Raw genomic sequence first — 71,542 nt, 5'->3', positions numbered from 1 at the left:
GGGCCTGGGAGCTAGTGCTTGTCTATCCATCTCAGCTCAGACGTCTGAGCAAAACAGGAGAAGGACCTCTGGGCTTCAGAGCAGTGTACCCACCCCACTGCTGATTCCCAGACAGTTTTACCTTGAGATATATATATATATATACGTGTATATATATATATATATATATATATATATACACGTATATATATATATATTTTTTAACATCTTTATTGGAGTATAATTGCTCTACAATGGTGTGTTAGTTTCTGCTTTATTGAATCAGTTATACATATACATATGTTCCCATATCTCTTCCCTCTTGCGTCTCCCTCCCTCCCACCCTCCCTATCCCACCCCTCCAGGCGGTCACAAAGCACTGAGCTGATCTCCCTGTGCTATGCGGCTGCTTCCCACTAGCTATCTACCTTACGTTTGTTAGTGTATATATGTCCATGCCTCTCTCTCGCTTTGTCACAGCTTACCCTTCCCCCTCCCCATATCCTCGAGTCCATTCTCTAGTATGTCTATGTCTTTATTCCTGTTTTACCCCTAGGTTCTTCATGACTTTTTTTTTTCTTAAATTCCATATATATGTGTTAGCTTACGGTATTTGTCTCTCTCTTTCTGACTTACCTTGATATTTTTTTAAATTTCCTTCACTAAGGTGGCTTGGTTTCTACTTATGAAGGCTTAATATATAAATGTTTATATATATATATAATTTACCACACCTGTATTTATTTTTCATTATAAATGTGACATGTGCTGATAGTTATAAAAAAAAGAGAGAGAAAAATTCGAACATTATAGAAATGCCTCCCCCCAATGGCCAACTGTGATCATACTTCTCAGAGATGATTCTTATCGACAATTTGATGTATGTTCTTCAGACAAAAAATGGTATTGTCTTAGCAGCAGCAGTATAACTAACCTTTACTGATTGCTTACTCCATATCAGGCAATGTGTCAGGGGCTGTTTGTATGTCATCCATTTCAACATCATAACAACCCCTGTGAGGGAGGGATTTCTCTCCCCAGTTAGGGTTGAGAAAAAATTTTTTTAAATTTCTTTATTTTATTTATTTATTTTTGGCTGCGTTGGGTCCTCGTCACTGTGGGTGGGCTTTCTCTAGTTGCGGCGAGCGAGGGCTACCCCTCGCTGCAGAGTGCAGGCCTCTCATTGCAGTGGCCTCTCCTGCTGCAGAGCACGGGCTCTAGGTGCGCGGGCTTCAGTAGTTGTGGCTCACGGGCTCTAGAGCGCAGGCTCAGTAGTTGTGGCACATGGGCTTAGTTGCTCTGCGGCAGGTGGGATCTTCCCAGACCAGGACTCGAACCCGTGCCCCCTGCATTGGCAGGTGGATTATCAACTACTGCACCACCAGGGAAGCCCAGGGTTGGGAAAATTTTATATGCACCAACACCAGTCATTTATTTTTGTAAATGTGGGATGATGTTATACCTACTGTACTGCAACTTGCTTCTTTCATTCTTAAGATATTGTGAACATCTTTCCTAAACATTCATGTAAAACTTTGAACAGCTGCAGAATGTTCAATTATATGAAGTCATCATAATTAAGCAATTCCCAAAGGATTTTTGTTGTTGTTGTTACAAACAACGCTACCGTGAACAATTTTTTTTTACAGATATCTTTGTGTATTTGTGTGAGTGTTTCTGTAGGATAAGTTTCTAGAAGTAGAAACAGTAGGTCAATATACACATATAAAATCATTATACAGTATACCTTAAACTAATACAATGTTATATGTCAATTATATCTCAATAAAACTGGAAAAAAGTAGAGTCTTAACTCCAATCTAGCTTTACCAAAAAAAAAAAAAAGAAAGAAAAAGAAACAGTAGGTCCAATAGGGCATGCAAATGAAAATTTTTTTAATACTTTTGTGTACAATCTAGATAACAGAAAATGAACTATATTTGAGTGTCTCATCTGTGTGCTGAAGGTCTTTTCAAATCTAAATCCAAATACAAAGTGAAGATCAGGACATCTGTTTCTCAGAGCTGGTTTTAGATTCTTGGTTCTGCCACTAAATGGCTATGAAACCAGGAGCCATGAAGGAAATATATCATTAAATGTCTGAGGCCTTGATTTCTTCCCGTGTGAAATGGCAACACAGTAAGATCTATTTTCTGAAGGTCTCTTTTGCTCTACCGTTCCCCCATTTGATTCATCCTTTAGTTCTCTGCACTTGTTTTCTTATTTATGAAAGAAGACTTGACCTTTCGGCCTTTTAGGATCAATGAGTTAATGCATCAATTAGTTAAGAACTTTCAAACTTAGAAGTGCTGAGCAGTTCCCTTATTACTTGTAGAGCAAGCAAACTTTGCTGGATATAACCTTAAAATTGCTTGGACTTCGAAAATTGTTCCTTGGTCTTTAAGAAAACAAGATGATCGTTGAATCCAAGAAGTCACTGTGTCTTAGCATTCTGCATGTGATGAACAGCAGGAGGTGTCTGGGAAGGCTGATACGGTACCACATCTCTCTCAGGAATCTTGGCTTCCCGAAATGAGTGTTTCCAACTGTCCATTCCCTAACAAAGAAGAGACTGTGTGGACCATGACCTCACAGAACAACAGCACATTTTAGATGAGAAACTTACCCAATCTCAGTCTGTGGTGTTTGGGACAAAGTCTGAGATAATAAAGCCTTACATTTTCACTGTGTTCCATAGTTATCATCCCACTTGGGCCTCTCAACATCCTGACGCAATAGCCAGAGATGGGATGGTTATTCCCATTGTTAAGATGCAGATGGAGAAATTCAGAGAGCTGTGCTGACTGCCTGCTATCACACAGCGGTGAGGGGCAGAGCTCAGCACAGAGTCTGGGGCCCATCCTCGCTTGTCGGCAGTGGGCCCCAGCACGTTACTCTCCAGATCCTTTCTGCTGACCCCTTTTAATGGCTAGGCTCCTCTCCAGTGTCCTCTCCAGTACAGACGTATCCAGTTTAGAAGGTTTAATACCTTGGTCTGGTAAGTGGCATGTACAGGCTATTCCGTGGAATTTCTCTGAATTTGGGATCCGAGCGATGGTGAGTTTTACTTTCTAAAACACAAGAAAGAAGAACATTAAATGACTAAAGACTATCTTTAGGACTGTTGGTTCTCAGTGTCAGTCTGTCCTCATTCACACCCTTTGAAGCTGGTTTTGAGGAAAATCTGGGCTGGAAAAAACCAGGATGACTTATATTGATGTATTCATGTGGAAGATGGATTTTCATTCTCTGGCCTCCACTGGCCTGAGCCCTTAGGGCAGATTCCAGAGTACATCAGTCCTGTTCAGATGGGCCCATTTGTACCAAGAAATAAAAAGCCTCTTGAAACAAGAGAATCCAAATAAGACCACCAGACAGGACCAGCCCCTGACAAAATTGGGAGGAGACTGAAGTTCTATGTGTTTCTCCTGCAATCTAGCATCTCCTCCCCTTTCCCATGCACATCTCCTTCCCCTCCTTTAAAATCTCACATTCTCTCCCCTTCCTGTCCCTACCCACGCTCACCCCAAATTCCCATTTCTGTCAACTTCATTCTCAAGGGTGGAAAGTACATCTGCTTGGTTCAGCTGTTGCAAAACATTAGGGGCCTTTGACTGCCCCTCCTTTCGTTCCATATCTTCCCATCTTCCACTATCATTTTTCCTTTCAGGGACAAGCTATTTGAATTTTAAAAAGGACTGGATATTTGTTTTTAACATAAAGAAATAGATCAGGAATGGTAGGGATGGGCAAGTTTGGGAGTTTTTTGATCTTCAAATAATCATATTGGTGAACACATGTATTTCTCAATAGCATCTAGGAGAAAGGGGGGCAGGCAGAATGAGCCCAAAAGAAATGCTGTCAGTCCCTCTTATGCAAGTGACTCCACAATCTAGAAGGCAGTCTTGATAAACTGCAGTCAGCAACACCCAGGTGGAGTTCCTCCTGGATCTGCTCCCAGGCAAAAACCCTTTTCTTGGCTTCAGAGCTGATGCCTAGGTCTCTGGATAAGCGTATTGTTTGGTAACTTTCAGAAGATTATATTGAACACTTGGCCGCAGCATGGGTCTTTGGCAGAGGAAATATATTACAGTTACTAGAGCGTTGGGCTGGACTCCTAAAAGCTTCCCTTTGCCACCACACAAACTCCTACCCTAGTCTTCAAAACCCAAGTCAAGCATCCCCTTCTCTGAGACACCTTTCTGGCCTCCCTCAAATAGATTAACTTCATTCTTCCTCCGTGATCCCATGGTCCTCTGTTCGTATCTCAAGGCACATACTGCACCTGTAACTAGCACATAATATACCTATTTTATCCACTAATCTGTAAGCTCCTTGAGCTCAGGCCGAGGCCATTTTTGTGGCTCTAGGACCTAGCAGAGAATACAGCATACAATAGACGTTCAATAAATGGTGAGTGAGTGAGGGAATGAAGGAATGAATGAGTCCTTTTGCTCTAACACTAACTATTTATGTATCGTAGACAACTCCCTCATTCTTACTAAGTTTTCCCATTTAGATAGTAGGGGTAGTACAATTTGTCTAACCAACAAAGTTATTGTGTGATGCAGAAGAGATAAGACATATTTAATCATAAACTCTCAGAGCTGGAAGAAATTTGAGAGATCTTCCTGTACCGTGGTTTTCAGAAATTCTAAGCCAAGTTACTGTTTCCTCGAGGTGAGGTAACAGGAAGTTCCAACATGAAAAAATAATGATAAACATACACTGCTGTCACTAGCCAAAGCCCAGAACACCGTCCTCTCCCTCTCCTCTCCTCCTGTCCTGGTCTTAGGGGTCCAAGAAGTACAGTTTGAAAACCAACCCTCTCTCACTTTAGAGAGAAGAAACTGAAACTGACTTGTCAGAGAAGGAAGTGACTTTCCCAAGGTCAAGTGGCATGTCAGAAATAAAAATAGACCAGGAAAGGAGTTAACAGTATGGAGACTGTACTAATAGGCAGAAACATGGCGAGCCTTTTAACGACACGCGTACTCGGTCCATAGTCACATGTTCAGTATAATTCTTACAATAAGTCTGCGAGGAAGGTATGTCCATTTCTAAGATGAGGAAACGGAGGCTTAAAAAGCCAAACCTGGGGGCTTCCCTGGTGGCGCAGTGGTTGACAGTCCGCCTGCCGCTGCAGGGGACACGGGTTCATGCCCCGGTCCGGCAGGATCCCACGTGCCGCGGAGTGGCTGGGCCCGTGAGCCATGGCCGCTGGGCCTGAGCGTCCGGAGCCTGTGCTCCGCAACGGGAGAGGCCACAACAGTGAGAGGCCCGCGTACCGCAAAAAAAAAAAAAAAAAAAAAAAAAAAAAAGCTAAACCTGTTCAGCATTCCCCAGCCGATAGTAGAAGAAGTAATAGTAACCATTCTGAGCACCTAATATGTGCCCGTCACTGTTGTAAGCATGTTATATATTATCTCATTTAATTCTCCAATAACTAGCATTATCATTATCCCTAATTTTACAGAAGAGAAGATTGAGGCACCATTTGGTTAAAGGAGGTTGGATGTAAACACTGAGCCTGCCTGATTCCACTGCAAGCTCTTTTTTGCCATGTCATGCTGCGTCTGAGGTCTTGAACCCAGCCGTTCAGTCTCCTAGCCCAGTGCTCCCTCCAAATACTACTTGACACAAAAGAATTTTAAAAGGGTCCTAAAATAACATTCTTGTTATTTAGAAGTGTCTTAGGAAGTGTTATTTACACTTCTTATTCTCTTATTTACATATGGTGGCTGCAGATTGCAGAATCTCATTTGTCTTCAGAGCACAGCACTGTTCAGACACCATCCAAGACCTTGATCTTGTTCCTTCTTGCCCTGACCAGGGCCAATCAGCAGGACTCACCTCCCCCTGGATGGACCGGCTGAGAAACAAGGAAACCTCCTCCAGGCTCTGGGGCTTCAGGTCATTCACGGCCAAAAGGTGATCTCCGTGAAAAAATAAGCATCCCAGGTGCGGGGGGCCATCCCACTGAGCCACACTGCAATGAGGGTACAGCATCCAACACAAGAGTGAGACGGTGCTTGCTGGGAGTGCGGGGCACAGATGGAGATACAGATGGGGCTCCTCACTCCATTCTACCACTACTATTACTAGTTTCTTTAGCTATATTGAACTACATCTGAAGTAGTCGAACTCTCTTTTTCTGTTTGGAATATTCTTTCCTCTATCATTACTCTGGGAGCCTGAGTCTTCCTCCAAACTCCAACTCCAATGACACTGCCTCTCCAAAGCCCTCCTACGCCACCCTTCCTTTACCTTAATTAATCTCTCCTGCCTCTGGACTTCTACTGCATTGTCTGAGCCCCTCGCTTATTGTATGCTCAGATCAAATGCATTTTATATTTACTTGTTTATGCAGCTGTCTTTTTCAACGGCTTTGAAACCCCAGAAGTATGGAACCACCTTTAAAAAAATGGTTTTTTATAACCCCATAAACAGAAGATGTTACGTACTGGGTTGGCCAAAAAGTTCGTTCCAGTTTTTCCGTAAGACGATACGGAAAAACCCAGTATTTAAAGTGAGCACACAGTGAATATGTCATGCAAAAATAGATGAATTATTAGATGAGCAAGCTCAGGTGTAAAGGGGTCCATAGTTTCCATCAAATATGTTTTGAGCCTTAGATTGTGGGAAGTTTGGAAAAATGGCAGGTTGTGGTTCCTGCCCTCTTATAGAACTTATAATTGATGTGTGATGTTTACATTAACAAGCTTTCTTCTATTCTAAAAATGTAATCTTCCATCAAAATGAATTACAAGGTCTTTAAAAGAATGTAGAATCAAACAAACAGTGATCATTCTAAGAAAATTCTCTGCCACACAATCTTCTGTGTCTGAGTCCCTGACCAGCAGGTTTTTACCTGATGTCTAGAAGTCTTTGACCCTGGTATGCCATTTTCTTTTAGACCTTAGATTCTTGTTGACCTCACTGACTTCATTCATCAAATACTCACTGCTCGTTGTTTGGCAATGATTTCCTTGGACTATACGTATTCCTGCCCACTTTTCCTCACTTTCAAAAAATCAGAAATTTAGTGCTTCCTGGACTTTTGGGTCCTCCTATGCCCACCTATCTCCCAGCTGTCCCTCCTATACAACAGTATCCTTATTTCTGCCTCAATCAAAGACGTTTTGTGACAACAGCAGCACGAGAGTCCGAGTTCTCCAGGCAGTTTTGCCACATACAGTGCTTCAAGATATAATGACTGTCTTCATATCATCCAACCCCATTTATAATCAGTAACCCTCAAATCTCCTACCTACCATATCCATCCTGCAGCTTCTCTGAGAGCAAGATGGTTTATGATGTCAGGAGGAGAAAGGAACATGTTCAGCTTCTCCACTTGGATTTCATCGGGGATGTTACTACAAGACATTTGTAAAAGTCAGGCGACTCTCTCTGGCTCTGAACTGTACCTTCTGAATGGACTTTGGCTTCCGACATCTGAGACGGTATTATGCCATTAAAGATTGTCCAAAACATTTGGAGAAGAATAAGAATTTAAGTTACTCGTTAATGCCCTCCTCCACCCCCTTGGGATGTGGTAGCGATGGTAGACAATGGAAAAGGAGTAAAAAATGGACGAAGTTCATTATATATCATGTCAGTTTGCACACTTCTCCACAGAAGGAGACATTGAAAAGAGTTAAAGTTGAGAACGATCTCACCAAATGTTCTTGGCATCATTTAAAACCTGAAAGTTCTCCAGCCTAGTCTACAACCAAACCTCATGTGACTTGCATGCCTGTCATTTTAATAGTAAAATCTGGGTGATATACAACCCAGGTCAGGGTGATCCAAGGTTCCAGAACCTGAAAGGACAGAATTTTTTCGAGTATTTGAAAATGCCACTCACAGCCCTGGGGACTGCTCACTGCACTTCCAACTCTGGTATTCACTGTCCTTGGTTACTGTATCAGTGAGAAGGGCAAGCTGGACAGATTCTTGGCTCAGTTGGAGATTAAAATGTGAATTCTGAGTACAAATGGAAGCCTGCCTTGCTCTACGGGCTCATAAAATTTGAGAAATGAGAACTTTACTTGATTAGTATAGACAATTGCACAACACTTAGTGAGGCCGCCCCCTTTTTGTCATTCGTGATCTGTGCTTCCGTATTGGCAGGTGAAAGACAAGAGCCCGTTCCTGAGCCTTGTTCTTGTGGGTGAAGCTCCCCGTTCAGGATATCTGCCAGGGTCTGGGATTCCTCTTTGCCATCAGCAGACTTATGGGACGACTCTTTGGAAACACTAGAGTACAAGAAGTTAACACAAACCCTTTTTCAGCGTTATCTATTTACAGCTTTCCGTGGTGTGTGAATCAGATTTAAGTAACTAACAGCCATGTGAAAACTAACAAGGTTTTGAAGTATGTCCAACCATCAGAATCCCAGCTACAGTTAGAACCAGATCCAATAAACTTCCCTTCTAAAAATGGACATGGGACCAAAATAGCCCTTTACATTGGGAGGGTTTGGAGAGACAAAGTGAGCGTGTGAGAGACATAAAGGCAAAATAGAAAAGAACTGCCCCGGGAGACAGAAAATGTCCCCAGGATGTCACTAATGGTTTTCTATGGGTAGAGAAACCATTCTCACGTTTACTTGTTTTGAGATGACTGAACGGCGTGTTGAACTTGGTCTATGGTAATGCTTTTGTATTATTATATCAACTATTTAAATGATCTGGTAGCAATTGTTCTAGAACAGTACATTAGCTAAGATCAAATTTTAAGGTATGGCAGTTTTACTTACCAGGATTTCATGGACATGTAATGACACTCAACTGCCTCGGAGACCTGGTCTGGACTACCAGGTCCAATGGGTTCAACGGGTTCACCAGAATCATTGGCAGCAATAATATTATCCAACTATAGACAAGAGGCAGAGACGTAAGGATGTGAGTCTATCAATAAGCCAGGTACCTTGTCACCCACTACCTGATGGCTCTGGTCCCTGAAACAGTATGCCTACCATTGGATGAACAGTGGTGCTCATTCTGGGGGAATGAACCAGTAAAGCTTCTGGCAGACTCCAAATCTGCTTTCTTCTCTAGGATTCCCCACGTTCCTGATACAAGTGTCCTATTGGAGTAAATTGCTGTCCATTTTTCTGTGTCATCACTAGGCACTTAATGACATGAACTCTTTTGCCCAACCGATACTATTATAGAATCACGACACCTGAGTGGGTCAAAGGCTCCGACACAGTGCAGAGCTGGCCTCGGGCTACTCTGCTCACAGGCAGTCAAGTTACTTCAAGGGGCTGTAAGGATTCTAGAAAATACTGTCCTCTGGGGATTCTCCACTAGCCTGTTGGAACTAAGTCATTTGGGGCAATGGTTTCTCAAAAACCCTAAGGGCTTCCGATTGCCTACCTAACAAATTAACCATGAACCATCACTGGAACACTTCTTTCCAGTCAAGCCAGCCCTCCCACCACGCCCCCACAAACGGTGTTCTTCTAGTGCCCATTTCATGCAGTTTTCTTCCCCTTTTCTCTTTTGTCTAATGAAGCTGTATTCAGGCCTGGCTTGAGGTCCCATAGCCCCCTCTGATCACCTCAGCCACTGCCAACCCCTCCCTTCTCTGAACTTCTACGACACGGTGTTGTACTTAATTTTTGTGGTGGTCTTCCAGCTTAGTTTTATCTGCCTTACTAGACTTTGCATCTCGTAAAGTACCTAGCAAACGCCGGGCATACAGCTAGCGCTCAGTACTACCTGGCTGGTTGGTTGGACTGTTATGAAAGACTAGTCGCCGTCACCATGTCCCAGAGAGCACTGGCATGAAAAGCGGGGTCCTGTGGTCAAACGAGCTTGGGGAATGCTGTGCGTTGTATCCTGCTGGGCTATTTATAATGCACCACTGCATACTAAAAAGGCGCTGAGACTTCTTCAGTGAAGAAGCTTGTGTAACTTACTTTGATTTGGTGTTTCCAGAACTTATTTCACCTCAGACTGCTTCTTAGGTATGAACACGTCACCATCTTATAGAAAAACCCAGTTTGGGAAATGCTGCCTCCCTTCCCCCAATTTTGCCTTCCTACTTCCCATTTCCATTCTCTTCTCTCTGCTGTCCACCTTGAATATAGCTGCTGGGTTAATAGTACTAGAAGAGAATTTGGTTTTGCCCCTTCCTAACTGAGAAGCCACCACTGCCCCTTGTCCTGCCTGCAGCATGAAGTCAACTTGGCATTCAAGACCCATTATGGTCTGGCTCTATTTTCTGGTTGCTGTGGGGTTTTTTCCCCTAATATGCCACTCACGCTGGGTTAGAGCTCAACTGAACTATTCATCATATATGTTGTCAAATGCCATTTTGTGTCTTGAAGCCCTCCCTGACTCCAGTGGAGACAGAAAATCTGTCTTTATTTCTATTGCTTCCAGAGCTCTTTTATTTTTTAAAAAAAGTATTATTTTATTGAAGTGCAGTTGATTTACAATGTTGTGTTAGTTTCTACTGTACAGCAAAGTGATTGAGCTATATATATATATACATATATATATATATATACGTATATATATATATATATATATATGTATATATATTGGGTTGGCCAAAAATTTCATTTGGGTTTTCCATAAGCTGTTATGGAAAAACCCAAATGAACTTTTTGGCCAACCCAATATATATGTATGTGTGTGTGTGTGTGTGTGTGTGTGTGTATACACACACACACACATTCTTTTTCATATTCTCTTCCATTTTGGTATATCACAGGATATTGAATATGGTTCCCTGCGCTATACAGTAGGACCTTGTTGTTTGCTTCCAGAGCTCTTTGACCATGCCCTGGTGGAGCATCGTCAGGTGGTAACTGGTAAGACTGTGAGCACTGAGGGCAGGCGTGATATCAGGTCCTTTCTGGTAGCCACCATGCCTAGCACAGTACAGGATTCGCACACAGAAGGCACTCAGTAGGGAATTCCAAATGATCGATAGACTGGTTGGTATGTGCCACACAATTTATCACCCAAGGGTATTGTTGTTTCTGCTCATGTTATTATTATCTCTTCCTAGAATGCAGAAAGACTCCCCAGATCAATCCCTCAAGTCCAAATTTTGCCTATCATGTAAGGTCAAATGTCATTCCATGGAACTTCCCCTGGCCTCTGTCTGGAAGTCAGCTTCCCCGCCTACCACCCCTCATGCCTTCTGAGCATTTTACGAGCATCTCTCTTCAGCATGGAGCCCTTTCTGTCTCGTATCATGGTTGGTTCCTATTAAAGTGTCAACACTGTGAGCACATCACCTGTGTCTGATTCTGAAACCAGCCTAATGCCTCAGAAACAGTGCCTGGCAGGGCTCAGTAAATATTTGTAGAAGGAGTAAATGATTAGTAAACAGAAGGGGTTACCTCTCTAAGAATACTTCGAGGATTAATATAATGACTCTCTTCTTCTGTATCTTGAGCGGTGTCTGACAAGATGGCATGCGGTAGATGAGCTTCTCTGAGTCCTGAAGACCTTTTTTCCATTAAATGCTGAATAAAGAGATGAAGACAGAGTTAATGCTTTTTCTTTGTCTTTGCAAGAGACAGAATTAAACCACATGTTTTCTGGAAAAGGCATAATAGATTAATTGGGTTGAGAACATCCGAGGATCTTCCAAGGCTACATCTAGAAGCCCACACAACTTGAACTTGCTTCTTGAGTCTGGGTCACCACTGATATAAAAATATAAGCCCATCTTTCAGGTTTTTCTCTATTATTGGGTCCTGTAACTCAGAACAAGTAATTCTCTCCGGTGGGTGGTGTTCTAAGTCACTAAGCTCCGCCACTGAATCCTCCACCCTCATCTTTTTCTAGTTTTCATTCAGTGCCATCTGAGAAGCTAATTAGCCCAGGGTCAAGGCACTGCATCTTTTCCCTTTCCGCTCAGTGTTCCTCTTTTGTGTTCTGCTTATATAATTCTACTGTTTCCATAGCAATGCAATTTTGTAGCATCGATCATGTGATAGTATGAATTGTAGGCTTCAAGGTGATCTAGGTTCAACCAATTACTGCTTCCCTCTCTAATAGATACAGGACAGTACAAAGTAGCTGCTTTGCCTGGCAGGAAAATTGTTATAAGTACAATTCAATTCTTCCAAGTACAATGCCTTAGAGCAAGGGGGGGGCGTTTTGAAAAAACCCTGAATGTTCTCTAGCAAGTCCTTGAAAGAAAGTGATTAAAAAAAAAAAAAAGACGTATTTAAGTTGTGTCCGTTTTTCTAGCTCCAAGTTCACGAAGCCAGGTCATGCTGAGTCTGGGATGAGGAAGGGTTCCCATTTTATTTTAGAAACAGCAACAACTCCCAACAAGGTAGGTGGTTCTCTTAGCTGAAGCTGATTGGAAAATCACTGGATTGGAATACACAGTATGAAAAGGTGAAATGACCAATAATATTATCTCTAGGGAGAAGGGGTACAGGAGTGAAAAGCTAGAGGCATTTACTGAAAAGAGTTATCTTTCTCAACCCCATTTCCTACCACCTTTCCTACAAATACCAAATGAAGTGTTTGGCCTGGTGCATTTGATATGCTACAGAAAGCTTTTAAAATAGTTGGAGAGCTTCCAGCTAGATAAAACAGGAGGCTCTGCCCTATTAAGATATGCCTGGTACCCAGGGAAAAGGCGAAGTCAGTGGTTACATCTCTAAGGGACAAAATAGCATCCATGGCAGAAGAAAAAACACCACTCGGCCTGTTCATTAATAATATCCAGAATTGGGAAGATTGCAAATCCAAGAGAGCTGAAAGCACAATTACAAATCATTTTCAAGGGGCAAATGTATTATTTGTTTTTTCCTCCAATGGACTTCATTAGAAATGAAGTCACACACACACACGGAGAAGCAAGACTGATTTGGGTAAATATAGGAAATAATAAGAACTCTGATTTTGCCTCAGCAGTACAGATGGTCAAGTGGTGTTCGAGGAATTTTTTTTACAGAAGTAATCTTTGCCCTGTTGGTGAAAGGAAGGAAAAGGCTACCATCCAGGCTTTTGTTTAGCTGGGGGGATCTCCACCCAACATACCCGATGTACCTGGATGCATATCAAAGAGCATCCAAAATGAATGAATACATTTAGATGTAGGCAGGGCAAGCAGTAAGGCTCATGGTGGGAGGGGAAACAGACTAAATATAGGATAGATCATAGGACTAAGAATCATTCTTTGGTGGATTAGGCTTTGAGGAAGATGTCAAATACATTGACTTTTGAAGCATCAGCTGGCTCTCAGGCAGGGCGTCCTAAGAGAGGTAAGTCCGATTACCATGTCTGGAAGACTTTTTCTTGCTGTGGTCGTGCTGACAGCCTCCGGTGTGTAGGAAAGACCAAGGAGAGGGATGGGGTCTGAAGAGGGCCTTGTATCACCAAATGAGAGTTTCTCCTGCTTATCAAAAAGGAATATTGGAATCAGGGCATGATTGATCTCTTGTCTAGAATGAAGCAACAGGCTGGTCATGGGGCTCTCTGCTTCCAATCTTTGACCACTAACATTTATACTGCTGGCCAGCATTCTCCCGTTTAGACAAGAGCTGGTCTTGTGTCTCTCCTGTTCCAAAACCCTTGAGGACTCCCAGCCTGGCCTTCAGAGATGCTCTAAGTTTCCCTCAACCTGTCTTTTCAACGCTGTGTCCCTCTGTACCCCACCCCTTCACTCTAATCATTTGAGTACCTGTAGACACACTTTGCTTTCCCTTCTCCTTGGCCTCTGCTTTTGTTGTAAGCATGGAACAATCTAGAAACCATGTCAAAACGATACCTAGAGGCCAAAGTTTCATTTATAAAGGTCTGTCCTAAGAAAGGACTTAGGTAAATTAGCAAAGGTTCTTATGAAGTAAATAAACAACTTAAAATTTCTGGCACTTACATCAAAGAAACCTTATATTGAAAATATAAGATAGGTAAAAAGCATGTTTTTTAGAAACCACCCTGGACTTAGTCATTCCAAAGGTAGCTGTTATGTACCTTGAATAACAACGATGGAAAATACTGTAGTTTCAGCTACTATTAAAAAAGGCCACAGTTAGCTTTCACTCCTCCTACTCCAATAATGAAAATTTGAAGTGTCTGTATTTTAGCTCTCTTGCAAAACATAAAAGATTTTTTTTCTATTGTTAGTCATAAAAATAACAAGGATGTACATTTTCTCACTTATTTATTCCTTGTATTAATGCCAGTTGCTAAGGAGGGGGAAAAAATAGCTCACATTGTTTCCTTGTGAAAGAGGGCTTTGTTCAGGTGTCCCGCTATTTTATTAGTGAAATAGTTACCCCTGTATTCTGGCGTGCTGCTTTTATATTCCGGCAGAGGGATGACAAGAAAGAGACCCAGTCTTTAATCTTCTCCCTGTTGATAGGAATAAACTTTCAGCCGGCATGTGGCAACAACGGCGCCTGCGCTCATTTTGAACCGGAGGAGGATTCTTTTATTAAGATTGGACAGGCAATGGGGTAGGTACCAGGGAAATAAGGATCTTTTTCTTTCTTTCTTTTTTTTTTTTTTTTGCTGTACGCGGGCCTCTCACTGTTGTGGCCTCTCCCGTTGCGGAGCACAGGCTCCGGACGCGCAGGCTCAGCGGTCATGGCTCATGAGCCCAGCCACTCCGCGGCATGTGGGATCTTCCCGGACCGGGGCACGAACCCGTGTCCCCTGCATCGGCAGGCGGACTCCCAACCACCGCGCCACCAGGGAAGCCCCAGGATCTTTTTCTTGAGTGGCTTAAATGCCCCCCCTCCTTGGATCCTTACCACCTCCATGCTAACACACCAGAATTAACCCTCATGCCACCCTTGTGAGCAAAGCTCAGAGAAATGGGAAGAAAAGTGGAAAGTAACAGTATAATCACAGGGTTTGGAGCTTTTGACTTTGAAACGGATTTCTTTTGTGTTCTTAAGTGGCCCCTTAACCTGTCAGCGCCATTTGGTGTAGCTATTTAGGTGTGCCTCCCTTTAGGGAGTGCATGTATTTAAGGATGTATTTGAGCAAATACATCTTCTTTCTATTGACTCCCAAGACAATTGTAAGGAAAGGTTTTCGCCTGGGGATTGATCTGCAGCAGATCAAATCTCTTCATATGGATACTTGGGCTTGAGCATTTGCCACCTCCTCTGTACAGCTGCCTTCTCCAACTTTAGCCTCTCTGTCAAGCAGATAATCGCCCGCAAAGAATCCATTTGCCATCTTCGCTAGCACCAGGAGCCCCTCTTAAAAACTGAAGACTCCTTCAGGGACGAGCATAGCCACTCCCTAATATATGTACCTTGGGTAGATGCTAGCGTATTGGCTTCTTGTACATAAAATGTATCCGCGGTGATGGTGACAGTTATGGGTTGAATTGTGTCCCCCGCCTCAATTCACATGTTGAAAGCCCAATCCTCAGTACCTCAGAATGTGACCTTATTTGGAAGTCAGGTCAGGTTGTTGCAGACGTAATTAGTTAAGATGAGGTCAGACTGGAGAAGGGCGTCCCAATCCAATGTGACTAGTGTCTTTATAAAAAGGAGAAATTTGGATGTAGAGACGTGCACATAGGGAGACTGCCATGTAAAGGCTGGAGGTTTGCTGCCACAAGCCAAGGAACTACCAGAAGTTGGGAGAGAGGCCTGGAACAGATCTTCTCTAGAACCTTCAGAGGAACCATGGCCTACAACACCTTGATTTCAGACTCCTAGTCTCCAGGACAGTGAGACAGCAAATTTCTGTTGTTCTAAGCCACCCAGTTTGTGGCACATCGCTATGACAGCCCTAGGAAATGAATACTGTGATTTGTCAAGGTATTTTAACACATAATAAAGACTGCCAAGGTGGTGTTTAAGGTTGTGGCCATGGGTTTCTAGTCAAGGCATGTTTATGGTGTACTGGTTTAAAATGTTTTTGTTTATTTGTTTGTTTTTTATTTTGCATACAGGAGACACCCTGTGTTATCTTACTACTTACCTGTCATAGCCAATGAGGAAGTATTCCCTGTTAGTGGCCCTGATCGACATCACTTCGTCATGATGGCAGTTAAACATCTTCTGTACGGATTGCATTTTTTCATGGTTACTGATGCCGACTTCTATACTGGAACTTCTGTTAGATATAGATATAAAGTATTAAACGGATGCAAATACAAAATTAGGAAGAAATTGACTAATGGTTTTTATTGTTTCAAATTGAATAAAACTTTAGATCTGTTTGATCAATACTTTGAAAATTGTCCAATAGTTTTAGAAAATAAGTTTAGATCTGGTTTATCACTGATTGAAAATACTTTGTTCAACCTAAAACTTAATTCTGAATTCCTATTTCAGTTGGACTCTTAGTTCCACAAATTAACGTTTTCTAATCTTTTTTCTATTTTGCAGGCAACACGTTAGTATTGGTTATTATAAACATTTTCTTGATTGGATACGCACTGATCAAGTTCAATAGAACCTCGGTGATGATGGTCTTTGTAATAGGAAAGACTAAAGCCCTTTTCCCCACTCTTTGACAGGATGAAAAGCCGCTTTTTCCAAGAGGTCTGAAAAATGAAAACATTTTGCATCTCAGTTAAATCTCAAAGGAAGAGAAAGGATTTTAAAAATGCTCATGAGGCTGGTGGGAGGCCTGTTAAATCTTTGTGAATACTTACTGCAGAGAAGAAAAGCTGAGGAGGTGGTGATTTAATAAAGTAATCTTGTTTGCAGACTTCATTTTCATAATATAATGTAAATTGTTTGCCTAATAAAAGAAAGTGAACAGGACTCAGTCTGTTCCCTATACATTTCTGAGAAGAACTGCTTCAATTGGAGAACACTGTTTACTGCTGGAAAGGTCTTCACATTATTCAGTTATGGAAAAACACATCTATAATAGGCCAGGAGAACAAAAAACCCAGGACGAAGTGTGTGATTCTTATTCATCCACTGTCGGGACCTTTGTTCAGATGACATTTAGAAGCTCTTTAATTCAGCTCACACCTGTCTGGCTCTCCGGATGCCGGTGGCTCTCTAGATGTGAGCAAAGATTTGTCTCCCTTCCTGTTGAATCACCAGCCGCAGCAGCAAGATAATTCTGCCTTGACCTTTGACTTACCAAACAAAAGCAAAACCACCTGCTATTGAAAATAAGGTGGCAGAGTGTTTAAATAGGAGCTTTCCAAAATGTTAATTGCTTCTCTGTAAGGATGGACGTGTATAGGCAGTTTTGATTTTTTCTATATTTTTGAAAAGGTCTGCAAGAAATATGTACTACTTTCCTTATCTAGAAAAAATTAATGTTGCTAAAATAAAATTTATTTTAAAAAGAAGACCTTGGTTTTGCTTTTACATCCAGGCTATAGTTCTAGTTCATCCATGGTTTGGTAAAAGACAGCCTTTACTAAAGAATTAGCACTTCTTTATTAAGTGAAAACAGAATGAAGATTAGGTACTACAGCTGATGGAGACATTAGGCTCGTATCCAGTAATTCTCAGCCAGCCGTCCTCACCTTCCCTGCCTCTCCTCCTTCTGCAGCAGCTCTGCCTGCTGCCCCCGTTCTTCCCACCAAGGAAGAAAAAAGGAAAGAGAAAAACAGAAGGAAACAAAAGCAAAAAGCTTTAGCTCCTTTATTTAATGGTTGTGTGGCTTTGGACAAATTCACAGAGTTATTTACTGAACAAATACTTACAGAACACCTTGACTCACTAAATTTCAGTTTCCTCATTTGTAAAATGGAGGTGAAAGATAAAGGAAAGCCAAGAGCATCGTAGCCACTGCAGTCCCTGACCGACAGTGCACCCTGAGAGGAATACAGGATGAAAAGCAGGATGCGGCACTCTGTGATCTAGAAAAACAGTCCCCATAGATAGTCAGAGGTATTTCAGGAAGAATTTTAATGAATCCAAATCCTTGCAGCTTCCCGTACACAGATGAGCACTAAAATCATTAACTTGAGGTATCTGTTCTTTGTGACTAACAGCAACCTTTTACTGAGAGGTATTCTTTTTTTTTTTTTTTCTTTTTGCGGTACACGGGCCTCTCACTGCTGTGGCCTCTCCCGTTGCGGAGAACAGGCTCCGGACGCACAGGCCCAGCGGCCATGGCTCACGGGCCCAGCTGCAGCATGTGGGATCTTCCCAGACCCGGGCATGAACCCGTGTCCCCTGCATCGGCAGGCGGACTCTCAACCACTGCACCACCAGGGAAGCCCTACTGAGATGTATTCTTGACTGAATGTATTTTCTAGCCAAAAGTCATACATAAGCTGGTTTCCCCCTACCTCTTCAGAGCGGTTCCCTAGAGCTACCGAGAGGCTGTCTCCCCAGTAGGAGACAGAGTGGAGTAAGAGAACAGAGTGAGTAAGAGAGGAAGAGTGGTATAAGATGAGGCTGCAGATGAATCCTGCAGCACCTGGTAGACACTAGACCATGGTACAGTTTGCATTTATTTTAAAAGCAATGGACAACACCATCCATGGATTAGCCTTGACCAAAAAACACTGAAACAACCTCATCAACCCTCTAGATCCAATTTGCAGGAAATACAGAAAACAGAGAAACATGCTAAACACCATACCAGGGATGTGATCAGCAAAATTCAGTCTCTAGGGGAACTTCTAGGACAAAATCTCAGTATTTTCACCCTTGGATAGATCATTTTTGGCCCTGAACATCTCCACCTCGATTTCCCATAAACTTCTTTCTCTCATCCTTTTCTCGCAGGTGCCCTAGATCACTTGGTGCCATCTATCCAGCCTCCCCTCCTAGAACACTTAGAGTCCTCTTAAAGTTTCACCCTTCCATCACCCTTCTGTCCAGTCAGTCATCAGTCATGTCCATTTTACTTCCTGGATCCACCCCTATCTCTCTGTTCTATCACCACTGCCTTCAAGACCTTCATACATTTCAATACATTAAAGTCACATGAATTCAAGGCCTGCATACGTTTTTCACTATACTGCTTTGGTAACTGTCTAGATTGACCCTCTAATTCTATTCTTGGCATCTTCAAAACCATCCTCGACATAGCCCTGAGAGTAAATGCCAAATCTGGCCAATTTTGTACTTTGGGCAAAGATGAAATAACAGGAACTGGATTTACTCTCCTGTCTGAAACACACAAAAAATACAGAATATATAAATTAGTTGTGTTCATGACACTGGTCATAGGCAATAAAAGTCATGGATCCCTAAGAGATAGGAAACAAACTTGGTGAGCCCTACAATTTCCTTGGCAGAGTTTCCAGTCCACAGCACAGGAAAGGGGAACTGAGGTGGGCCCAGGTGGACCCCTGAGCGGAGGAAACAGAGCTGAAAGTTCAGGGAGATCAAGGCAGCTAGAGCTCATAGGACAGAGGGAAGAGCCGCACAGAGGGAGAATCCCAGAGACAGTCACAGGGTCCCCCTCAAGTATTCAAGAATACTGATCAGTATACGTGTGTGGGGAAACTACCCAAGGCCAGAGAATGAACCATCAGAAAAAATTAGAGGGAAGAGTGCCCAGTGCTCACTGGGCCAGAAAAAGTGCCGGTTCCGTCCAGCCAAACTGGCAAAAATGATCATCGATGGAGGACTGGGTAGAGTACTAGGAAGGTCTTGCCTCCGTAGTGGGCAATAATTAGCTCTGGGCTGAGGACTGCTCCAGACCTAACAAATCATAAGAGCAAGTCTTAAAAGGATCAAATTGTTTCCAAGGAAGTTAACTGCATCCCAGAAAAAAGCTCAAGATTCATAAAAATACAAAAATATCCAGCACCCAACAAGGTAAAATTTGCAAGGTCTGGCAACCAATCAAAAGTTACCTGGCATGCAAAGAGACAGGAAAGCATGACCTATAATGTAGATAATCATCAATCCTTCAAAACTGGCCTAGAACTGACACAGATGTTAGAATTAACAGAGAAGTTCATTAAAACAGTTATTATCAACTGTATTTTATACATTCAAGAAGTTAGAGATATAGAAGATATAAGAAAGATCCAAAGTGAACTTCTAGAGATGAAAACCACAATGTCTCAGAAAAACAACAACACTGGATGGGATTAATGGGACTAAAACAAATGGAGAGTGAAAAAAGAAGCCCAAACACAAAAGAGCACTGGTGCATCGTGGGACAATTTCAAGTTTCAGGTCACTGGATTCCCTGAAGTGGGGGAGGGAGACAGAAAAAAATATTTGACGAAATAATGCTGAAAATTTTACAAATTTAAAGAACACTATCTCAGAAATCTCAGCAGGTCAGGAACCCCAAACACAAAATATAGGAAGAAAACTCTAACAAGGAACATCATAGCCAAATTGCTCAAAATCAGTGATAAAGAAAAACCTTAAAAACTGTCAGAGGGAAAAAAGAGATAATGCATACAGAAGAAAAAATAAGGGCGACGTTAGATTTCTCATCAGAAACAACGCAAACAAAACAACAACAACATCAAAACCCAGTGGAACAACGTATTTAAAGTACCGAAAGGAAAACAGTGTCATTTTAGAATTCTATAGGCAGCAAACATATCTTTCAAAAACGAAGGCAGTTTCAAGACATTTTCAGACATGCGAAAGCTGAAAGAATTCAGCATCAGGAGGCCTGCATTAGAAGAAACGTTAAAGGAAATCCTTCAGGTGGAAGAAATGATGCCAGATGGAAATCTGAATTTATACAAATGAATGAAGAATGCTGAAGTGGTAACTGCAAGGATAAATATGTGAAATTTTTATCTGACTATTTAAGACATAAAAATTCAATTGACGGGGCTTCCCTGGTGGCGCAGTGGTTGAGAATCTGCCTGCTAATGAAGGGGACACGGGTTCGAGCCCTGGTCTGGGAAGATCCCACATGCCGCGGAGCAACTGGGCCCGTGAGCCACAACTACTGAGCCTGCACGTCTGGAGCCTGTGCTCCGCAACAAGAGAGGCTGCGATAGTGAAGAGGCCGGCGCACTGCGATGAAGAGTGGCCCCCGCTTGCCACAACTAGAGAAAGCCCTCGCACAGAAACGAAGACCCAACACAGCAAAAATAAATAAATTAATTAATTAATTTAAAAAATTTCAATTGACTACCTAAACCAAAAACTCTTGATATATGTTAACAACATAGATGAATCTCAAAAGAATTATGTTGAGTGAAAGAAACCAGACAAGAGTTCATACAGTATGATTCCATTTATATGAACTCTAGTAAATGCAAACGAACTTAGAGTGACAGGAAGCAGAACAATGGGGAATGGGATTGGGTGCTGGAGGGAAGGATTCTAAACAGGCACAAGAAGACTTTGGGGAGTGATGCATGTGAGTACTATCCCGCTGTGGTGATCGTTTCCCAGGCACATACACACAACCTTATCAAGTTGTTCATTTTAAATATGTGCAGTTGATTGTATGTCAATTATACCACAATAAAGCTATTTTTCTAAAAATATGAGCAATCCAAAAAGCAAATCTGATGACACCACTTCCGTGCTGAAATGCATCAAGCGTTGCTGGTTATGTGAGGTCAATATCCGGCACCATATAGCACCACTTTCCTGTTCTCCCCCCGTCCTTCCTATTTTACAGCCACATTCTCCTTGAACACAACCTGCCTCGAACCCACTTCATCGCTTTCGGTCATGCCGTCCCTTTCTGCTGAGATGTGCCGTCTTTCCCAATCTCTTTTAAAACCCTATACAGCCTTTAGGGGCCAGCTCCATGACGCGTGTGCTTTTTTTCCCTTCAGACTCCACAGAATTTTGCACTTACCTATCATAGCCTGATCATATGTGCCTATCTTAACTTCCCAATACAGCTGCTAGAATGTGTTTATCTTAATATCCCAATGAAATTACAAACTCATTGAGAGAATGACTATTCTTAATTAACCTGTACATCCTCTGCAATACAAAGCACGGTGACTTACTAATAATAGGTGCTTCGAATAAATATTCAAAAATACTCATTTCGGAATTGAATCAGATAGTTTGATTTTTAAGTTAGTTCATCCTAAACTTCTGACCAATCAACTACAGTGAGGCATGTGAGCATGAAGCGGGAACATCTGAATAATACCCCTTGACCTATCCTCATAATAAGCCCTGATAACAATTTTGCAGTGTCTCCAATGAGAATTTCATATAAAATCAAGGAAATATTCTCCAGTCTTTTCTGGGCTATAGTTTGCTGTTAGTACCATCTCCCAGCAACAAACGGAACATTTGGTCCATGAAAATCAGAAAATGCCGAATTTCTAGATAAGTGAGCTCTTACAAAATAATCAGCTGAATCTAATAGCCTCCGCTACGTTCTCCACACCAAGAATAATTATCCTTACTAAAACCATCTTCTGTATCCTGGTTAGTGTGATGGGAATTGATCATTATTTTCAATAGAGTTTTTTCCTTCTGAGAATATGTCCCTTGGGTACCTGAACTCTTCCGAGGTTTGGGTTCCATCATGGCTGCCTGTTCTCACCTGTCAAAAAGAAGGGTTAAGCGTTAGTCCCCAAACAACGGTATAGGCTTAGCCACTCAATCACCAGGCGTCAGGATGGTGCTCCCAACGTTGGTCAGATGGCTTATCGTCTCCCCTCTCCCCATTCTGCCCTTGAGGTTGATAGTAGCCATGGTAATGAGGACCCACCCAAGCAGCCTGTGTTCACCAAGTGCCCGTTCTGTGGAGGTGTTGCTAGGATGACCAAAGGAGCATCTTCCCTGGACTTCCTCTGCTCCTGCTTCATAAGTGGCTCTGACAAGACAGCCCCTGGGGATAGCAACACCACCAAGGAACAGAGACGAGAACAGGGCAGAGGGCAGCATGCTATGGACGAACTGCAGCTGAGAAAGCATTTCTGGCCAAAAAGAAGCCCAAGATAAGCCCTCCTCCATGCCAGGAACTCATTTTCTCCAGAGGGAAACCTTAGAGCAAGGACCAGGGCATACCCCTATCCGTAAACTGCCTCCACTGCCTGTGTGCCCCGTTCCCAGGGCTGCCCAGCACTGGGGGCTGAGGCTGACATGGTCAAACTGACTCTAGAGGCCAAGTCCTTTCCTGCACAGATCTGCTGGCAATCCCATGATTGACACGGGGCCCTGCGAGGAGAGGAATCCCACAGGGTAAGAGACCACGGGGCAGGTGAGATCTCTGAAACGGGAATGTATTGGTGACCAAGTTTTACCTTGAATCAGACTCTCAAAATAGGAGGAAACGCTGAACAGGGCTGTGCTAGGGCAGTCCCAGGGCAGTCCCAGGAAGTGGGAAGAGGCAAATGGCTCTTTACCATGCAGTTGGCATGATGTCATTCCTCCTCTCCTGAGGTCTCCCTTTCTCCAGCATAAACCCACTCATTCCTCCCAGGGCATAAATGACTCAAAGGAAATTCCTGAAATATATATGTATATTGCATATAGTATACAATATACATATACTATACTATAGTGTGTGTGTGTGCACATGTATATATATATATATATATATATATACATGCGCATATAGTATACGATATACATGTATACATATACTATTTGTGTACATATATATAGTAAACAGAGATGAAAGTCTTAAGGTTAAGACTGCAAGATCTCAAAGCATACTTTTGGTGATCTGTGAAAGGCACATGGGAACCCTCTGAAGACAAGTGGGGTTTTCCTGGACCTAGAACTCACACATTCCCTAACTAAAAAATGGTTTTCTCTGTTGAGGTATCTCTGTATAATAACGATAGTGATTATTTGAACAAATAACAAACAGATAACAAGTGAAGTAACAAACAGGTCCCTGGGGGATCTTAAGGCATATGTTGGATCTCTGGTGCCCTCAGCCCTCCCCTGGCGTAAGGGCCACGCTTAGCTCTGTGCAATGGGCACCAGGCCGCTGAGACCAAAGCCTTCTGTTCCCTGGAAGAGCATTTCTGTACAAGGAAAAGGAATAGAACCCACCTAAAAATTTGCCAACCATGGACATTAAAAAAAATTTACCCCTGAGGTTTTGCTTTAGATCCCTGCGGTTCTTTCCAGTTGTAGGGATTTCACTGCCTGAAGCAGAATTGGGGGCCAGTGGTTCTCAGCCCATCGCCTTTCCCCTCATCCCTGCATGTGGGACTTGACCACCTTTCCCACAGGGCATTTAGCCTAGTGAGCGATGGAGTTCAAAGGTGAGATTGCAGGACTGTGCAGGAGAGACTAGCTGAGGGGAACTTTTTTTTTTTTTTAATATTTGAATTTTATTTTATTTATTTTTTATACAGCAGGTCCTTATTAGTCATCCATTTTATACACATCAGTGGATACACGTCAATCCCAATCGCCCAATTCATCCCACCCCCACCCCCACCCCCACCGCTTTGAGGGGAACATATTTTAAAGCAGTGTTTTTACTGCAAGCTCTCTTTGTTTAAAAGCCCCAAATCATTCTTTTTCTTGATAGAATAATTCTTTGTTAAGCCTTTACAGTTTGTAAAATGTGTTTGCTCACATGACTGCTTTGGTGTCGCAGAACTGTCCTGGGAGACAGCTCGTTTTACGCACGGAAAACTGCGTTTGCGAGAGGACGAGCGAGGTTACTTGTGCAGAGCCCCGCGCCGCTCCACGCTCCCACCCACATCCATGCTCCCTGCACACCGTGGGCGGCAAGGAGAGCTCTGGAGGACGTTTCTGGCCTTCCAATGTCTGTGAAGGGCCCCAAAGTCTCGTGTAGGGACCACTCTTCCTGCTTTTTTTTAATGGTGGTATTTTTTTACCCACTGTAAAATGAGACGGCAGTTTTAGAGTATTAACTCTGGAATCCAGATTCATCTCCATCAGTTATGACATGTGATCTTGGGTACCTTATAGCACCTCTCTACACCTGTGTTCCTTCATCTATAAAATGGAAGCGGTAATATCACCACCCTCATAGGATTGCTGTCAGCATCACTTGAAATAATATGGCGAAGAGCATTTTATAGGTACTTGACAAGTGTGACTTGTTGGGTCATGTTCAGTTCAGATAGTCTATGATTCTATGATTGTTTCATAATGACTAGCATGTATTGAGTACTTCATACATTCCAAGCACTTCTAAACAAAATCTGTGTCATAGATTTCATATATATATATGTATATAAAGGATTTCACATATATGTATACATATTCTGGATTTCACATAATATATATTGCCTATGATCTATATCGATTTCAAATTATTTTTATGAAATTCAGTATATGTATACATATATATGAAATCTACTATATTCATACATATGAAATCTATTCTATAAATTTTGCTGATATAATGTAAGCAAAGTTTTAATATTATATATTACACATATGAAATCTAGTGAGACTCAACATAGCAATGAGATATAACAATACTATAACATTTACATTATTCTTACAGTGATACAGTACCCATTTTACAGATAAGAAACTGTTACCAGAAAGATTAAGTAATTTGCCTTTGATCACATAACTAAAAAGAAGCAGAGCCAGCGTCCTAACTCGAGAGCTGGTGTCTGAACTACTTTGCTCTTCCTTTCACCTGAGAAAAAAGAATTAAATCTGTTCAGAGTTTGGCTTTCATTTCTTGTCATTGCCCCCAAATAAAACAGCCTTTCAGATTTAACTCTTTGATCTTGTTCAGGAGACAGCATCCAGTCTTACTGCCTAATCTGTTTATTGTAATGAAATCTGATGAGTGTGATACCAAGAGGTCCTATTTCCCTCTGTGCAGTCCAAGAAGGTTATGAAGAGAGAGCCCGTAACAGTGATTTTGTTCAGTTAAGCTTCCAGATCAGCACAGTCTTGAGAACCCCAACCAGTCACGTCAAGCAGTACTTACTGGAAGCCAGGTGGTCACTGGTTCGGTTCTCAGCGAAGTGTCCGGTCCTTGCGTCTCCTGAACTCACCGCGGCTCGCTCTGAGCTCTGACGATTAAGTACAAGCTTTCTCTGAACTGTGAGTCAATGGGAAATTCCCAAACTTCTATCTTCGGGAAGATTTTACTCTTAATCCAAGCTCAAGGAAGCTGGTGACCCAAGGGAAGTCCTGGGCTTTCATTCTTCTTGTGGTTTGGCACAGAGCTGCCCCAGGCATTCCAGGTGTCTAATAACAAAATAAAAGCAAACAAATAAAAAATTCCTGCCAGACTCTGGACCATGAACACAATGACTCTTATTGAAAACAGTGCCAGCCCAGTCTTGACCTCCTGCAAGGACTGCCATTGAAACAATTCCTTTGCTTCCCACCCATCCATATCCTCCCAGTGTCCTCCTGGGGAAGTTAGGAAGGGTTTCCTTGTGCCAGATGAGGAAATAAAACCCGACTTCTGTAACACATTTGCGCATGCCAAGGGTCTCTGGAAGACCTGCTTATTTCTCCACGATGGAGTGGTCAACAGGGTAGCACTGGGCAGGCTCTCTTGAGCATCCTGCACAGCCACCACCAACGCTTAGAAATAAGCAGGCTGCCATGAATGGTCATCCTCAGTGATATCTAACCACCGAAGGGCCTTAGGTATATTTTCCTTTCTATTAAATTGTTTTTGGAGAAAGAGGAAGTGGCAAATGAATTAAACTTCTTACAGCACCTTTAGAAGTGAAAGAACATAACTTTAATCTTTGTTTTCACTCGTGTGACTGGACTTGAATCAGCTCTGCCAGGTATTCACCGAGTGGTTTTAGCTAGTTATTTCAATTTTCTGAGTCTGCTTCCTCATCTGAAAAATGGGGTGGAACACTGACCTCACAGGATCTGTTTAAAGATTAAGTAAGATTTCACCATAAAAAGCCTATGGTAAGCACTCAACAAAGGTTATTTCTCTGCTTCTCCCTTTGGCCCCTTATGGAAGGTACAAGTACTATTGGTTCCTTTATTCAAAAAACTTAGATGGACTTCAGGTATGCAGAAACGATTATTTTATTGTTCACTTCCTGCACAGGATGGGTTTTGCTTGATTTAGGAGAAATAATTTCTTGGAATGTATTTCTTTGGATGTTTCTTTAAGGCCAGCTTTTGACTACTCTGGAAATAGTTTTAGTATCTTTACATTTGGTCTTTAAGCAGATAGTACAAGTTATTGCTCTAAGGAGTTCGTGAAAAGCTTGTGCTGATCTCCACCTACTCAGAACTATAAAGCTACAGACAGCCCAATGGAATAATCCAGGGACCCAACCAAAACAGGGAAGAGAGGAAATTTCTTTAAGGCTGTATTCCTTTGGAAAGGCTATCGATAAACCAGTTAGACAGACAGAGGGACTTCCCATCCATCCAGCCATCCAACCAGCCATCTACCCACCCAGTCCACCTTGTTCTAGGCTTTTTTGGTCATATTTTCCTACTAGTGTTACAAAGCTCCTTGAAGAAGAAGCTTAATATATCTTACAAGTGCTTATGAGAGTTATTTGTACTGTAGATGCCACGTAGAAAATAAAAAATTGGCAAGCAGACATCAAATACGAAGCTTGTAAAAAGTGAACATACCTATGAAATGCAAGTATAGTTTCCTTTACCATCTCCAGTGACCTGTAAACAATGTATCAGTGAAATGCCTATTGCAAAGAGCAATCATCTATTCATTTGAAATATCAAGTAAGTTATTTCATGATTTTGCCAATTGTCCTTCTGTATCATGAAACAGCTCTTTAGCTCTGCTGCCTCTTTTTTTTTTTTTTTTTTTTTTTGCGGTACGCGGGCCTCTCACAGCTGTGGCCTCTCCCGTTGCGGAGCACAGGCTCCGGACGCGCAGGCTCAGCGGCCATGGCTCACGGGCCCAGCCGCTCCGCGGCATGTGGGATCTTCCCATACCGGGGCATGAACCCGTGTCCCCTGCATTGGCAGGTGGACTCTCAACCACTGCGCCACCAGGGAAGCCCTCTGCTGCCTCTTAACCAAAACACAGCTGAATGGTTTATATTACATGACCTAACATTTGTTGGGAATTTTTCTTTTACATATACTATCTTAGTTAATCCCAACAATTTTGCAGGATAAGTGTTGTGATTCCTTAATTTCAAAAATAGGAAATTGAAATTTAGAGAGAAAAAAGAACTTGCTCAAAGTCATTCAGCTCGTATGTGACCACCAGAAATCAAAACTCGAGTCTGTCTTGACTATAAGCTTACACGCGCCCTTTCGTACCCTCTAGTGTGTTGAATCCTGGGCTGGGATTGGTTGGTCTGGGCTCTTGGCCTGCTCTGCCACCACCTGTGTGAAACTGCATAGGTTGCCAGCTTTCTGGGCCTCATGACCCCAGTTGCTGTCCCTTTGTCAAGGAGCTCTAAGTACCCATTCAGTTCTGATTATAATGACGCCCTTGAGGCAATGGCAACGACATTGTTGGCCAAAAGGAAATGAGATTTCCTGGGCTGGCTTGGACCAATCATGATTCTTTTCCTCAGCATCTGAACAAAATTGAGGTACAGTTACCAGTAAGATGGAGAGCATCTGTTGCCGACATCATCACCTGGCCCCTGCCTCCCTCTCCAAGATCACCTCTGAGAGCTCTCGCTTGTACTGTCTGCCCTCTAGGCATCTTGACCTGTGTATGTACTGTTCCCTCTCTCTGATTCATTCTTTTCCCATCTCTTCACCTGGTTAACTTCTACTCATCCTTCAGATCTCACTCAACTATCACTTCCCAGTGATTCCCTCTCTCCCCCAGACAAGGTCAGATTCTCCCATGATACATTATCATGGTGCTGTGTTAACTTCAGAACACATTTTCCCATTTATAATTTTATGTTCGATTGTCTGATTATTTGATTAAAGCTTGACTCTCCCTGCACAAGACTGCAAAATCCATGAGGATTATTAGTATTGTGTCTGCTTCTGCTGATCATTGCATCCCAAGTAGCTAGCTTAAATGCCTCTCCCATTCTTTCTTTTTTTTTTTTGTGGTACGCGGGCCTCTCACTGTTGTGGCCTCTCCCGTTGCAGAGCACAGGCTCCGGATGCGCAGGCTCAGCGGCCGTGGCTCACGGGCCCAGCCGCTCCGCAGCATGTGGGATCCTCCCAGACCGGGGCACGAACCCGTGTGCCCTGCATCGGCAGGCGGACTCTCAACCACTGCGCCACCAGGGAAGCCCCCTGTCTGGCCTTTGATCACTTTGATGCTGGTATCCTACCTTCTGACTGCAACTTCCCATCCTTCTACCTTTTCTATTTCCTCATTTCAACCAAACCTGTTCTTCAGCCTTTTCAAGCCCTCGGGATTCTTGATGCTTCCTCATACTTTCACATGTCTGTTGTGATCAGTGACCTTTGCTAGCTGAAACTGCCATTCCTCAACCCCCTGTCGAAGGAAATGAGCCAGACTGGTCTTTGGATCGGGGCGAGCATGTGACCCTAGAGCTGGCCCTCCACTGGTTGGCTGTTGGTCCACAGAGTAGCCTGACACAGAGTTTTGCTCAAAAGAGACAATGGCAGTTAGCGAAGCCTTGTTGAAATTCTCTTTCCTTTACTTCCAAGTTACTTTTTCGGCTGGTTCTCTTCTGCACTGATTGATCTTTGCCTCTTTTGCTCGCTCCTCTACCTGCATGCAATCCTTACATTTCAGAATCCCCAGAGTTCCTTCCCTAGATATTTACTCACTCTACAAGTATATCTTGATGCTGGAAGTGTTGCCAGTCCATTGAGGGTAGTGACCATAAATCTGGCAAGATTCCTATCTGCTTGATGTGTGATTTTCTCTAGTAGCATCCAGCCGTTCAGGAGCAGACATGGGGAAGCCAGGTGGTGAGGTTCATTCCAGGTTAGCATTTGTGCTGGGGAGATGCCACAGAAGGACAAAAGAGCAAGGGAGTTTAGGATAATTGCAAGAGGGTGCCCAAATAGGTGAACCATGGGATCAGAGGGGCATAAGGAGGGAAGAGATGATGGGAGGGGCTCCTGGAGAAGAAGTACGGGTGAGATTGAAGATAGATGAAATAAGCTGGCTGGAAGGGTAGGAAGTGGTGCTTGGAGAGAGCATTACTGATTGATGCTCTTAAAAGTAGAACAGTTGCAGGGAGTGGGTGGCTGAGCTACAGTGTGTAAGAAGGTCATTGGCAATGAGGAAGTCAAGGAACTTAGGGGCTAAGATGTTTGGTCATCCACATGGATGTCTAGTTTATGCAACAAAATCCTTTCGAAATTCTCTGAAGTTTTTTGAAATGAAAAACAGAATAAAGTTAATCATCTCTGCCCACCTCCCCTAACACATACATACAACAGTGTCTATTTTAATAGTTGAATTCATTTGTAAAAGCAAAAGTAGACATAGATGTCAAGGAGGACCCTTGGATCCATAGACGATTGAAGTCAGAATCCTCTTTATTTCAAAAGAACACTTGGGTCCCAGTTTCTGGGGATGAGGGAACGTGTATAGGTGATAGAAGATGGCCCAAAGGTTGTAGGCTGGGAAGACAGCCAAGAGACCACCACTGGGTCCAAAGGAGGGATGATGGGGGCTGCTTCTTTTTCTTTCCCTTCCTTTCCCCTTATTGCCCTGACCCTGAATCCTTATGTTGCCCACCTGGTTGGCACTGGGGCAATGGGAACAGAGTTGGTAGAGAAGGAACGGCAGTGAAGTTTACAATAGTGGAGAGGGAGGGAGAAGCATAGTAGAAAAGAGACCCCCCACTTCCCAGTGATCCCTGGGACCCACGTGACTCTTGGACCGTGGACACACTCGGGACTCCAGAGTCGGCCTCAGCCACTGGTCCAGAAGCAGAGGGAATCTCAGGACTTGTGAGTGGGATGCTGGGTCAAAGGCTCCTTCTCTTCCTCTGGGCAGCACAGTGTGTGGATGGGAAGGCATTTTGCTTCCATGCGGGGAAGCCAACCTAATAATAAAGATGATGCAAGGAAAGAACAGAGCTGAAAGCATCACAGAGATACAGTGCCGCTGTCTTGATGGCTCGGTAAACTTTGGATAAAACTGTGCTTGAATTCCATCCTTCCTCTGGACTTTCCTTTTAGGAGAAATGGAAATTCTCTTGACTGTTGAAATCAGTTTGCATTAAATTGTTTGTTTTGTGCAAATGGAAATCATTTTGATTGAGGGATGTATGATTTGAACATGAGGAATTGGCCCAGGGATAGAGATGGGGGAGAGAGTTTATAGGAGAAAAAGGATAAAAAAGGAAGGGTAAAAAAAAGAAGATGACTCGGCATAGCATAGTATTTTCAAGCACAGAGTCAGACTTACAGAGTTCCCAGAGCTCATTATTGTGCTCTGTGCTCTTGGAGAAATCACTTAACTTCTCTATGCCTCAGTTTCCTTGTCTTTAAATGAGAATGATAAGAGTACCAACTTGCTAGAGTTGTTACAAGGATGAAATGAGCATATATTTGTAAAGTGCTTGGCCCACAGTAAGCACTTTATAAGGGTTTATCAAATAAATCAAGGACGTTGTGTCTGTAATTTAACTTATAAATGAGGTTGTGTAGGAGCCATACCTCTAATGGGAGGGGCTAGGCTCCTCTCTGAGTTTAAAGACTCTTCAAAGTACTTCATAGTGGCATTGGGGGTGTGAAGTCATCCTTTCCATGTTTCCCTTGAGTAAACAGAGGCTACACGAGGCTCTTAGAAATCATCTAAGAGTCACCTGATAATAAACATCATGACAGAGTTGAAACCCACCAGGCCTAGAATCACGATACCAAGTTTATGCTTCTGGTCTGCTTCAGCTCACTGGAAGACCTTGGGTTTGTCCCCTTTTTCTCCCTGGGAAGGGGGGACCAGATGACTTCCTGGTGCCTAACAGGCCTAGTAGTCTACGGGTCTCATAATAGTAGCAGCTTAATTGATTGTGCAGTTTGCCAGTTACAAGGTACTTATACAGTGTCTCCTGCTTGCACAAAAATCTTGCGAGGGAAGCAGGGCAGATATTATATCCCCTGTTTTACAACCAAGAAGCGAAGCCAGCTGATAAAAATGTTTGGTATCTGGTAAGTTACCACTGAGGGTAACTGGAGCTGGATCCCACTAGGAAACTCTGGAAGCTATTCTACAACACTCACCTTAGTTATTCCACCCAGGGGTGAGGGAGCTGGGGTATTTATAGACCAACTCCTGTCTATCATCAGGGGGCCATGCATTTCTGGCACTGCTGACCTGTCATATATGTAGCAAAGTGGGCTCAGGAGGCCAGAGGGATCCAGAGGGACATGTGGGTGTTGACACTTGGGAGTAGACCGATGTGGCTGCCACCAGCATCTGCTACAGTCCCCCTTAGATAAGATGCTCTTGTCACTTTTACCTGAAAATATGTCTGAAATATAGTTTTGTAGTTGGGCACATTGCTATTTTCACCTCAGTCAGGGTTTTGAGGACAAGGAGATGTGGCAGGTTAATAATGGTCCCCAAAGATGTCCACATCCTAACCTTGGAACCTGTGAATATGTTACCTCACATGGCAAAATGGTCATTGCAGATGTGAGTAAGTTAAGGATCTTGAGATGGGAAGATTATCTTGGCTTATTTGTGTGGGCCTGCTAGAATCACAAGGTCCCTATAAGAAGGAGGCAGGAGGTCAGAGGAGAGAGAAGATGCTACACTGCTGGCTTTGAAGAAATGAGGAAGGGGCCAGGGGCCAAGGAATGTAAAACCTCTAGAAGTTGAAAAAAGCAAGGAAAGATTGATAGATTTTCCCCTGAAGCCTCCAGATGGCATAGAGCCCTGCGGATACCTTGATTTTATATTTCTGCACTTCATAACTCCGAGAGAATAAATTAGTGTTGTTTGAAGCCACGAAATTTGTGGTCATTTGTTAGAACAGCAATTGGAAATTAATGCAGAGCAAATGGATGGGTTAACATCAGGGTCTACCACAGATGTTCAGTAGGTAGCTCAAACAACTTGTGCAAAACAGAAACCTTGATTTTCACCATCCTCACCCTTCCCACCAAACCTCTTCCCAGTCTCAGGAAACTGCACCATTTCATCTACCTGTTAGGCTATAAACCGGAATCATCCTTAATTTCCAGCCTTTTCGCATATCCCTACTCCAAATCTGTCAGCCAATCCTGCTGTCTCTGCCTTCAAGACAAAGCCCACACCTGACCACTTCCCATGACATCCACTACCATGTCAACCTGCATCTCTCACCTAGGCCACTACTGCAACTCCTGGGCTCCCTGCTTCTACTTTCTCTCTTTAGTCCATTCTCCAGAGTATCTTTGACAATAAATAGTTCATGAAATCCTACCGCTTCCCCGCTCAAATCTCTCCAATGGCTTCCCGTTCGTTGTATCAGAATGAAATCCAATGTGTTCGCCATGGTTGAGAGCCCTACACGATCTGGCCCTGCCCGCCTTTCACCCTTATTTCCCAGCATCCTGCTCTGCAGCACTGGCTTTCTTGATGTTTCTCAAATAGGCCCAGGTGGTAGCCGCCTCAGAGCCTTTGCACTCACTGCTTGCTCTGCCTAGAAACCCCTTTCTTTGCATGTCTACGTGGCCCACTCCATCACTCTGCTCAAGTTTCTGCTCAGATGTGGCTCTGAGGAGGCCTTTCCCAGTCATTCTACCTAACTTAACCTTCCTCTCACCCACCTCCCCATTCCTGAGCTTCTTATCCTGCTTTATTTCTTCATAATACTTCTCACTACATGAAATCATATTAACTATCTGTCTTCTCCACTAAAATATAAATTCTATGGGCTTCCCTGGTGGCGCAGTAGTTGAGAGTCCACCTGCCGATCCAGGGGACACGGGTTCGTGTCCCGGTCTGGGAAGATCCCACATGCCACGGAGTGGCTGGGCCCGTGAGCCATGGCCACTGGGCCTGCGCGTCCGGAGCCTGTGCTCCGCAACGGGAGAGGTCACAACAGTGAGAGGCCCGCGTACCGCAAAAAAAAAATTAAAATTAAAAAAAAATTAAAAAAAAATAGAATAAAATATAAATTCTATGAGAGAAAAGACTGTTTTTTTTTACCTGTTCTTTCCCCAATGCTAAGAACAGTGCTTAGCACAGATCTCAATAAATATCTGTTGACTGAGAAAAAATACATATAAAAGGTTATTTCCTTTTTGGTGTCTATCATGATCAGTCAAAGATAAGTGGTGCTTCTTATGTAGGCGCGGTTTACCCAGAACACAAATTAGTGCATTTTCACATATCCACCCACCCACACCTTCTAGATCTTTATGCCTGAAAGAGAAATTTGTCTTCAGCTCCCACAAGTCCTAAGTTGGAAGAGAAATTGTGAACCAACTGTGACTTCACTGAAAGTACAAATCCTCCAACAGAGCTCTCTTCAATCACAAGTGGAGCCTCTTGCCCTCTGAAATGAGAGGGACCACTGTTCACATCGGCTATGGGACTGCTAGGCGCTGGTTAATTTATCATAGAAAATTCTTACTTGGTATTCTTATCTAACCCCTGCCTCTAGCACACACCCAAATCTCCTGGTTTTTAAATTAGCCATACTCATTTGCTCTTGGTACTTATATTATTTTTAAAAGTTTAGCAGACGGAACATATCTATCTTTATAATTGCTTCCTCTCTTGTTTTTCTTATTATTTTTCCTTCTCTCCTTCTTACACTCAGTCTCACTGAAGAATGTATCTATCCCGTAGGACCCTCCTCAGGCTCTAAAGTTTCTAAACTGTTCAACTTACCCCTTCCCAGGGTGCATTCTACCACTAGTTTAAAGTTTGGCTGCAAACTGGAATCACATGGAGAGGTTTAACAACACTGATTCCTGGTCCCACCCTCAGAGATCCTGACTTAGTTGGTCTGGGATACTGCCTGGGCACTGGGCTGGAAAAATCTCCAGGTGATTCTAGGGTGAAGTCACAATTGAGAACCATCACATCTGGTCAATCTCCTTAGGGTCTTTATTTTTTTAGAATTAAAAAAAATAAACTTATTTTATTTATTTTTGGCTTCATTGGGTCTTCGTTGCTGCGCATGGCTTTCTCTAGTTGCGGCGAGCGGGGGCTACTCTTTGTTTCCGTGCGCGGGCTTCTCTTGTTGCCGTGGCGTCTCTTGTTGCAGAGGCTTCTCTTGTTGCAGAGCACGGGCTCTAGGCATACGGGCTTCAGTAGTTGTGGCTCACGGGCTTGGCACACGGGCTTAGTTGCTCCGTGGCATGTGAGATCTTCCTGGACCAGGGCTCGAACCCGGGTCCCCTGCATTGGCAGGCGGATTCTTAACCACTGCGACACAAGGGAAGTCCCCTTCAGGGTCTTTAGAATCGCCCCTTCTGAATAAACTCCATAGACTCCCTGGAATTTTCCATTTATCTCTTTAAATTCACAAAGACCTGGCTTTTGCTTGATGACTCATAACAACGCCCACCAAAGGAAATGTCTCCTTATTTGATCTTATAGTTCTTTGGAGTTTGCAAAGCCCTTTCCACACATTTTTCTTTAAATCCTCCCAACATCCCTGTGAGGTGGGCATTCAGGGCCAAGATGAGGTGATGGAAGCTGGAACAATGGTCTGCAGAGTTAGGGCTGGGGCAGACAGATTGAGCAAAACAAGCAAATAGACAAACACACACACACACAATAAACAATAACCCCATAAAAACAGGATACCCAGTTAAATTGGAATTCCAGATAAGCAACGAATAATTTTTCAGTATAAGTATATTCCATGGAATATTTGGGACACACTTACACTAAAAAAATTTGTTGCTCTGCCTGAAATTCCAATGTAACTGGGCACCTTGTATTTTATTGGACATCTCTGCACTCAGCGCCCGTTCCTCTTCCAAAGCTCAGGCTGGTGGCTACGCCATTCCTTGGCCTTCCTATAATTCTCTTGCCTTCCTTTCCTGCTCCCGTTCTTCCTCTCCTCTGCATGGGTAGCCTTAATCCTCAGAAAGCCTCTTCTGTAGATTAGAATCCACTTGCACTTCCTTTTTTTCCCTCCTTCCTAATCTCCTTCTTGTGTCCTAAATTATTAATAAGGTCAGGCTGGTTTAAAAAACATAGTCAAACATTTATTGAGTACTTTCTGTGTGCCAGGCATTGTGCTAAGCGCTTCGTACTCATTATTTCATTCTCACAAGACACTTAGAGGTAGATACAATTTCCTAGCTACCTACATATGGCTACTTCCATTTTAAGATGGAGAAACTGAGGTTTAGAGAGCTTGAGAGATTCCTCAAGGTTATCTAACTTGGAAGTGCCAAAGCTGGGCTGGGAACAGGGCTCTTCCTCCAGAGCCTTTGTTCTCAACTAGCATACTAGGAAAATGAGACGGTACAAAGAGCCTTGTGGCTTTGCTATTCAAATTTTCCAGCTTGTTCAACTTAGCTTTCTGAAGCTCCTGGGATTTGGAACAACCATTGGATAAACCTCTTCCATGCCATGTGGGAGGCCTAGGAGATGAAAAGTGTTGACAGCGTAGCCATCCGTAAGATGCATACATATTTTTGGAAATCTTATTTTTAACCCTGAAAAAACGAAGTGTCACCCACAAGTCTCTTGAAGGAAGACTTCAGCATCCATTGCCAGTAAAGTAAACACTTAACCCAGGACAACGTTCTTTAAACACGTTTGCTGAGGCTAAGGGGCAAATAGTTTATGCTGATTCCGGGTAACAGACGACAAATACAGTGTGTCAGAGAGGCTTTTTTTCAAGTGTTCCATAGCTTTTTTGGTATAAGCTGCCCCTATGCTTTAGCAGTCTGTAAATATTTGTGCCATTAATGTATGCTGGCAGACGTCTCAAGAGAAAAGCAGGCTTCATAATGCCAAGAAAAATTGTCATTAGCAACACAAAAGAAAAAGAATTTGTCTCTTTCATCTCAGTGCTTAAAAACTGTCAGCACTTAATACAGCTGGAAGCTTCAGAAAAGATAATTTGCAAAAGCTGATTTTCCTAAGCTTTTAAGAGTTGGTCCTGCATATATCCTAGTATAAAAAACATACACTTGAGAATTAACTTTTCCCTTCCTTACTTAACATTAAACCAGTTAATATTAATTATGAAAGGTGTGGTAGAGAAAAGTTCCTTTAAAAATGTCAGTAATGTTATTAAAGAAAGTATTTTACATTGTGGTACCTAAGAGGCACTGGAGGAGAGGGAAAACACGAGTGGCCCATCTTGCCTAGAAATGATTGCCTAAGTGATCTGAGAGGAAGAGGAAAGAGGTGTGCCTGCAGATACCAGCTGGAGAAGCCCGTGCATCTGGACCCATTCACTGCAAGCTCCCTCACACTTCCCAAGCTTCCTCCGAAAGTCACCCTGGGCTTGAAGTTCCTGTTCAGCCTCTGGAAGTTCCTGGGCAAGTGTTCTCTAGTTCTCAAGTTTAGGAAAGCGAAAGCTAGATACAACCAATCACAGGCAACCAGGGTTTAGACTATAGCCAACCAATACTTTCCTTTCTGCTTCCACTTTTTCCCTGTAAAAGATTTTCCCCAGCTCCCTTTGAGGGAGCACTTCTAACCACTTCCCCTTTGGAGCAAATAAATTCCTAAAATTTTAATATGCCTCAGTTTATCTTTTAATGGGACTCAGAGCCAGGTTTCTAGATACTGATGGTTAAAAGCACCTCTGCTAACCCTGGATCCTAAGAAAAAAGTTTGATGCTGTGAGGATTGAGATATGCCTTAAACAACTTAAGCTGGAACTAGCAATTTTTCATTCCATTTTTTTTGGTGTGCTGCACAGCTTGCGGAATCTCAGTTCCCCAACCAGGGATTGAACCCAGGCCGTCACGGCAGTGAAAGCGCGGAGTCCTAACCACGAGGCACCAGGGAACTCCCTGGAACTAGCAATTTAGACCAAACCTATCAGACTGTTTCTTCCTCCCTCTTTTTCCCAAATCCTTCCTGAACCTCATGCCATCTACCTGGGTCAGACCATCAAAGCTCAAGAAATGCCTGGCCTTGTATTTCTGCAGTTATATCAACCCCAAGTGCCTTCCAAATTTAAATCCTTTGACATCGTTTGGCTTTAAAAGCTTAAAACAAACTTATCAGAAAACTGTAGTGCCATAAATATTTATATAAACCAAAGCCCCGTGCCAAAGCCAACTCATCACCTTCGGCTTTTGGGTTTTCAGATGTTGATCATGTACTTTTAGAAGGCTATTCAAGCACGAACCTGCAAGCTAATGGAGTTTCCACGTCCACACCAGTACTGCGGTGGTGGCTGGGGTCTTCCACGTGTGTTCTTGGTGTATTTGTGTTAATGATTTATGAATCCGAAAGACTTATTTGCCATCTGATCCGAAACAAAGTCCTGAAATCTATCGGAAGGGTGATGTGATCTATGGCCCGAGGGCACACTGGCCAGGACAGGCAATAATTCTCTCTATTGGGAGGACTGGTGGGAAGAGACAGAATCTGTGGTTTCAACGCACAACAGCTCCTGCCCACAGCAGAAACATGTGCAGAATGGATCCCTTAATCCCATTCTGTCTAGGAAGACATCTTAAAGCCTGCAATTCATATTCTCAAACACGTTGAGAACATAAAAACAATCCTATTATATCACTCAGCAGAAGGCTCATCTAAAATGGAGAAGGGCATAGAAAGTATACCATGGAAATTAAGGGCATGGTAGAGTTCTACAAGAAGATTTTTGCTGAAGGTTAAGACGTGCTTGGAACATGTCTTCTGTGAAAACTCCAAAATAGATGTTTTTCCATGAATTCTTTTTAGGTATATACTATATTATCAGCTTCAGTTTCAGTGGAGAGGGGAAGCAAAAATGTGTAAACAAGTGGTCCTTGCCCTCAACACTGAGCTTCTCAAACTGTCCTGTGCATGTGGATCCCCTGGGGATCTGGTTAAAATGCAGATTCTTGTTGAGTGGGGCGGAGCCTGGGATTCTGCATTTCTGACAAGCTCCCAGGGGATGTGGATGTTGCCGGCACACACTTGGTATTGATAGTTACAAGGCAAAAACATTTACAAGGCAAGACAGTGTAAAAGAACCTTTTGATCTTGCCCTTATCTTTGAAGAACTCTGAAGGATCACATTCCTTTGGAAATTCATGGTACCCAGGGCTACTGCTATTTGTGTCCCTGCCTAAGGACACAGATGCATTGCTGCTGCTTTAAATTGGTGACCACCGCAGCTTCTCACCTGGCCAGATGTCTGCTGGAAAAGGCCTGACAGATGGAAAGCCAGACGAAAGGTGTGCTCCTAGGAAGTCAAAAGGCAATCCTTGGTGGCCAGAGTATCTGGACAAAAGATTTCAGGAGACGCACTGCAAGGATTTGTCAACCGGTGTCTACGTCCTTTCAGTGGACATTATCTTCTTTCTCACAGAGAAACCTTGATTTTCTTGAGGTTTTAAACCATGTTGAATACACTGCATCCCAGCACTTTGAGAGAAACCTTGATTTTCTTGAGGTTTTAAACCATGTTGAATACACTGCATCCCAGCACTTTGAGACCTATTTTGGGCAATTTATAAACATAATAGGCTTATGATGGTTTATGGAAATTTGCTCAGAGGAAAAAGCTCTAGGCAGAGCCTAAAGCTGGCACTTAAAATAGGCTAGTGGCACCATGAGAAAAAGCAAACAAAGATAAACCCAGACTTGAGCCCACCATGCCAAGTGAGGCATCTTCCTCACCCACAGCAGCACTCTGCCTGGTACTTTTGCAAGGGGGAAGCTTGGATTCTAAATAACAATAACCAGGAACGTGTGTTCACCAGGACTGAGTTCTCCTTTAGTGCAATTTGTCATCAGAATTTCAGATTATAAAAAGATTGGAAAGTTTAAGAATGGAGACGGGTATGAACACATACCCAGCTTGGAACAGGGTTTCTGATCTTGATAAACGAAGGCTCTTTCCTAACAGCGATTTATATTTCTGGACTAAGGGGCATGAGGTAATGTTATTTTATAAGCTTAATGACTGCTCAGAGAATTAAAAAAAGAATAATGCTGACACTTGGAATCACTTCTGTCTCTTTAATGAAGCTTACAAGGCAAATATCAATAAGTAGAGTGCTATGGTTTTTACTTCAAATTACAAGGCACTTGGGCACATTTATTTCTAAGATAGGAACCTTTAACAGGGGAGTCTATTTCCCAAAGAACAGCCTGTGAATTCTGAGAGAAGTGGGGTAGGTGCTTGTTGATTCTCTTGATTCACGATCACCACTTAAATTTTGAACATTTGGTGGATTTTAGACGGCAGGAAACAGGGACAAGTCTAATAAACTGGCCCTAAATTAGTTTTCTTATTGAAAGAAGATACTTTTACACCATCTGATTTTGTTGCCAAATTAAAAAGGGCCAGCCCATCACAAACAGCTTTACAAGTTCATTAACCCTTTATGTGAAGAGTTTCAGCTTCCTAAGTGATTGTTTACTTGTTGTTTTATTAATGTTCGAGCTTCAAAAGAAAATATGAATTACATTTTGTGTTGAGGTCAAATCAGTAGGGTCAATTCTTACCCTGTTTTCTCATTTTCCCACTGAAATAAAAAAAAAACTTCAAAAGGAAAGCAAACTGAGCAGATTAGGAATTAAACAACCACATTTTAATCAATAAATATAAACATTTGTTTGTTAACAAGTTATCGGGCAGAGTAAAATAGTAATTATCAAGGATTCAAAAGGGGACACCACCTTGAAAACACAGTGCAAATACCTTCGCCATAAACCTTCCCCCATTTAGAGAATTAGAGGTAACAAAAAATTTACCCAGAATAAGGCTTGGGATAACCTAAAAAGTTCCAGGCAGATTTTAAAGCTGAAATAGATGATTTTGCACATAACAGGTAACACAAAGATTATCTGACAACTCAATGAATAAATGATTGAATGGATGATTCACTGAACACAGGGAATAAGATTCCTTCTATTCACATTGTGAGCCAGGCCCATATCTATTTCTGTAACTCCCTTGCCTCACTCTCCCTTGCTATGCTCTGTATTGCAGGAAATCACACTTCCCAGGGCCCTTGCCAGATTCCTTCCAGGTAGGGCTGGAAGGGTAAGGTGTTAGAGGAAGACTAGAGGGCAGAAGGAGAGGTGAAGCCCGGGTATGTTGCTATGTCTGACTCATCTGGTGTTGCCCCATCTCGGGCAATGGCTTTGTTCCTGCCACGGCTCCATTTCCCACAACTCCTAGGTGGTCCCAGCTCCTACCAGCCAGCCCCCAACCATGTTTCCAGCTCCTGTGTATGACCCCAGCTTCTGGACTCAGGGAACCACACCTCCTCATAGCCCTAGGTGGTAACAGCTTCCTTTCATTTATCTTCTCTTTCATCATCTATGTATGTCAATTTCCTCTATTAAATTCCATCTACTGAAATACTTAGAATGGTTTCTGTTTTCCTGACCGGATCGTGACTACTACATATTAGAATCATTACATTTTTTCCCCCTCTAACATATCTGGGAATTCCTGCACAAGAATCCGCTGTAAGCCAATGAAAATCATCACTCAAACCGCATTCAATACCCACTTTCTGCAATACAGGCAAACGAATATCCCTTTGGCTGTTTTTTTGTTAAGCACTCTCTTTGCCAGGTACAAATATGACTCTGATGGTCTACCAAAGTCACCACCAATCACGGTGGACACAGCCAAAACTCATCTGCAGAGGTCATTTTTGTTGTATGTACTAAGTGTGACAACAAGGAAAAAGAAAGACAAACAGGAAATTAATCTTAAGAGAAAGTCGCCAAATGGATAACAATGTTAAAAAAAAAAATGTCTCTGAAAATTCAGAGACGATAAGACAGCACCAGAAAGTTTCCTGTTGAATCAATTTTCCTGAAGTTAAAATCTTTTAGAATTTCTGGATCTTTCAAGAGCATCAAAAAAAAAAAATTCTGATTCATCAACAAATGATCCGTAGCTTCTCAGCTAGAATGCGCCCCTGGAATGGTTATCTTCAGAAGTAGAGTTCCTTGGTGAGCATGGAGACCACACATGGGATCTGCTTCTTCTCATGGAAGCATGGGTCATTAGATTGAGATTCAAAGTGCCTGGCCACCCTGTCATTCACCCTGGTGAGAATCTGCAAGATCTCCAGGCTCTTCCCGTGCTCGTTCAGGATGGAGCAGAGGGCCTGCACAAACCAGGAGCCACTCCCTGGGTTCCTCCATGAGTAATAGCCTTCAACGGGAGAGAAAGAAGAGGAAATCAGCTGACCTGGCCACTGCTCTGCTCACCACCCAGTAGGAGCTGTCGGTGTTTGGGGCCTTCACACGTGCTTTTCTGAAGTGACAGTACTCCCCGCCTATCCGTGCAGGGTATGTGTCCTACAGGTAACCACTCTAAAACACAAATCTCATCCTGTCCCTCTCCTACCTAAAACAGTTCCCTTGCACCCCTATATTAGGGTGAAGTTCAGGCTGCTTAGCATAGCCCACAGGGCCCACGGCAACGTGGCCCCCTGTCCACCTGTCCGGGTTTGAACTTTGCTAATGCCCTGTCACACCCTGTGCTATGGTCTCTCGCTCCTCTCTGTGCCGTGGGAGTGAAAAGGCAGTGGTCTACAAGTCAAGGTGAGAGCTCTCATCAGAAGACACAATGCCCGGCACCTTGATCTCAACTTCCAGAACTGTAAGAAATGAATTTCTGCCCCCCAGTCTGTGGTCTTATGTTAGCACAGCCGGAGCAGACTGACAGCCCCTGTGGTCCAGCCTTTTGAGTTTTACCAACGCACTGAGCCACCTGCCCCTGGGCACTCTGTCTGGTGAGCCCTCTCTCCCTTCCTCCTGCAGTTTGGTTTCTCAAGACCCAGTTACAGCAGCTCTTTTTTCCAGAAGCCTCTCTCACCTGCCTCCCTAGAGTTCACCCTTCTTCCTTTAGTTCTGCTAGACCTGGCTCAGAGCACCTCCGACCTGAGTAACAGGTTGGTTCACACAGACACGTGTTGCCGTGACTCCGTCTCCCTCTCACGGGCAGGAGACCAGATTTCTTTCTTCCACGCACAATCCTTAAAACTTGTGACGTTATCATTCTCACAAAACCCCATCTGTAGATCCCACCAGAACTGGTTTTCCAAATCCAGTGGCCTATTTAGTGTAACCAGTAAGTACCTCTGTATCAAGCACTTGACAAACTACTACTACAGGTGGGAGAATTCTAACTTAGTGATGGTTTTTACCCCAAACAAAGGAAGTTCACTGAACTCACTCAGGCAGACCTGGGGCTTGGTTAATCCTAAGGTGGCTTGCTTGCTACAGGCATTTCTGGTGTCTCTTAACAGGCTGCCATATAAAAGAATCCTGGCCTGAGCTCTAACTCTATTACATACCAAAATCTCTATATGACCTTGGGCAGGTCACCTAAACTCACCCAAGCTCAATTTTTTCTTCTATCTGTAAAATTAGGACAGATGTAACACCTTTCCTAACTACCTACGCAATTATTTCAGGGATGATTGAGGTAAAAGACATGAACAACACTCGGTAAATTGTAAAGTGCCACAGAAATGTTTGTTCTTATAATTCCCAACAATGATAATAATAATCATAAATGAGAGAATTCAGCCTTCTTTGGAGAGAAAAGTGACTACGTCCCTGTGGTAGGCAGAATAATGGCCCCCAGAATAATGGCGCCCAGGGATGTTCATGCCCTAACTCCAGGGCCTGTGATTATGTTACCAGACATGGCAAAAAAGAACTTTGCAGATGTGATTGAGGTCAAGGAAACAAGATGGGGAAATTATTCTGGATTATCCAGGTGGGACTAATCTAATCACAGGAGTCCTTAAAAGAGGGGAACCCTTCCCAGCTGTGGTCAGAAAGAGCGGTGTAAGGGTGGAGGGAGGGTCAGAGATGGGAGGTTGCGGTTTTGAAGCTGGAGGAAGGAGGCCACGGGCCAAGGAATGCAGGTGGTTCTAACATGCTGGGAAAGCAAGGACGTGGATTTTCCCCTCTACAGTCTCCAGAAGGAACTGTAGCCCTGCCAACCCATTTTGGAATTCCGACCTCTGGAACTGTAAGGTAATACATTTGTGTGTGTTAAGCCACTATGTTTGTAGCAATTTATTTCTACGGCAGTAAGAAACTGACATAGCTGCAAGCCTTCATTTCGACGGTGGGCCGGATGGCATGGTCTGGTTAGCAGACAATGGACGTGATACCTGGAACTGTGGAATAGGCGAAGAGAAAGTCGGCTTCAACTGGGATCTTATATCGGGGACTAGCATCTGTGTCACTGATAGGCCCCGAGTCGGCCTGGATCCCATCATCAAGCTCTGTCCCCCGGCAAGCCTAAATATCAAAGCAGAGATCACTCCGTGAAGCAACAGAAACACGTGTGCTGTTCACTGCCGTGTCCCAGTGTTGTCTACGCTTGGCATGTACTAGCAATGCAACAATCTTCAAGATAATTTGATAATGTGTCAAATCAGTAAGCAGAGCAAATAAAAATATTGCAACGTCTTAAACTCTCATAATTTGTGATCCAATGCGATCTAAATGCAGATGGCGAGGATTTAGAGGTAGAAAAATACAACCCAAATTTGCATACCCCAATAGAAACAGCATGTAGATTTGTAAAAAATGACACAATCCAAGCCATTGTGTAATCTTTTGCCGTTTCTATGGACTTTGGAAAGGGATTACCTGAATGAAGAAGAGTTTGGGTTTCTCTAGCAGGGTTTTGCATCGATCCCCCCTAAAATGGGCTGTCAAGTCCTTTATTGCTGTCTTGCCGTCTGTTCCATAAATTAAATTTTCTTCTCCGTGGCTTAATAAGATGCAGGCAAAGCAGGCTGAATTTCTGTGGTCCTCTTCAGAAGCTGCAAGCGATTTAAACATTGAAAAGTTAAAACCTATGTCCTGTGGGACCTCAGAGGTAGTATTCCCTTCCAGCCTGGCAGCTGTTACTGGACAGAGAGGGACGGGCAGATAGTGGAGAAGCACCCCTGGACGACACTGGAGAGAAGTTAGAGAGGGGGAGAATTCTAGAATTCTCTAGAATTCTCATGAGGAAGAGAACCCCAAGGGTAGGAGGGCTTCAGGCAGCAGCTGGGAGACAGCATATGGGGTTGCTGAAGGGTGTGGCCTTTGTTAGGTCTGTGACACTGGGTGAGTTACTTAACCATTTTGTGCCTTGGTTTCCTTGTCTGTAAAATGGAGACAACAGTACCCATTAAATGAGTTGATATTTGTAAAGCAGACCACAAGAGTATTGGGCAAGTATTTGTTAAAGAAAATAAAACACACTAAGTGAAAGAAGCCACTTGCTAAAGGAAAAATACTCTACGATTCCATGTGTATGAGGCTCCTAGAGTAATCAGGTTCACGGAGGCAGAAAACAGAACGGTGGTTGCCAGGGGTTGCGGGGATGGGGAAATGCGGCGTTAGTGTGTCATGGGGACAGAGTTTCAGTTATGCAAGATGAAAAGAGTTCTTCTGGAGACGGGTGGTGACGGCTGCCGAACAATGGGAAGGTACTCACTGCCACTGAACTGTACACGTAAAAGTCGTTAAGATGGTTTTATGTTATGTGTCGTTTACCACAATTTAAAAAGTAAAAAATAAGATTACAAAAAAAAAAAAAGAAAGAAAGAAAGAAAATGCTAGGTTGGCTGTCAATTTAGGAGACTGAGGAGAGGAACCATAAATTATGTAATGGCTCAGCTTGATTTCATCTAAGGTTCTGGGGTTCTAACTAACTAGCTAGCTAACTAACTAATTACTATAACCTATCCTTTCTTCTTCTCTTCTCTTCATCAATGATGAGGGAAGAAGAAGATTTAGAATTTCGTAATTCCCTGGTGGCCCAGTGGTTAGGACTCCACTCTCTCACTGCCAAGGGCCCGGGTTCGATCCCTGGTTGGGTAGTTAAAATCCCACAAGCTGTGCGGTGTGGCCAAAAAAAAAAGAAAAAAGTAGTAAAGAATTTCTTGAGCACCTACTGCGGGCAGACAGTGATCTAGGTACTTTGCCGGAGTTATCTTATTTAATCCCTACAAGAGCCGCTTGAAGTAGGCCTCGTTTATCTTTATTTCACTGATAAAAAAATGGAATCTCGGAGAGGTCCTAGAACTTTGTCCTGTCAAGAAAAATCACCATGTTGCTACTTTGACAGGACAGTAAATGGGAATTCTGTGATCCTGACATGCCCTGGACACGGGTGAAATAACTCCCTTTTCATAAGGACAGAAACTACAACTGGGACAAGCCCTTACATCTGTAGAGGCCATTACCCTTCTCAAATCACATTCACAAACTTTCCCTCAGCTAATGCTGACTGCGGCCCCAAGAAGCAGGAGGAGATGGTATCATGATCTGCATTTCAGGAAAGTAAAACACCGAGAAGGCACAGATGCCTCGTCTAGCTCGCCCAGCTGCTAGAACTTGGACTAGACCCCACATTTGTACTCTTGACTTCCAGTCTGCTCTACCATGTGGCCTACTAGGGTACAGAAGGTGGGCTCTTAAGATTCCTGTTTGAAGAAATAAGGAAAAGATGACTAGTTTTTAAAAATATAAGAGACGGTACTTAAGAGAGAGTGTTATGGGGGGGGGTGTCTTTTTCTTGTTTAGCTGCACAGCTGAGAAAAGCAGCACTGATTGGAATTGTGTGCCTACCCTCTGCCCATGGGTCACCATCTAATGAGCTGGGAGGGCATTACTTTCAATCATTTGCCCTAAATGCGAGAATATCCTAGGTGGCTTCCACTAGATGGTGTGATGTAATAGAAAACGTAATTGTTCTGGAATCGGAAGACCAAGGCTTGAGGTTTGGTTCTGCCCCTACTAACTATGCCTTCAGTATGGCCTTTATCCTCTCTAAAGCTCTGTCCCTATATTCATGAAACGGGCAAGATAATATTGTTGGCCAACACGCGGGGGTTGTGTTAAAGATCTAAAGAAACAATTTTGTGAACATGGAATTGGCGGTTTGAAATTGAGACCATTCTGTAGATACAGAACCTATTTCTCTTGCTGTGATGTAAGCTGCTTTCACATTTTAGGGGGAGATCTAAGTTTCCAGAGAGATAGGTGCCCCAGAGACAGGTATGGAGTCACCCAGAGGAAGGAAGGGCTTCCCACGCTGAGACATTTCCCTCCTGCGTGTGAAGGTGTCTTCTCCAGACCAGGCGGGGAGAAGGAAGAAGACTGAAGGAGGAAGGGCAGGATGCACCTTTTTTCAGCAGATCTTGCATCCTGGCACAAGAGCAGTCATTATAGACGGTCACGTCGAAACCCAGGCTTCGGAAGCACTTGAAAAGAGCCTCAGCATCTTTGTCTGTTCCGTTGCGGACACCCATTCCTGTGGGAATCAAGCACCGAGTCCACGATGAGTGCCACGTGCTGGCATCATCAGGCCAGGCGCTCCGGCGTAAACGCTGCCAAGGTCACGATTTAGATGAGCGACTGAAATAAGAAGCGAACTCAACGGAGAGGGTAACTCAGCCCACCCACAAAAGGTGAGCCTCGTCACGGCGACTCTCAGGCCCAGTCAGCCCAAACAGCCCGCCTTGATCCTCAGCCAGATCCCACATGTGGTCCAAATATTACATCCGCTAATGCACATGATGGGACTCTCAGACTGCAAGTTCCCAGCTTCCCCGCATCCCTCTTTCCTGGACACTCGAGTACCGCCTGCAGAGGGGCTGTCTGCCACAGGAGGTGGGCACAGTGTCTCCCTGATGAACATCTGATACAAGTCTGAATGCAAGCTGAAGAAACTGGAAGGGAACGGCAGAGGCTAGCCCATGCCCACAGCACCCACCTGTCACTCTGTCGAAGTTCTTGTTGTTTATGATGATGCATTTGCCCACCTTCTCAAAATTCATGTTATACTGATACGTAGGCACTCGGTCCCGGGGGTTCTTGGCCGATTTCCCTGAGTCATTTTTCTTCTTCTTACTGGGGAAATACAAAGCCAGTCAGGGGCTGTGGAAGATGTTTGGACAGGAATGACCTCTTGTTTTTACTACTAGCATCAAAGGGGTACCCGAAAATGCTGCAATGTCTGAGAAAAAGAAATGGAGCTGGGGTGGACAGTTGGTTCTGTTTAACTGTCATGTTTAAAATAAACAGGATCTCCTGCTTAATTGCATTAGATGCTATAGAAATGCAAACTGAAATCATAATGCAATACCAATACATTCCTCAGAATGGCTTCATTGTCTTGGTGACCACGTTCGGCACCTGGAATTATCATACGTTACTGCGGGAGCCCCCTTTGTACATCCCTCTGTGGAAAACTGGCAGAACTTACTGAAACTGAACTTAAATATATCCTATGACAGAGCTATTCCACTCCTGGGTATATAGCTCAAAGGAGAGCAGACGTTTACCTAACGACAGAGCCACACATGTGCACAGCAGTACTATTTAAACAGCCCGAAACAGGAAATAATCCAAATGTCCATTTACAGTAGAATGGATAAATTGTGGAATATTCAAGCAATGCAATACTATAGACAGGCAGACCTCAGAGATACAGTGGGTTCGGTCCAGACCACTGCAATAAGCAAATATCCCAATAAAGCAAGTCAGATGATCTTTCTGGTTTCCCAGTGCATATAAAAGTTATGTTTAAACCATACTGTAGTCTATTAAGTGCGTAATATGTCTAAGAAAACAATGTAGGTGTATCTTTATCAAAAAATACTTCATAGCTAAAAAATGCTAACCATCATCTGACAACACAAGGTTGTCACAAGCCTTCAACTTGTAAAAAAAACACATTATCTGTGATGCACAGTGAAGTGAGCACAATAAAATATATGCCTACAATAATGAGAGTGAACAAACCATGACAACACAGAGCCACATGGATGCATCTTAGACACGTAACGCTGAGTGAAAGAACCCATACACAAAAGGGTACAGAAGTGTGTGCACTTCTCTATGTAGATGTTATAATTTAATTAACATTTACATTAAAAGGGGAAAAAAGGAACAGCAACTTAAACAAGAAAGTAGGCCCCTTCCGATCTCCAGACACTGACCATCCAGTTTTCTAAGAGTCAGGCACACAGGCACTGAGACTGGAATCTGGGGCACCGTTGACAGGCTAGAGGAAAACAATGACAAACGTCAGTGGGGAGCTTCACTGCTAGTCGACCGTCTGAATGTAAGCTCCATGACAGAAGAGATTTTTTTATCTCTTTTGAAAAACTGCAGAATCCCCAACACCTAGAACAACGCCTGGCATATGAGTTGCTCAATAAATATTGGTTATAAACTACAGACCAATAGCCCTAATAAATAAAGATGCAAAAATCCTTGATGAACTCTCAGCCAGCCAAGCCAGCAATCTGTAAATAGGGTGATACACCATGACCAAGTGTGATTGATCCCAGGAACACAAGGTTGGTTTAACATCCAAAAATCAACCAATGTAACCCATTGTATGAACAGAATAAAGGACAAAAACCACATGATCAACTCAATTGGTGCAAAAAAGCATTTGACAAAATCCAACACCCTGCTATGATAAAAATGCTCACTAAACTAGGATTACAGTGGAACTAACTCAGCCTGCAAAGGGCATCTATGAAAAACCCAGTGCTAATATCATACTTGATGAAATAAAATTTATATTTTAAGGTGGAACAAGAAAAAATTAAACATAAAATTCTCTGTGTTTGTCTGGGCCTCCTCCCTCCGTCCCTAATGTGCAGTTTACCTCTGCACTCCATGTTAACCAGAACTCCTCAAAGACAGGAGTGCCCGCTCGACTGTAAAGATCAATATTTCTTCTTTCTTCGGATACTAGCAATGTAACTTCTTAAAATAGCATTCTTTCCCAGTTCCGTAGGGGGTCGTGGGTGACTTGCTGCTGGCTTTGCATATGCTTATCTGGACTATGTAACTTTGGTGAACTTTATGTGAAACATCAGCATGTCATTTTGATGGATGAGCCTGTATCGCGAAAATGAATATGACTGTGCCTTTGACTTCTAACAGGTGGAACAGTTCTTAGAGCTTTCTGAGAATACGCTTCCTGGGTTATAACCCTCGGTTTGGCTCCAATAAAATTCCCGTTTTCTTCCTGATGTGATAGTTAACTGAATTTTCATCGACATACTTCATGATGAAAGGCTGAATGCTTCCTGCCCTACAATCAGGAACAAGTCAAATATGTCCACTCTTGCCACTTCTACTAAATACTGTATGAGAGGTTTTAGTCGGGCAATGAAGTTAAAAACTGTCATATGAATGAATGAATCAGGTTTTATTTGCTCATTTTGCAGACATGAAAACTGGGGTCCACAGAGAGGCAGGGGGTTGTCCAAGGTCACCCAGCTAGTGATCGGCAAGGTGGGACCATCACCCAGGCTCCTCCTTCATGTCAGCGTTCCAGAGCCTTATGCTCTTGAGTATCTGTTAGAATGATTTGTCCACCATCCTCCCAAAGCTCCATCAAAAGTTGGAAGAAGTAAAGTGAAAGTGAAAACTGAGCTTGTTCCCTGATGGGTGTGGCTCCAAGGGTATTTCACTCTGAGTTTTCATTGAATGTTACCTGAGTTTCTCAGAATCTCTGAAAGGATGTGGTCTTTCCCCTTTCTCCTCCTACTTTGGTCCAGATTACAGGTTAGCTATGTTAAGTCGAAACTTCAGATTCCATATTGCTGTTTTCAACCTCAACATGACTTTATCCTCCACTTTTATAGGGTCAAATTTCTTCCGTCGTATCATTTTATTTCTAAAAGAGAAATGCCCTCAGTCTGGTCTCCTACCTTCTAAAGTCTCCCCTCTCAAAACATAGGCGGAACACTCTATGACATGAATCACAGCAAGATCCTTTTTGACCCACCTCCTAGAGAAATGGAAATAAAAACAAACAAATGGGACCTAATGAAACTTCAAAGCTTGTGCACAGCAAAGGAAACCATAAAGAAGACCAAAAGACAACCCTCAGAATGGGAGAAAATATTTGCAAATGAAGCAACTGACAAAGGATTAATCTCCAAAATTTACAAGCAGCTCAATAGCAACAAAACAAACAACCTAATCCAAATATGGGCAGAAGACCTAAATAGACATTTCTCCAAAGAAGATATACAGACTGCCAACAAACACATGAAAGGATGCTCAACATCATTACTCATTAGAGAAATGCAAATCAAAACTACAATGAGGTATCACCTCACACCGGTCAGAATGGCCATCATCAAAAAATCTAGAAACAATAAATGCTGGAGAGGGTGTGGGGAAAAGGGAACCCTCTTGCACTGTTGGTGGGAATGTAAATTGATACAGCCACTATGGAGAACAGTATGGAGGTTCCTTAAAAAACTAAAAATAGAACTACCATATGACCCAGCAATCCCACTACTGGGCATATACCCTGAGAAAACCATAATTCAAAAAGAGTCATGTACCACAATGTTCATTGCAGCTCTATTTACAATAGCCAGGACATGGAAGCAACCTAAGTGTCCATCATTGGATGAATGGATAAAGAAGATGTGGCACATATATACAATGGAATATTACTCAGCCATAAAAAGAAACGATATTGAGTTATTTGTAGTGAGGTGGATGGACCTAGAGTCTGTCATACAGAGTGAAGTCAGTCAGAAAGATGTCGGTCTTCAACTGACATCTCTGAGGTAGGTGGAGGGGGCATAATCACACCCTTTTTATAGGTAATAATAACAACAATTAGCGTTTGTCAGGGCTGATTATGGGCTGGGATCTTGATAAAATTCTCATCTGCATTTTCTCATTGGCTCCTGAGAGGACTTTAGCTAATTTAAGCTCACTCGAAGACCCTAACAAGAGGAGCATTATGTCTGGTGGGCTGGAGGTCAAGTTTATGCCCTTTATGAGAGAAAATTCCACTTCTGTCTTCTGCAATACAGATTATTTTAAAACAAAGTTTACAATGATATCCAAATTATAAACAAGCTGTGATTTTTTTAGGCTGCCATAAGCCCAACTACACCAGTGAGCATTTTTTATAAGAAAAACAGGCTCAGATATAAGTTACACGAAAAAGAAAGAACTCTGTTTCTATCAGAATAGAATTTGGAAAACTAACTGCTTAAAAAAAAGGAACACAAAAGTGTGTATATAAAGATATACACACTTTAAAGAAAACACTTTCCATGGTTATAAAAAGTACCTTAAAAATGAATATGAAATGTGATTCTTATGTGATTCCCCAGTAAATATCTCAAGGGAGATAAGGACAATTTCCCTTTCTTATCCTTCCCCTAAACTGAATTCTCATTTTTCAAAATGAACTTAATATCTGCTTCTTCTTTCCGGATTTGAGTCAGTCCATATTAATTTTTCCTTCTAACTCAAATAGCTTTTTGTTAAACCCAGGTCTTCCCACACCGAAGATGTGTATCAGAGAGTGATTAGCAACTTGATCCCATTGCGCTCATCTTCCTAAGAGGCACTGGCTTTGGGAAAACTCCATCTGTAGCTTAAGTCTGGGGAAGCAAACCCTGATGATGAGCTTAAAGCATGTAATGAGAGACAAATAAGAGGAAGAAATGATTGTCGAGAAGTCACTAGGGGAAAGGAGCCAGGAAGAAACCAGGTGGACTAAAGTCTATTGCCTATGGATAGATTCCGCAAGTAAAAGAGGCCAAGAGACTAGAGTCTACCACCTACTAGTTGTGAGGCTTTGGGGTCCCTTCTCCTGGGGATTATCTATCTCCCTTTCACCCCAGTTTCCCTCTTGTGGGAGCAGTGCCATCTCTTCCACTTTGCCAGCTGCTGTTGCCAGGGTGCTGCAGAGACATGAATTAAGTACAGCCTCACATATAGGAAGGGGGCTGATTCCTGAGAGGGGCATACGTTAGGGAGCCCCAATAGCTGATTCCGCAGGAACACAGGGCAATCGCTTTGCTTGAGTCTTTCTTTTGTGTGTGACACCCAATACTATTTGGAAACACTTTTGGACTGACAAGTTCTCTTCCATTATTTCCCCCTGGGGTTCCCATGTCCAGTTTTGAACCCTAATAGCAGGCCTCAATGAAAAGATCTGGTTGGCAGACCTAAGTTTATTCAGTTAGCCACTCACTCCCATAATAACCAGCAGGGCAAGTATCAAGATCTAATTCGGCTTCTACTTCCTGGGTGGACTGTAAAAGGCAGGGTCTTGAATCTAAACCACATAGTTATTGTTAAAATAATGAGGAAGCTCTCCCTATCCTGATGTGGGATGATTTCCAATAAGCAGTGTTAAGGGTGGAACAAAACAAAGGGGCAAAACAATGAGACCAGTGCGCTACGTGTCAGGAAAAATTCGTATCTTGCTTGTATTTGCATAAACAGACCCTTGCAGGATGATATAATGGATAAATCCACGGATTTCCGGGCGGGACTGCCTGGGTTTGAAACCCTGCTCCACCACATAGCTGAGCGATCGTGGGCAAGTTACGTATTAACCTCTCTGGGCTTCAGTTTCCTCATTTGTAAAAAGGACAAAATTATAGCATCTGCCTCAGAGCTGGTAAACAAGTAAATATTCACAAAGCACTTAGAACAGTGTGCAGCATGTAGCAAGCTGTACTGAGTAAATAAACATCATCATTATTACTCATGTTATTTATTAAATAGCATCAAACGTGGTTACCTGTGTTCTGGAGCCAAGAGCAGGACGGCAGGAAGGAGAAAGAATTTTGACTGTATATCTCTTTTTCTATCTATGAATAAGTTAACTACTCAAAAGATTAAAATAAAAATTATTATTTAATAGTTAAAAATCACTTGCTGCAAATGGATTTCAAGACCTGTTTTGAAAATTACTTTTTGGATTCATACTTTTTTTGTGCGAGTTGTTGAAAGGCGTCCCTGGACACCCCATTTCTCTGTTTTCCACTATGATTTTTACCCCTCTCCCTAGCCTTCTTCCTCTACGTGTCAATAGTAACAACAGGGGCTTCCCTGGTGGCGCAGTGGTTGAGAGTCCGCCTGCCGATGCAGGAAACACGGGTTCGTGCCCCGGTCCGGGAAGATCCCACATGCCGCGGAGCAGCTGGGCCCGTGAGCCATGGCCGTTGGGCCTGCGCGTCCGGAGCCTGTGCTCTGCAACGGGAGAGGCCACAAGAGTGAGAGGCCCGTGTACCAAAAAAAAAAAATAGTAACAACAATAATAAATAAAGTTCTAATAAGTACTACTTTTTGAACACTTACTGCTTTACATATATTATCTCATGTAATCTTTACAACAACTCTGTGAGACATTAACTCCATATCTCATGGAAAAAGATTACATTAGCTTGTCCAAGATCACACAGCTAGGCGGGGGTAGTGTCCAGGTGTATTCTGAGGTCTGACACCACGTCCCTTATTCCAGGGTTTCTCTGTTAAAATTCAGATTCCCAGGCCTCGCCCTAGACCCCGGGGATCAGAGCCAGGCCTGGGTATTTTCCTGGAGACGCTCATATCCTCTGAAGCCTGAGGGCCTCAGCACTAGCCTCAGCACTAGCACTGCCTGGGCCCGCTTGGCCCTCACCTTTCACTGCAGTGTCCACTCCTGTTTCAAGCCCCTTCGCTACTTCCATAGCCCATGGAAGCAGAGGTCCCTGCGGGCTAGTCCCTCTTCCTCCCGGGCAGGGTAGAGAGTACCAGCTCATCCCACCCTATCAAACATCACTCTCCACAAGGCTGCAGCCTTTGGGCCCCTTAGCTCTTGGCTAGAAAGTCAAATGAGATATGCCTCGGGGAGCACGGCCTGTGGAAGGCGGCCCTGGGCAGCAGTGTGGTTCTATTTAGGGTCATGTGTGGGATTTATGGCTCTCCACGAAACCTGCAAGGTCTCCCCGAGGTGACAGCTGAGCTGAACATTAAACCGAAACTAACTGCACAACCAAAAGGCTTCCAGGAAATGCCACTTTGCAAGCAATGCCATCCTTATTCTCCCTTGTTTGCACAATGTTTGGGTGAGTCCCCAGCACAGCCTTGGTGGCCCTGTAACTCACTATCAGCACAGTCGGGGGAGGTGAGCTCTGTGACCGAAGTGCTAGCAGCTCATAAAGAGTTACTGTTTGTTTGGAGATCAATGGTCAGAGCCAAGCAGATCATCAGATAAACAACTGCTGTTGGACAGAAGCAAGGCCCTCAAGGGCTCCAAAGAGATGGTGCTCATTAATCAGCCAACTGCAGAGAGATGGCAGTGGCCTGGTCCACAGCTCAGCACCACGGGTTCTCCAGGGGTGGGCACCAGGGTGGGAATGAACAGGGTGATAAGAAGCTTTCAAGGATCCAGGTTAGAAACTTCTTCAGCTGGCGATCCTCTCCCAAAGACAAGATTTTCTAAAAGTGGCTGTTCTTGTCGTCCTGGGTTCATTTGGCCTTTTCTGCAGAAGATGCTAGCACACGTGGGCACTGCCGTTACACAGACCCCAACAGGTGGGCACCCGCACTTTGTTCAAGTCCAGATCAATGGAAACCAGCCTTTCTCCTGATTCTGACAAACGGTACAAATGGTGGAGGAACCACTTAAGATAGTCCCTAAGTCACCAGGAACAAGTATCACTGATATATTTTTAAAATTTATTTTATTGAAGTATAGTTGATTTACAATGCTGTGTTAATTTCTGCTGTACAGCAAAGTGATTCAGTTACACACACACACACATACACACACACATATATACATTCTTTTTCATATTCTTTTCCATTATGGTTTCATCAAAGGATATCGAATACAGTTCCCTGTGCTATACAGTAGGACCTTGTTGTTTCATTAATATTTTTTAAAAGGGTTTTATGCTTTACAAAGTATGTTAATAATCATTACCCCCACTTGTTCTGCAAAGTACAAATGAGAGGTATGGAAAGATGTAACAAATAAAGGCTGGCCAGGGTATTTTTAACGCCAGATTCTATCACTTCCCATTGTACCCTCGCCAGGCCCCGTTCTGTTCCCTCCCTTTGCTAATTTTGTGCTGATAAACTTAGTCTTTAACTTGACCTTTTTACATTCTGAACACATTGGCCAAGATTACGACACTGAGGAGAAACACAGGATTCTGGTTTTGGAACCTGCTGTTAAGTGCGAGGCTGTGATAAACCAGACCAGTGAAGTAAAAAGTCCAAGTCCTCTTAAAAGCTCATGTGTTACATACAATTGGCTGCAGATTTTAAAACAACAAATCTGACCACGAAATCACTGTGCTTGGTTAGGGCTGGACAAGCAAGGTCACAACAACTACAAAAGCCTGGTAGAAAGACTGACATAGGAAGTGCATTCAAGTGTGCATCAAAGACAATGAGCAGTTAATTTACACAAGCAGGTTGGCTGACTACGGCGCTTCCTAACCATCCTTCATGTTTGCTGGTGTTGTATTTCCTTGCTCATATGTGCAAGGACCACTGTCTTCATTTCCCAGATGTATTTTGGTACGCTCAAATCTCTGCTAGGAACACAGATAATACCAGCATTGATTATCAGGAAGGACCTAGATTATCCTAACTTCTCGGGTCGAGAGCCATTATTTGGAACCTCAGATTTCGCAGTCATTTCAGCAAAATCAAGAGGCAAAGAGTTACCACCAAGCTCTGATAGTTATTTATGTAGAAAGACTTCCTTGAAGAGTCTACAGTAACACATACCAGAAAACATTATAGGATAAAAATACTGTACCTACTATACAAAGAAGTGAAAAGCCTCAGAAAGTGCACAAAAAATTTTTACAATCCACTCTGGGTACAAGTATAATTTTCCCCATCACCAGAGTGAATAAATACAGGTTTTATCTTCTTACAGATCCCCCAGGCTGCTCGAAACGTGAATTACACCTTTCTATATTTGGAAGGGAATATAAGCACTGCAAACCCGCTATTTATTTTCTAAAGTGTCTCCGTGAATAGGATTCCCAGTAGCTCTGTCTGTTTGCAGACATTCATCAGCATGAAAGTAAACACACCACCAGGCACACATTTCCCCAGGGCTGCTTCATTCGGAACTAGGGCTCTGGTTTTCCTAGCTGCTTTGTCTAAATATTTTTGGGATGATTCATTCATGGTTTCAGGATTTCAGTAGAGGGCATTCCCAGCAGTCCTGACATACCAAGGCAAAGAACAAGACCGAGAGGAAGGGAGAGAGTGAAGGTGGTACCTCATGTCTCCATCTGAAAGCAACCCCCTCTGCATCAGAACTAGGCTTCGCCCTGCGATGACCGGCAGCGAGTTTCCTTCTTCTCTGAAATAATAAAAACTCAACATGCTCGGAGCACAGCAGGGGCAGGAGATTGGCACAGTCCGTCCGGCCCTGAAGGCCCGTGACTGAATCAGCAGTGAACCGCACGCTGGAGTTTTCCATAGGACCATTCACACTGGGGCTGGGAAAGTCACACTGGCCTCCCCCTTCTCTGCTGACCGGCAGAAATACCCAGGCTCCACATGGCTGCATCCTCCCCACTCCAGGACAGCTCCCTAGAGAAAAAGCGACTTTCTAGGAACTTGGGGTCCCATGGAAAAAAACCCACATTTCCACAAAGATGCAGTCAGTAGCACCATCTCTGAGAGTGAAAAACTGGAAACAATGGGGAAATGGCTAAGCAGGGGACAGAGTATCAGGAGAATAAAATACTACACAGCTATTTAAAGTGATGAGCACGCAGATGTGGGCAACCCACCGAAGTGCCAAATCTACAAAAGGTGGCGAAACAGCACACGTAGGAGGTGCAAAATATGTAAAGTTCTACATGAGTGAACAAAAATACGAAGTGAGTTCGTGCTGAATCAGAGAGTTCAAATTCATCAGGTTATTTTTTTCCTTTTAAAGGTCCTCAAGGTAGTAATATAAGAATAAAATAGAAGACCATAGAGGCATACCAAATAGTTTAATTTTCAAATGAAGTATATAAACATTTTTCAAGGGTCTTGGATAAAGCGAATGACTCAGGAGTTACCACACTTCCCCACTCCGCCCCTCCAAATGCAATCAGGAAGAGGTGGATGCATAAAAACCAAATTATTAAGCAACGCTTTTCTCCATTTCCTGGTTCAAGGTCCCAGTCAGTGAAACGTGGAAGCCGATGAAGGGGAGTTATAACATCTGCACTCCTGGGAAACCCCCTAATCACTTGCCATCCTCAGGTTTGTGAAGGAGAAAAAACTGGCTCCGTGCATTCTTCTCTGAAACTCAATTTGCAAAAGTAAATTTCCCACTTACACTGGGAAACAAAGTCAGTTTAAAATAGGCTTAGGAGAAGAATTATCCGCCTCCATGTTTCCAACCTCCCCCTTAAAAAAAGAACAGAGACCTCTGGCAATAAAAATTGACAAATGACTCAAAGAAAAACACCATTCAGGGGAAATAAAGGACTGAGTTCTCTTTAAATAGCCTAGAATGAAGTGGGAGACACAATGGTGTCTGTACTGTGGCTGCAAGCTTCAGAACTGAGAACAGCTCACACACTTCAGTCTTGATTCTTACACAACCACTTCATCCATCTTGTTCACTTTCAGCTGAGCAGTATACAAATTCACCCTACCAGATGCAGGCCAGACAGAAAGCCCTGAGCACCAGCAAGCTTGGGGTTTGAATAGGCAAGGCCATAATGCACATTTCTTATTTGTGATTAGGAGCTCCCTTGAGAAGCAACGGGGCTTCTTTTCCTAATACTCTTCTATTACTGGACTTAATTCTACACTAACGGTGTTTTAAAAGTTCTATCACTATGGAAAACTGACATTTACCTCCCTTCCTCACTTTTTCTGTTAACTTTAGAGCTTATTTTTTCCCCTCTAGAAAAGCAATAATCTAAAATAACTAGAGGTATTCTATACACGTAGAAGTCATGGCTTCAAAGATTTAGAGCCTATGACCATGGTTCAGAGGTGTGGCTCGCTGCTCCTGAAATGGGCACGTGGCCCTCTTTATCAGAAACCCCATCGCTAGCCCTGTTGAAATGCTGTCTGTATACCATCTCTCAGCTGAAGTGAAGCAGAAAGGGAGCACTTTCAATGAAGAATTAAATTTGCTGACCCACTTGGGTGGAAGAAAAAAAACACCCCGCTGGTGGATTAATATGGTTGAATAGCTAGATGCCACTGCACTTGTGGGTGGTACTTGACGTAAGGGGCGGGGGAGCAATGGACCCCAAATTAGACCTGGGTCTTGGTCCTGTTGGGTGACTATGGATAGAGGACTTTGCCTCTCTGGCCTTCACTTTCTTTGATCGTTACACAGAAGGGGAACTGGATAAATTACCTTTCAAGGAGTCTTCCGGTTTGAAATTATGATTCTATGATTTCTCCCTTATCAGGTAGTTTAATTCTCACAAACAACCCAGTGGATAGGAATTCATATCCCTGTCACGTAAATGAGGGAACTGAGGCTCAAAATGGTCAAAACACCTGCTCTAGTTGTTCAACTAAAGAGTGGGACTCAGGGCCAGGATCTGAACCTAGGTTGTCCAACTCCATACCAGCACTGCTGTCATTTTAAGTGGTATCATGACTACTTCAAATATAGCATTAATTCTTTATTACTCTTTATATAGAAAGTTGGGAGACAGGCATCCAGTATTCTGGAGTCTGAATCTGAAGGCTTCCTTTATGGAAAAGTAAACTGCCTGGGTATGTTTTAATGTTCTTTTTCTTTCTAGGGGCCTCAGACCTGGCCTCTTTCAATCAAACGAGTGTGACTGAATGGCTTTTGCTTAATTAGGGACATAGTCCTTGGGATGAGTTAAGGTCTGCTTTCTTTGTTCTTTTCTCCAATTCCAAAGCATTGCTTCTTCTGAAACACTTCCCCTACCCGCCTCCAAATGAACAGGCAGGCCACCTGGATCTTTCTTATAATTACACAAATAACACTTTTTTTTTTTAAATAGGGACATGTTTACATATAACACAATTGGTGGAGCAACTCAAGTTGCAGCCCAGGAGAAAGAAGAATTACAACCAAGCGGCATTTATGAAACACACTCCAAGGAGGACAAAGGTCAGAACACAAAGATGATACACAGGAGAAAGCTCATGGGATCTGAGCCAGTGCTTCAAAAGTAGGGAGCTTATCAAGCTTTGAAAACAAGCCTTTTCTCCTGCCCTCTTCACGCGGAACTGGAAGGATAAATACCTCCCTCAGCAGGGACACCCAAGGCTCCACCAAGGCCCTGGGGAAATTTGAGAGCGTGCGCAATCTGGTTTTTATTTCCTTTAGCAGTGACCTTGAGCAGAACTCAGAAAGGAGCCTCTGATTTCACAGCTGAAGTGTTCCTGGAAGGGGGACATCTTCCAGGCTACTGGGCAGGGCTTGGTCTTATATGTGCAGTGGCTCTCAGTGGTGCTGCCAGGATCAAACTCAGCCCGTCCATGGGCTCTACCCACTTTCCCAGACCTGTGCCGTGGGGCCTGGCCATCATTCCCACCGTGGCTCTGGCCCCAGCAGGCAGGCTCTTCTAGTCCCCTGATAACCCCACTGCCTTTTCTCTGACAGGTCCCAACTCCTCCAGGCCCACCCTCATCCTTCCTCTCCCAGCCTCCCACACCTTCCAATACTCTACAATTCTGCAATCAGTTACTACCTGTTATTAGCTATTTTCTATACCCGTACCTAGATATTCACTAAGAACTTGAGTTTGTATCCAGGGCAGGGACCACATCGTTGACTTGCATGACCGGTAACCCTGTCTAGGATCTAGGGTTACCTTTACATCAAGAGGGATCCCTCTTCAAGTTCGCAGATGACAGGGAGCCTTGTTCATCAACTATGGCTCATAATGAACATAGACCGCGCACACACAGTTGGCCCTTCGTATCCGAGGAGATTGGTTCCAGGACCCCTGAGGATACCAGAATCCTCGGATGCTCAAGTCCCGTATTTCAAATGGAGTAGTATTTGCATATAACCTATGCACATCCTCCCTTATACCTTAAATTATCTCTAGATTACTTATAATCCCTAAAACAATGTAAATACTATGTAAATAGTGGCTGGCACTCAGCAAATTCAAGTTTTGCTTTTTGGAACTTTCTGGCATTTCCATTCCCAATATTTCTGATCCACAGTTGGTTAGCTCCACGGATGCGGATCAGAGGAGACAGTACTTATTTCTTCTAAGTCATTATTTTTTTAAGTCCAAGCACTTTACTAATGTAAAATTTACATTCTAAATATTTTTCCTTTGTGGTTTTCTGTGTTTTCCAAATGTTCTCCAATAATCAGATAAGTTGAAGATATTTCAATCAATTGTTTTCTTTTTAAGAAAAGTGAATTAAGGAACTGCCTGGTTTATTCAGGATCCAGTGAAATGGAAATAAAATGATGCTGTCATGCCATCTAGTGGCACTGACACAAAAAAGCCAAGACAAGTGTGAGGGCTTGGGACCACCTGAGTCCAGCCCAGGCTTTTTGGGGAAGAAGAGGCGTCTTTTCGTTTCCCAGAATCCTTGAGGTTTCCAGAGGAGGGCGAGGGTCCTCAATTAGAGACGGATGGGGGTGCTACTTCCCCCTCCACTGCCTTACCTCCCTGCAATTCTGACACTTAGAGAAGGGAACTGGGGATGGGACGGGAGGGGGAAGGTGCCTGCCGTCAGCTGCAGGGAGCAGCCAGCGATGTTCCCACAGGCTGCACCCACACCTCTGAAGTGTGGGATGCAAAGTTCCCCACGCGCCACAGCGGGGGCCATGGGAGGGGCTACTGCACACCTGCCAGACTTGCAGGAAGCAACCAGCATCTAGTGCTGTGTTCAGGTCACCCCAGTGAGTCACAGATAACAATCCCAGTTAGAATCCTTAAGGCACAGAGGGTAAGTGTGGGGCGTCCATGGGTCTGGTGTGATAAGGGACACTCCCTCTTTGCTTCAGATCACCCCATTTTAATCGCACTCGGAGTCTCACCCCATCATATACAAGGCCCCTGACGCCAGCCAAGTTTCTCACGAGGTCTCAGTCAGCAAAGCCGAGGCAGCAGGCACGGTCAGGGGAACAGAGAGGCAGCAAATGCTGGTGCGGTTCTGTCACTGTGACACTAGAAACATACACAGCTTTACCTCTTTGCTGAGCAAGGGGGCTCAGTGGGCACGAGCCACCTTCAACTATTCCCAGGGGTGCAGGTGCCACTTGCCTCTTCGTCGGCCCTCTCCCTCCACTTGGTCAAAGTCTGGTGGCTTCCACCTCCCAGGCACCTCTGGAAGCCCCGGTCCCGCTCCATCTACACCATCCACTCTGGCCTGGGGAGCAGCAATGGCCTCCTAACTCACGTCCCCTCACCACAAAGCCCTCCTCAGTGCACTCCCCTCCATGCTGCAGCGCCAGTGGGCTTGTGGGTTTCCGCAGGTGTAATCGATCAAGTCACTCTACAGCTTAAACCCTTTAGTGACATCGCCGTCCTTAGGATTGATTCCAAATTCTTTACGTGACCTGCAGACAAGTCCTGCTAAAATCTGGTTCAGCCCATCTCCCCTTGTCTCTGCTCTGTCCCCTCCGGGGGTCATCACACCACAGTTACTGGTTCCATGTCTGCCTTCCCCACCAGAACGTGAGTGAGGCAAGGGCCACGTCGACCTCACTGCTCTTGCCCCTGGTTGCAGCGCCAGGGCCAAACACAGAACCAGGTACATAAAGGTGGCAACAGAGACTGGTGGTTGAGAGCTTGGTTTTGAGAGGCAGGTGAATACAGGTTCAAATCCTGGTTCTGCCACTAATCAACCATGGGATTTGGTGCAAGGGACTTAAGTGCTCTCTGTCACGCCGCAAGTATTTAATGAATAAATGAAATAATGGATGTGACCAAAAATGGCATCTCAAGTGATTAATTTTAAAGCCAGTGATACTTTACTAGATGAACGGACCTCCTATCCTGCTGAAGTTAAAAAAAAAAAAAAGGAAGGAAAAATCTAAATTTTACGGGTATGTCGCAAATCCTAATTGAATTTTATTTGCATTGATTGCCTATTTGGTAGACAGCCCGTGTACCATCTCACACGTGGGTACGAGTCAGATGCCTAGAGAAGGCAAAGAAAATAAACAACTAACATTTCACAACCTAGATGAATAAGACATTAAATTGACATTTATTGTAGTTCAAGTACATTTAATAATTCAACAATCATGTCTTGCAATTCATACAACTAAAATAAGCAGTTCATAAAATGGAATTTAAATATTTTGCAAGTATTTAATTTAAATATTCACTGTTTATTTTGATAATATGTAGCTTGACATCAATACCGCCCACACTATAAAAAAAGGTATAGTGGACCAGAATACAGAAAATTACCCAGGCTTATTTACCTTTCCAAAGAAGTTAAGGGGGTAAAAAAAAACCCACATCACAGACCACACCTATTTTTGCAAAATGATGGGTCTTTAAGGCAGTGGTCTCCAACCAGGGTACTCAGAGATTTTCCAAGGGGTGCAGACAAGACAATTCTAAGTAAATGAATTGCCGGTTCCTCAATTTCCATTTGTATTTCTCCTAAAACTGCTCTGCCTGAATATGATACCACCTCCCCTTCCCCAGTTTCCCATCTCCCACTAGAGAGGAGAAGGGTGGACTTCTCACCCACCCTGAAATCTTAGATGACATAGAAACTGCCACATCATCTAACTAAGACTTATGAAATGGCTATCATATGATTCCCGTTTCTCTTTCACTTAGAGGCAACCTGCTTAGGCTGAATACTCAGAGAGATGGGAAAACTGAAATATTACTACATCCTTTGCAACTCTTCTGAGGGGGTGTGTAGTTTTACATTATTTGGTGGGTATGCGAGCGAAAACATTTGAAGGCCACTGCTCTAAAGGGTTTGCACTGGGGAGTGGTTTAGCCTGGACCACTGGAACTCATGGCTTTGAAAAGTTTTCAGTAATTGGAGATGTATTTTCTGGTCACCTCATCAGATATCTTTGACCCTCAATGGCAACCAGCGCCAGTGGAATTCGGACCCAGGACGCCGAGGCCTCTCCACTTCTCCGAGTCATGTCTGGGATGATATGACCAAAGGATCTCTGCGGGATGTTGCAGGGAGCCAGGATGCCCCTCATCACCAGCTCTCCCTCTCCCCCCGAACACTGCTTGGGAGCACTCCCTAACCTCACCCCCTATCCCCCTCGCTGTCCCTCCGCCGTTGGGCTTGGTGTAGGCGCTACGGAGAAGTCTGATGCTCTGACGCACAGACCGCTCCTGCCTCTTGCCAGGGAATACCACTCACATGACCAAGGTTAAGGAGGGGAGGGAAGGGGCTTCTCCCACGTCCCTGCAGCCCTACTTCTAAATAGAAAGCACGCAGAGCTGTTAAGGGAGTGGCGCTGGTACCGTTTGGGTTCAGCTCTGCCATTTATTAACTGCCACCAGAAAGGCAGGCTACTAACCTTTTTTTTTTTTTTTTGCAGTACGCAGGCCTCTCACTGCTGTGGCCTCTCCCGTTGCGGAGCACGGGAGACGCACAAGCTCAGCGGCCATGGCTCACGGGCCCAGCCGCTCCGCGGCATGTGGGATCTTCCCGGACCGGGGCACGAACCCGTGTCCCCTGCATCGGCAGGCGGACCCTCAACCACAGCGCCACCAGGGAAGCCCTACTAACCCTCTTAATGCCTCAGTTTAGCTACCTGTTAAATGATGGTAAGAGTAGAACCATCTCCTGGGACTGATCATGAGGACTCATGCAACACTGAGCTGGCATACAGAAGCTTAGCAAACGAAGCTGTTATTATTATTATTAAATGCAAAGTTTAGAACTTCAAAAGTGAACTCCAAAAAGGAAAAGGTAGGAATCAGCAGAGTGCCACCCTACAACTTCCCATCCCATGGCCGTCAGTTCTGTCTTTCAGCCAAGCCCGTTCCCACTGGCGGCAGCAGCCCATGCTCTGCCCTGAAGGAGGCTAGCGGCCAATCACCTCTGGCGGTGACAGCCCCTCACTCCTGGAAAGCTGCCACTCAGACACGCAGCAGCCAGGCAGGAGACCCCCAGAGCCTAGGGGTTGCCCTGGGGACAGGCCAGTGCACAGGGGGACCCCAGTGTTGTCACACACAGCTGGCAGGATTCTGTGCAAATCTCCCACGCACAGCATAGACCTCCTTCCCTGAAGGTCCGCTTCCGCGTGGGTGGGTGGGTGGAGAGGGCAGAGGCGTGGCAGGCTGAAGTGGCCCAGGGTCCCTCTTTAACTCAGCAAGGAAGGAAACTTACCTGAAGAGTGATGGGACAAAAGAGGACCGGTCTGGCTTCGCATCAACTGTGTCATTGCTTGCTGAGTCCCCAGCCCCCTGCTCCTCAATATGGTCTTGACTGTCTCCCATCTGGAAGGAAAAAAACCAACCAGAAAATTGGTACCCAGTGGCATCACTGGCCTCATGATATTTTTAAATAACACTCATTCAGTGACATAGCTTTTAATTAAGCCTGGAGATGACCAGTACTGCCTATTTGGGCTCCAGGGCTGCTGCACCAACAACTCATTCAAAGGCTCCAGCGCCAGCTCCATTTCAGGCCTCATTCCAGAGACTGGATACACAGTGGCAAAGAAAGCAAAGTCCCTGCCCCTCTGGGAGCTTCTGATCCAGCATTCAGGACTTTCTTAAATGTTCACTGCTTATGAGAAACTGTGGAAGGTTCGTCAAAGTCTGTAACAACAAGAAACTCCCCCTAAATTCCTGACAGGTTATAAGATGTTCATCCTTTGCCCGACATCACTCAAACCCAGTTAAAAAACAGCAACGACCTAGAGTATAAAGTTCTCTTTCTGCTTCAGATGGTTTTACATGGTTCTACCAGAGTAGATGTCCATCAAATTATTTTCCTGCTCAAGAATTTTCACGAGATCCCTATGATCTAAAAGTTCAAATCTTAAACTGAACTCATTGGATCTTAGGGTCTTCATTATCTAGTACTGGAGTCGATGACAAACGATGGCCCACCACCTGTTTTATTGTTTGTTTGGTTTTTCTTTGAGTTTTACTTGTTCTTCCTTTTTCTAATTTTATAGGGTTGAAGCTGAATTTACTGATTTGTGATCTTACTTCTTTCCTACATACAGGTGTTCAGTGCTAAAAATTTCAGTCTAAGTACTCACCACCTGTTTTTGTAAATAAAGTTGGAACACAGCCACGCCCCTTCATTTACATGCTGTCTGTGGCTACTTTCCCACCACAACCGGAGTCGAGTAATTGTGACAGAGATCACGTGGCCTAAAAAGCCCCAAATTTTTACTACCTGGCCTTTTACAACAAAGGTTTGCCAAGCCCTGATCTAGGATAACTACCAGCCAGTAGGATCCCCGACTCACCTTCTACTTCCCTTACTTTAAGGAGTAAAAATAGCAATAATAAGAAGAGAAACTCACACTCTTTTTTTTTTTTTTTTTTTTTTTATCTAACACACTAGGCCGCACAGCTTTCTTATACACTTGAGGGCCATTTTAAGTAGTGAAACCATCAACAAAAACCACAAAAATGCAAAACACGAAGCACTAAACAGACCACAAAAAGGACTTTGTAAGGCAGTGCTGCCTCTGCCTCAGCTGGGAATATGGGTATCAAGTGACTCAAGTTGTTTGACACTGTGCATGCCTTCCAGTGACCAAAAAAGCCCCATGTGTGTATTGATCTGGGAATTACAGATAAATTTTAGGGAGTAGGCAAATTCATAAGCATATGGTCAATTGTATTTTAAATGTACAGAAAAATATTGAGCAGCCTGGCACGCAGGATCTACCCTTGTCAAATCTTAATATTTTCTTACATTTACATCTAATCTTTTCTATACTTTTTTCACACTTATTATTTGCTGTGCTAATTGTTTCATAAGCATTATCTTATTTAACACTCCCCCAAATGCTGTTAGATCAGCCCTATGATCACTGCCTTTTGACAGATGAGAAAGCTGCAGTTAGAAAAGGTTAGTAACTAGTCCCAGGCTAAGTAACTAGTAAACTAGACTTGGATCAGAAGCCGGCAAACAGGCACTCAGAACCCACTCCTCACCACCACACCATTCAGCCTCCCAGCCTCCTAGCATCCTTGGGCCCACTATGCTCATTTCAGGGTCCATCAGGGCTTCTGGTTCTCCCTTTCTGGTAGTCACCACCCAAATGTTTGCTGGACAGGCCATCTTTGCCCAGCTGGCTAGTTCTCAATCTTCAGAATTCAGTTTAATGGCACCTTTGCAGGAGGTCCTCCTGGATCACACCTACCTCACCAACTCCCTCCCTTCCCCCAGTCCCTCTACAGCCCTTCTATTGATCTTGTTTACTTGCACTCTACTTACTGCTTGGTTCAAACACGACAATGTAAGTTCATCATGGCAGAGGCCCCTGGCACACAAAAAGTATTTGCTAGATCCGGCTTCCCTGGTGGCGCAGTGGTTAAGAATCTGCCTGCCAATGCAGGGGACAGGGGTTCGAGCCCTGGTCCGGGAAGATCCCACATGCCATGGAGCAACTATGCCGGTGCACCACAACTACTGAGCCTGCACTCTAGAGCCCGCGAGCCACAATTACTGAGCCTGCGCTCTAGAGCCCGTGAGCCACAACTACTGAGCCCGCGTGCCACATCTATTGAAGCCTGTGCGCCTAGAGCCTATGCTCTGCAGCAAGAGAAGCCACTGCAATGAGGAGCCCACGCACCGCAAGGAAGAGCAGCCCCTACTCGCCACAACTAGAGAAAAGCCCGCGCGCAGCAACGAAGACCCAACACAGCCAAAAGTAAACATAAATAAAATAAATTTATTAAAAAAAAGTATTTGCTAGGTAAACATTAATTGAGTGGGAAGCTGGAAGAAACAAATGCACTGAGGGAAGAGAATTAGCTAAGTGACACAGCTGGTCAGAAGCAGAGCCTTGAGTCATCTCTCCTAAACCAAGTCCTGTGTCCTTTCCCGTAAAGGGACTGGCCTTCAGTAACAAGAGGAAACCTCTCCAGGCTCTAATTCCTGCCGATCTCAGTCTCTGAGCAATCGCACAGTGGGCCAGGGTGTCAGCTGCAGGTCTGTGTTCCTGTCAGGCTCACCCAGGGATGTTTTCACACCACTGGAAAACAAGATGGCATCTATCTCACAGAACCCCCGTGCCCCAGAGCACAAGCAATGACTTTTGGAGGTGGGCAGAAGGAATCCAACTTGGGGGGAGGTATCCAAGATGGCAAAACGCCCACCTTGTGTCCTTGAGCCCCGAGAGGCATTATCATGTCACCCTGCAGCTTGTTTAGGGGTGAGCTGGGCAGTGAGGGGAGAAGTGAGAGGAAGGGCGAATCCTGTAGCCGGATCTTTACAAAGACAGTGAGAAGTCCGACGGCTATCTTGTTCCTCAACACATCGTGAACCCCCCATCATAGCCACCAACCTGTTTCCAGTTGTGAGGCAGTAAGATTTTTCTGATTAGGACCCAAAATGTTTCTTGAACACAGAGATAAGCCATCCCCAGAGGAGATGAGTGTAAGTCCGGGCATGCAGAAAACACTCAGTCATTTTTATTTCATTTCCTTTATACAGACTTAGTTACTTTTCAATGTGGACTGTTATTAGCAAAGCACGGACGTATTTTCAAAATTAACAAGTTAACGTTATACAAAATCCACCAGAAAAAGACACTAAATTTGACATGTGGTGTTGAAGCCTTGAGTCTTTTGCTAAGGCTAATCTTAAAGACTGAATCTAGGAAGTATGATGATATAACAGTGTGACCATTATATATAGATATAATTTCCTGGAAGTCCAAGGCACCAGGTGTGTGCTAGGAGCTGGGGATACACCTGACCTGGTCCTGCCTTGTTGAGAGACAGGCACTGATAAACAGCACAAATGTTGATGGACAACCGTGATCAGTGCCATGAGGATGAACAACTTGTGGCCACAGTAGGGGACCTGACCTAGCCCCAGAGGAATTAGGGAGGGTTCTCAGGGGAGGAAATGTTTGACCTGAGGTCTGAGAAGGGGAAGCAGTGAGGGTGGAACTGAGGGAGGCACAGGGAACTGCATGCCCGTTAAACACCTGACATGCTCCATTGATGGAGAGGCTCAGTTTGAATCTCACGTCCCCCCCCAGAGTTTTGGAGGGAGCTTTGGACTTAGCGGCAGGCTGATTTCTATGGCTCAGTGGTAGGAGGATCTCCAGAACTTTCTCTGCAAACACTAGGCCAGAAGGGTCTTCTGTGTGAAACCTACAGCATCTTTCTGGGTTGGTGCTGTTTACCATCCAGGAGGGCAGCAAGAGTCCCTTCTAACAAGCTGCCAGAGTGTGCGTCTAGAACGAGGCAGTGCTAGGGCTTTACTCTGAAATCTGTAAGGCTAAACGCTCAGTGACTTCCTGATTCCTATGAGACTGGGCTTAATTTCTGGGTGAAATCACGTTCACCCAGAATGAGGGTGGTGACCGCGTGGGGAGCCTGGTCTCGGTCACATCATATTAGTCAAGCCAAGACTTGGTGTTGACCTTTTATTTCTGCTTATCTTCACAGCCCAAGACAATGCAGGCCTATCTCAGTCTACTATACTTGGAGAGGGCATGCCTGGCATTATTTTCTTGCATTCGTCCCCGCTGTAACGCTCAGGATGCAAAGAGCAGTCAGCCATTCAAGGGAATATTGCTTATTCAATTGTTTCAATTGTTAAAAACATCTATCTTCTCTTTAAATAAATGAATATATAATACACATGAAGCATTAACCATGTCAGGCACTCTCTGTAAGCACTCTGCTAATTATTATTATTACTATGATCCACTAGGACTCTTATTTGTAGATTATCTTAATCATCCTTTTATAGTTCCAGTTATAGAAAAGTGCCAGGTACATGGCAGGCACTCAAAATTTCTTGATAAATGTCACAACTGAAATGTACTTAAAAATTTTTAATCCCTCAGGGCCCCGAATCAATTGTTGATATGGAACAGACCACAGAACCAAAGGGACCTAGGAGGGAGGCTGAGAACCCAGTTACGGTGAACCACAGACCAGGGGTTTAAATCAGTGCCTCCACCTATTAGCCATGGGACCTTGAACAAAGTACTCAACCTCTCCAAGCCCGAGTTTCCTCATCTGTAAAATGGGAGAATGGTGACGCCTAAGTCACACATGGCTATGAGGATGCATGGGACAGCGCATGTAAAATGCTAAGCATGGTGTCTAAATGTTCACTAAGTATTCCCTGTTATCACCACTGTCCACAGAACTCAAGACTAAGACGACATTCAACTGTCAACCCTCGCTGTTATTTTAAAAATCACATTAATATTTTAAACAGCTTTTGTGGAGACTGAAAAGAAAGTTCCTCTAGTGTTATTTCTATACATGCTTAATAGGCGACTGGTACAGATCTGGTAGGAAATCAGTTCCCAGCTACGGTCTGAATTTCATTGCAGCTGCTTCCCCTGAAAAGTGACATAATACAACTTGTGCCTCACTCTTGCCCCAACGAAGACAATCTTCCTAAAAGGCTCAAAGAGAAGCAGCCCAGGGGACCTCCACCGCTCCCCTCCAGCACCTGGAGGGGGAGGGGGCTCTGCTGGGAGATGAAGTACTCCACCTGATGCTCACAGCACTGCTAAGAGGCTGTATTTGCAGAAGAAACTTCAGTTTTCTCAGAGAGGTTAAGTAACCTGCCCAAGGCCACAGAGCTAAGAGGAAGCAGAAATGGATTATGAACCTAGGCGGTGACTGGCTACCTGGGATGAAGGTCAGGCCATAGACCCTAAAGGAGGAAATAGCCTGTAAGTAAACTAAGGTTAGGGCCAAGTCCTTGGCCAGCCCAGGAGTTCAAGGGAAAAGGCTGCGAATGACTCAGAATCACCCACATATAATTTTACTTCCCCCAAAAAAGCGAAGTTGAATACAACGGTGAAAGGCGGCAGCCTGAGTCCTGCCTTCTTCCGCTTCCTGAAGGAATCTTCAAGAGCCGTGCACAAGGGTACCTGAACAAAGATGACAGCGGCTTACGGGTAGCCTGCTAAGCCCTGACAGATGCACTGCTATGCACCACAATCATCTCATTCCATCGTCGCGGCAACCGTCAGCCCGGGCCCACCACTATCCCCATTTCACAGACAAGCACAGAGAGGGCCAAGGCCCCACAGCTGACGGGCAAGGACGCTGGGACTGGAACCCTGGGCTGTCAACACGGGAGCCCCCGCAGTTAGCCAGGCGAGAGAACGAACCCCTCCCGCCCTCCTAAATCCACCCCTCCTTCTTTTCCAAATCCCGAATAGTACCGGGTGTCCCAAGCCCGGGGACCAGAAGGGAAGGGAGGACAAGCTGAACAAAGCAGGCGATGCTGGGGGTGGCGGAGAGCCTTCTTCCCCTAAGTTGAGCGCCGGCCGTCGGGGCAGCTTAGTTCGAAGGGACCGGGCCCCCACCGACCGTGCTCGGTGGGAAGGGAGGAAGGAGGCAGGGGAAGGCAGGGCAGGAGGGCGGCGGCGGGCGGAAGAGGCGCTGGCGGAAGAGGCGCTGGCGGAGGCGGGGGCCAAAGTTACCGTTCCCCCGGCGATCGGGAGGCCAGAGCTGGCTGCCGTCTCCGTCCCTCCGCCGAGAGTCTGCGGCCGCTCGAACGAAAGCGAAAGTAAAAGCCCCTATGCGGCCAGGGGAGGAGTCGCCCGGGGCTGGAAACGGACCCGGCAGGCGGGGCGGCGGACACCGCCTCCGGCTCGGGACCCCGCGCTCCGTAAAGTTGGCGGCGCGCACGACCACCAGGCCGCCGCGCGGCCCTTCGGGGAGAGCGCGCCCAGCCCAGCCGGCCAACCGTCGCGCGCGCCATCGCCGGAGGGCGCCGTCTGCAAAGCTGGCCGCGGGTACCGGAGACCGTGCTGAGCAAAGTTTGCAGAGGTCTAAGACCGCTCTCCGAGTGACCGGAAAGCGCGCTCCGCAAACCCGCCGCACGCGGCCTCCTCATCCAGGCGACCAGGCGAACTGAAGAGCGCGCCCAGCCGACTT

The 71,542-nt window shown here is 44.1% G+C and overlaps 2 protein-coding genes and 1 long non-coding RNA gene across 3 annotated transcripts; 1 reads left to right on the top strand and 2 right to left on the bottom strand.

The window, feature by feature from the left end:
- Nucleotides 1–2,584: 2,584 nt before the first annotated feature.
- PLEKHS1 (pleckstrin homology domain containing S1) lies at nt 2,585–25,911 on the bottom strand. Its single transcript, XM_060125789.1, has 13 exons — nt 25,707–25,911; nt 22,318–22,364; nt 16,594–16,682; nt 16,376–16,482; nt 15,915–16,049; nt 14,249–14,324; nt 13,246–13,362; nt 11,345–11,470; nt 8,741–8,856; nt 8,031–8,237; nt 7,254–7,355; nt 5,833–5,968; nt 2,585–3,050 (listed from the first exon to the last, which is right to left on the bottom strand). The coding sequence occupies exons 2-13, from the start codon at nt 22,346–22,348 to the stop codon at nt 2,871–2,873; spliced, it is 1,422 nt and encodes a 473-aa protein (XP_059981772.1). The 5' UTR covers nt 22,349–22,364; nt 25,707–25,911; the 3' UTR covers nt 2,585–2,870.
- Nucleotides 14,342–16,642, top strand: LOC132506970 (uncharacterized). Its single transcript, XR_009535984.1, has 3 exons — nt 14,342–14,428; nt 15,886–15,996; nt 16,456–16,642. It is a non-coding gene; the product is annotated as an uncharacterized LOC132506970 (long non-coding RNA).
- A 14,379-nt stretch (nt 25,912–40,290) lies between the features above and the next one.
- CASP7 (caspase 7) lies at nt 40,291–71,297 on the bottom strand. The gene is made up of 7 exons (XM_060125563.1): nt 71,086–71,297; nt 64,815–64,924; nt 47,482–47,618; nt 46,891–47,019; nt 44,361–44,536; nt 43,877–44,006; nt 40,291–41,898 (listed from the first exon to the last, which is right to left on the bottom strand). Exons 2-7 carry the CDS (start codon nt 64,922–64,924, stop codon nt 41,675–41,677), a joined length of 906 nt encoding a protein of 301 aa, XP_059981546.1. The 5' UTR covers nt 71,086–71,297; the 3' UTR covers nt 40,291–41,674.
- Between the last annotated feature and the right edge of the window lie 245 nt (nt 71,298–71,542).

The sequence above is a fragment of the Lagenorhynchus albirostris genome, chromosome 16 (genome assembly GCF_949774975.1).
Source record: "Lagenorhynchus albirostris chromosome 16, mLagAlb1.1, whole genome shotgun sequence".
In the NCBI taxonomy this organism is placed as follows: domain Eukaryota; kingdom Metazoa; phylum Chordata; class Mammalia; order Artiodactyla; family Delphinidae; genus Lagenorhynchus; species Lagenorhynchus albirostris.
The sequence above is the reverse complement of the archived record's forward strand: the minus strand, read 5'-3'. Positions and strand labels throughout refer to the sequence as shown.

What these genes read in the sequence shown, in the direction of transcription:
- CASP7 (XM_060125563.1), bottom strand. Translation starts at nt 64,924, where the DNA reads ATGGGAGACAGTCAAGACCATATTGAGGAGCAGGGGGCTGGGGACTCA. An exon ending in TTTGTCCCATCACTCTTCAG is followed by an intron (nt 47,619 to 64,814) that starts GTAAGTTTCCTT and finishes GTATTTCCCCAG; the next exon opens with TAAGAAGAAGAAAAATGACT. An exon ending in CCAAACTCTTCTTCATTCAG is followed by an intron (nt 44,007 to 44,360) that starts GTAATCCCTTTC and finishes TTTGATATTTAG; the next exon opens with GCTTGCCGGGGGACAGAGCT.
- PLEKHS1 (XM_060125789.1), bottom strand. Translation starts at nt 22,348, where the DNA reads ATGATGGAACCCAAACCTCGGAAGAGTTCAG. An exon ending in CAGCACGCCAGAATACAGGG is followed by an intron (nt 13,363 to 14,248) that starts GTAACTATTTCA and finishes TTTGATAAGCAG; the next exon opens with GAGAAACTCTCATTTGGTGA. An exon ending in GAAAAAGTCTTCCAGACATG is followed by an intron (nt 11,471 to 13,245) that starts GTAATCGGACTT and finishes CTCTTTATTCAG; the next exon opens with CATTTAATGGAAAAAAGGTC.